Source organism: Sciurus carolinensis, unplaced genomic scaffold, assembly GCF_902686445.1.
Source record: "Sciurus carolinensis unplaced genomic scaffold, mSciCar1.2, whole genome shotgun sequence".
Classification (NCBI taxonomy): Eukaryota; Metazoa; Chordata; class Mammalia; order Rodentia; family Sciuridae; genus Sciurus; species Sciurus carolinensis.
In genome coordinates this window covers 296876-368964 of record NW_025920150.1, presented here as the reverse complement: position 1 = coordinate 368964, position 72089 = coordinate 296876, and the positions used below count along the sequence as shown (strand labels likewise).

Sequence of the window (72089 nt, the reverse complement as noted above, 5' to 3'; positions counted from 1 at the left end):
GGAATGAACAGGCACTTCACAGAAGTAGAATTATGAATAGTCAGCAAATATATGAACAGTGTTCGACATCTCTAGGAATTAGAAATGAATATTAAAACTACGCCAAGATTTTGTCTCACTTCAGGCAGAATGGCAATTATCAAGAATACAAGTAACTATAAATATTGACAAGGATGTGGAGAAAATGGTACACTCGTACATTGCTGGCGGGACAGCAAATTTGTGCAACTACTATGGAAAACAGTGTGTAGATTACTCAAAAAATTTGGAATGTAAATACTCTGTGAACCTGTTATCCCACTTCTTGGTGTATTTCCACAGGACTTAAAGTCAGCATACTATATGATGGGCCACATCAATGTTTATATTAGCTCAAATAACAATAGCTAAATTATGGAACCAAAATAGATATCCTTCAAGAGATGAATGCATAAAGAAAATGTGGCATGTATACACAATGGAGTCTTGCTCAGCCATAAAGAAGAATAATTTTATGGTGTTTACCAGTAAATGGTTAGATCTGGACCATCATTCTAAGGCAAGTAAGCCAGTCCCCAAAATCCAAAGATAGAATATTTTCTCTGATAGTAAGAAGCTAACCCACAATAAGGAAGGGTGAGGAGTGGAATGAGGGGAAGAATAGAAGCGTAGTAGAATAGAAAATGGGGAATGGAGGGAAGAGAGGGGGAATAAACAAAGGAAAGACAGTGGAATGAATCTTAAATAGTTTTCCCAAGTACACATATGAAAACAACACAGGGAATTCCACCAGTATGTACATCCATAGGAATGGGACTCTAACTAGAATAAGATATATTCTGTGCTTTTACAAGTATAACAAAATGGATTCTGCCTCCACAAAAAACCAAAAGTAACCAATAAAAAATTGAATTTTTGACTCTAACAAGATAATATTCTCAGTTTCTATTTTGCCAGTCATTGAAGTAGAAACAGTATAGTTTTGAATACTTGCACACATAATGTATAGATGTTAAGATGAGAGAAAAGTATAATAATGCTTATTATTTTTCTCAAATATGACAGTTTACAGACAAAAATGTACAATAATGTTGAAATAAAAGGGAATACAGAAAAATTTGACAGAAATTTTGCAATGCACTTAAATTCAAAATAAAAAAATATGCATACTTACATAAGAGCCAGTTAAATGATATATTTAACAAAATACTGTTCATAATATTATCAAATATACCAATTATTCAAGATGAGTCACCACTCTAAACATAATTTTCAAAAATATTTTAAGAGGATTTAATGTAAACCATACAAACTTATACTATATTCATAGATTAGAAGAAATAACCATTGAAATCATATTTATTCCTACAAAATAAATCATATTCTGTTCAATTCCAACAAATTATGAACATCTCACCAACATTATTATTGTCTTTATCTTCAGCATGATTACCATTTTCATTTCTTTTGTACTGTATGATAATAGTTCATTTATTTTTATTCTATTCCTGATTTTGTTAAAGTTTTTTTTTTTATTTTGTTCTCCCATTAATAGGTGAAGGTTAATTTTGCTTATCAATTGATGAGGCCATGGGTTGCCCACATATGGGTTAAACATTATTATATCTGATTTCTGTGAAGATATTTTTAAATGGGATTAACACTTAAATCAGCAACCTGAATAAAGTAGATTTTTAAATAACTTAATTACCAAAATATAAAGCAAACAAACAACAACAAAAAAAAACCTACTGTTTCTTCAAGTAATCAGATCTCCTCTGACTTATTGCCTTAGAACAAGGACACTAGAATTTTCTGCTTCACAGATTCAAACGTAGACATTGACTTCTCTAGGTGTTGGATCTTCACATTTGCCTTGGATCCATACCCATGGCTCTGCTGGTCTCAGACCTTCCAATAAAGACTGGAGCTTCAGCATCAGCCCTCATGACTTCCTGCTGCTGCAGATCTCGGGACTTGTCAAATTTAATGATGACATGAATGTATATTTTAAATTTAATTCCTCATATAGACAGAATCTGATAGAAGAGATTATGTAGGTATACATGTATACATTATCTGTTCTGTTTACCTGTACAAATTGATGAAATATATTTACTGTGTATAAATATATTTACTGTGAAATATATTTACTGTGATTTCCCCTTATTATGTCAATGTAATAGATCATCAATAATTTTAAATGATATACCAACTAACATTCCTCGAATAAACATGTTTTCTTTTATATATTATTGAAATTTATTTGTGCACTCTATTATTAGTGTTTCTACAAATATATTTATGAGTTATTGGCTATAAAACCAAATGTTACCTCAAAATCAACCCTCAGTTTTCTTTCTCTTAAATCACTTTTGAAATCTTAATTTATTACCCTTATAATTTTTTTCTGGTGTTTCAAATGCATGATTTCAAGATTAATGGAAACTGCAAGATAAACTTAATATTGCATATTCTATATGCTTAGGGTGCAGAGATGAGGATACACAGACTCTTAACTCAGATGATGCTTAATTCATTTCCTAGACAACTGTGCACTATCCATTTACTTTTTTTAGTGACTTTCATCACATGATTTTTGGAAGAAGAGGGAACACATGTAGTAGTGACTCCTTTGTTTAAGTAACAGAGTGGGTATGCATGGCAATTTGCTGATGAAACTTCCATAAGACATGAGTTTATAGTGAGAATGCATGATCAAAGGGACAATTTCATAACTATGGTGTCATGTCCAACAAAAGAGGATCCAGTTACTGATATAAATAAATACAAATTTTTGTTCCTATCAGCATTATCTCAGTGCATTTCATTGAACTCTAAATATGTTGCATTGATACTGAGAAAAAGTGTGATGCATATAAATAGTAGCTTATATTTACCTAATTGCTAGGGTCAATCAATAGTTCTCATAATATCACCAAAGGCTCTCATTGTGCTTAAACTATTAAGGAGAAACAAACAAAAAATTATGCTTTACAGAACTTTCTGAGTCAACACAGTGAGTTCTGAAGACTTGAGTATGAATCTGGTGCAGGCAGCTTTCATTTGTGTTTTCAGAACTTAAATATTAAGGACAAGCTAAATTTGGTTTGTAACACAAGGAATGATTCTAAACGTGGAATTCTAGCTCCTCATTCTGACATCAGTAGTGTTTGTTGGGGAAGATTAGAAGGTTATTACCTTCTGAAAATCTTCAGAAGAAATATACAAAAGCAGCATAATTGCAATGAAACAAATTCAGAAAGTACTCTATATATTTAAGAACATTTCATATTCAATAATGAATTGATGTAAACATAATCAAATATTGAGGTGAAATACATACCGTCAAGAATATTTTTTAAATTGTGCATGATTAAGACATACAAAAACATTTATACAGATTTTATGTGGAGGGAATGCAGTTTGGCGTGGATTAGCCTCCTGACTGTCTGAGTGCACCTTCCACTTTCATCAGGAGTCAGGAGCTTTTTTAATGGGGCACACAGTAGAGAAGCAGGATAATCCCATGGAAGATGCTGATGGCAGTCAGGTGAGAGGTACAGGTGGAGAAAGCTTTGCAGAGACCATCCTTGGAAGGCATCCTGATGACAATGACAACAATGAAGACATAGGAGGCAAGGGTGATCAGGAGGCTACGTGCCTCACTAAATATAGAAATGACTAAACACACCATCTGGCTGAAGGAAGGGTCAGAGGATGAGACAGAGAGGATGGCAGAGTACTCACAGAAAAAATGATTTATGATGTTAGATCCACAATAGGACAGTCCTACCAGAGAATAGGTGAGTGTCATGGAGCAGAAACCACCCCATATGTAAGTTCCAGCCACCAGTAAGACACAGAACTTGTGAGACATAGCAACTGTGTAGAGCAGGGGTTACACATGGCCACAAACCAGTCATCATTGGTCATCACTGCCAACATGAACATTTCTGTAATCACACATGCACAGCCGAAGAAAAACAGTGTCATGCATCCACTGAAGGAGATAGTTCTGTCTTCCACAACCAAGATCTCTAACAGCTTGGGTGTAAATATGCTGGAGTAGCAAATGTCCAGAAATGAGAGGTGGCTGAGGAAAAAGTACATGGTTCTTTGCAGCTTGGAATTGTGCCTTCTCACTAGGATTATGCCCAAGTTCCCCACCAGAGTGGCTGTGTAGATGGTGAGTAACAGCAGGAAGAGAGGTGCCTGGAGGTGTGGGAATTCTGAGAATCACACCAGGATGAATGTGGACACGGAGCTCTGGTTTCTGACTTCGTGTACCATTATTCTTTTTTAAAGAAAAAATATCAGAAAATGAAATGGAGCATCAGGACATGACATGGTGGAGTGGCAGAGAATTAGGTGACATTCAGTGTGGTCCAGTGATGGTGAGGGAGTCACTTTGCAATTGTCAGTCTTTGCTTCCCTTTGAACTCAGACTTGACCACTTACTGACTATTGATTCAGAGCAAGTAGCTGCATTCTTCAGGACTGTACTTTTCTTATCTGGAATAAAAAAAGGGGCAGTGATCAGCATTGTTTTATGTTTTCTACTGGTCACACATATTGGTGAAAATGTCTTATTTTTATATTCAGAAACTTAGATTGCTTTTATTAAGCAAAACTACACTGGTCAAAAATTTTGTAGTTTCATCTCCTGCTCAAAAAAGGAAGTCTAGTGAAACCATAATCTCAATGAAGATTCTCAAAGTTGACTTGGATAGAGAATTCCTGCATGCATAGTGCATACTAAATGCCCATCCTGAGTGTCCATACACCAAGACCTGAGCTTGATGGAGCACCATTTAAAAACTGAGAATTCTGTTTCTACAAACTCAATTCGAGCTCCAAAACTGACATTCCTCCACCCTCTTTAACAATAAAGCCATTAAAGTCACATTTAAAAGACTGTTCTTCAAAATTGTCTTGAAGAGAAAGTGAAGCACTAGTCATCATTCTCAATTCTACATTTTAACATGTATCTTATCATGTCCTTTATTAGTACTGACTTTTATAATTTTTTATTTAATAACATATAGATTTCTCATTTAGGGGATCAAAATAAATAAGGTAGATTCTTTTATAAGTTCTTTCAAATATTTCAAAATACTTTATGAAATCTTATTTTGCCTGGATAAACAACTTTATTTGATATCCATTCAATATTTACTTTCTCATAGTGTTAGAACATATCTCAGAGTGTCTGATCAATATTTCTATAACATTAACATTCTTTATCCAACATTAAGTACAAACACTAGATTCACTATCCCCCAAAAATCTATCAAAGCCAAGAAGGAAGAAAGTGAGGAAACTATTATTTCCATATCTGTAAAAAGACATACTTCATATTTAGGTATTTGAAGTGAGTTAGGTTAATTTCTTGCCAATGCAAATTTTGTCAATGGGTTACTGGTAAAACACAGATCCCATGTTAATACCCTTAGATCTTGAAATACTAGCCCTAGGCATTTATATTCTGACTCCCTTTGGTTTTCAAATTCACATTCCTTTTTGAAATCCAGTGCCTGTGGTCTCTTCCCCCAGTGCTTAGATAATTCTTCACATTGCTCCCACAAGGCTGCCTGGTGCTTTTTACTTATGCTGATTCTTTCAGAAGCTCAGTTTTAGGCTCTTGTAAAATCAGACCGGTTAATGAAAAATGAGGAAATATCAAGCTGTCCCTCATTCTTCATTCTTACTGTTGCCAGAAGGCATTTCAATAGAAAATTTGTTGCTATCTAATAAAAACTATCATCCAACTAACCTTGAGTGAAATCATTGAAGTTTTAGAATCCACTCTCTTTCAAAGTGCATGAATAGAAGCCTATGGATTTTCACACAATTTTCTTCATACATCAAAAACCAATTATGTCAATTCATATGAGGTGCTTAAACTTGTATTCTATGAAAATATTTATTTCTTCTAATCTCCCAAATTGATTTCATTTCTCCACTTATGATTTAAACTGTATCTTGTTTAGTGACATGTTCCCTACACAGCTCTTCCAAAAACACTTCTCTAGTTATCCAAATATTACTTTTTCCATGCTAGTGTTTGCAAATATATTAGCAGAACATTCATGAGACCATAAAAGATTTGCTATTTCAAATTTGAAGTCATGTGTGTTCTCTATTTTACTAATTTCACAAATTGTAATTAAAAAAACCTTACCTGTAACACTTCACTGAAATTCAGTAGTATGACCTAGCAATTGAGAATAAAGTTTCAAACTCAGTGAAATTATTCTAGTTATACTGCCATTTATCAGTGATGAGTTCTGCTTCCTCAGATGTTGAAGCATAACATCTGAGAAGCAAGCCAAGGCAAGCATATTTTAAGCAGATTGTATTTAAAAGTAGTAATACAGACTTCTCCCAGGGGGGAGAAGGGGGTCATGGCTGATGTTCTAGAATCCCAAGAAGTGAGTGCACCCTACATCTTTCATACATTAGGGTATCTTTTTTTCTACCCCCCCTTATCTATCCTTCCTGCCTACATGATTAGGCCCAGCAGATGCCAGTGACATAGCAAAAAGGTGAGAATCAGGGAGAAGGACCAAATGGAGATGCAGGTGGGGACCCAGGGACATTAATTAGCAATTCCCTGTCTGCAACATTTTGGGAGGAGTAGTTAGGCAGGGAAACTTGGTGATAAAAAGTGCTCTGGAGACACTGACATTCCAATCTCCCAGGGACTGTCTTGAACTTCCCAGACTCTCATGGCCTCTATTCCTCCTTTTGTCCTGATTCTCTATTCTACAGTATCTGCCTGTCCTCAATTCTGGCTTCATTCTCTCCTCTAGTTTTAGGAACTCCTTACTGGTGTAAGGAAGTGGGAGATGACTGCCCTGGCTGCTTCAAGCTGGAAGTGGGCAGCGTAGGGCAAGTAGTTTGGAGTTCCCTTTTAGAAACTGGGTCAATCAAGGGTTCCATGGTAGAAGTCTGGTTGGGGAAAAACCAAGTTGTAAAGTCATCTGGGGTGGGTGCTTCTATGAGAGAGAAACAAAAAGACATGAGTACTGAATTGAGATTAATACAGATTAATGTTGCAGCATCTGGAACATGTCAATGAACATCATGAAGATGACAGGAGTCAATAATCTCTCAGCAAGAGCCAGAAGAACTGGGAAGTTTTTCCTATAACAAGACCTAACAAAGCAGGAGAGGACAAGGTCTTTATTTTGGAACATTAATATTGTCAGAGTTATCAGGAATGTAAATAAAACATTTAATTTTTAATGCCATTGATGTCCCCAGAAAATATAGTTAAGCTAGTTAATGACATCTTATTTTTGTAAAATAACCTTTTATTGGTATAACCTTTGTTTAGCAGAGATCTCTGTATTTCTGTTAGGGCTAGATAATTATACCAAGAAACATTGATTAAGCCTGCTTGTGTAGGAGGTTAGGAAGGTCTGTAGGCCTTAAACTTACCAAAAATTTCTGACTCTGGTGGTTTCCCTTGATAGTTATCAGGCACACCTGCCTAAGAATCACTCTTTTATAGCTTCCAGTCTTTAGTTATTCTAGGGTCAAACACAAGTGTACATCTTAAGTTACATTTAACTATTGTTTCATTTTTTAAAATGTGCAAGAAAGGCTATGTTTTGGTTTTAACTGTTTTGCTAGGTGTAGAAGATCAAGCTGGTCAAATTAATCTGTTTGTGTTGATTGTTAAGAGTCAGCTGAGTTCCCACAGGAGTCACTTGTGGAGAACTTGAAAGCAGATTTTTAACTCCTTTAGTGCCATTTGCTAGGTAAAATCTCCTTGATGAGGTGGGTTCCCTTGGAAGCATCAGTGATGTCTTCCTTTTCCAATGACCCTCCTGTGCAGCATGTGCAGTGATTGGCTAGTGGTCTCATCAATCTCCCTGATTGGGAGATCGTGTGGCCTAGAGTTGCAGGGCTCTTTAGAGAAATTCTCTTGTTCCCTGGATTCAGGCTGACTTTGAGGGGAAGAGCCAAATACTGGTTTTCTTGGCCCCTGTATTTTAATCTCAATCTCTTAAGTTTGGTCTTAAACATTCAGCAAGTCAATCTCACCAGTCATAAAGTAATAGTACTCATCTTTAACTTCAATATTTATGACTTTATAGTCACTTACCCCCTTTTATTTAATTGGTGTCTATATTATCTTATCTGTCCTATAGGTGACAGCTTATTATCTCAAATTAATTTAGGTTGTTTGTTTTTGAAGCAGTACTTTTGCAAAACATTAATCAGACAGCAGAGTTTAGAATGAAAGTACAAAATGGAAGTAACAACAGTAAAAACATTTTAGTATGTGTAATAGCTATATTGAAGTTTGGCTGAGTTATACATTACACCCCCTGTTTGATATCACAGTCATTATACAACAAAAACCAATCTTTTGAATAACCTTAAATGAGTTGAAATCTGACTTATTTTGGAGTCATTCTAGCATGAAGAAATGTGGGAAGCAGAGCCTTATCTCAGGTAAGGGGCTCTTCACAAATCTTAGGTAAAGTGTTCTAGTTCTGAAGCTGACCTTTTCCTCCTCTTTAAACATCATTGTACAAAGTTCACATATATTGTAGTCTCAGTCTATATGAATGCTTGTTAACATAAGATGACATTACATCCAAGACTGAGAGAGCTTTTAACTTTCCTTTTGTGTGACAAAGAGGAAAAATGCTTTCATGTTTCACAATATTAAACTTTAAACAAATCAGGCTCTCACTAACTTTTAGAAATACCTTTCCATTTAAATTTTTTATCTCAGTGTAAAAGGTAACAAATTTTATATATACCCTATTGATAACAGGTCCTGTTATTGAACATTAAATGATATAAATAAGTGCCCAATAAAATTTATTATTCTTATAAGTTTAAAATTACCAATAAAGACAAGTTTATTTTGGAGAATAGGAACTTGATAAATTTTCTGCTTTAACGGCTTGTTTACCTGGAAAATATGAACACAATTAAAATACAAAAAAAGTAATAGCACAATTATCTTGATGTTTTTATATTAACCAAATTTAGCTTTTAAAGAAAAATTTAGACTTTGCAACATAGTATAAAACTCTAAAAGTTGTTTAACTGTAATTGTATAAATCCCAATTTCTTTAAGACCAATTGTTTTGAAGAATAAAACTTAACAGACACAGTGATAAGAGTTAATTTGTGTTTTGAAGAAATCCTTGTCAGTTTAACATATGAAATAAACTTTGGTTTATATCAGAACATTAGTATTTGACCTTAGGAAAAATCTTAATAGCTTTTACTCATTGTCTCACATACATATAACCAACTTAGTTGCACACAAACTTGTTGAAATTTGCACTTTATTTACAGAGACTTTCTTAACACTGACTTAGACCCTCATGTATTTCATCCTGCCAGAACTTTCTTAACCAGAAATATTTTCTTCTCCCTTCTACTTTTATTTTTGTCTTTCCTGTTGAGCCTTTTTTGTTCACATTCTGAAACAACTCTTATGAAATTTTTGAATTTAGGTAAATTACTCCATTTTAATCAGATGAAATACCTTATGTTATTTATAGTACTCTACTTGAAAAACAGTTGAAAATTTGGATCCCTTTGCATATAGAATTGTACCAGTTATGACTTAACTCTTAGGAACCTTGTTTATAGTGATGAACACAAAGCAATTTTAAACCCTTTTTATTTACCAATAACATTTAAGTATGTTATCCCATGTAATTTAAGGAGTTAATAGTACTTAATGTTTTACTTAACAGTTAGCATTTTAACTTTATAAATTAATCAGATGTCTCTAACAAACACATTTGAATAATTTAATTTACTTAATTTATGGTAAAAACCAAGATATCAGACAAGTGTATAAACAGTATCTGCTGTCTCTTTCTTGTTGAAGAAAAGCCCTGGAAACAACGGATTAGACATTTTACAGAGAGCAACATTTCATTAGTTTAACAACCTAGAGAGATTTGTGCATTAAGTAATTTTAAAGATATTTTACCTTTATTTATTTACACAACTTAAATTGAACCTTTGAAAATCACATGAACTAAAGTATCTGGATCCATTTTTTAATTTCAGTTTATAAGTGCTCATTATATATCAATTTTGATATCATGTACATGATATTTGGACACACATACATACACAACATGCTATGAAACAACATGATATACATGTAATATAGAAGCAAAGGCCTTGTAGTTGTTGTAGGTGAATCTCCATTGCAATATAACAGATATTCAAAAACTCTTTTGAATAAAAAATAGAACCAATCAAAAATTGTCAGGAGCTCAAAAAAATATAGAATTTAAGGGGAAAAAAAAACAAGAGTTCTAGAAAAATGACAGGACCATTAATTATTTTAGTAAAGCACCATACAAGTTACTTTTGTTGGAGTTCAGGTAAAAGACTCTTTTTCTTTCTTCCCCCCCCCCCTTGGGTTTGAGATTGGTCTCCTTGACTGAGATCTGGAATGAACTGAGATTACTTGTTCTAGCAGAAACTTGATGCCTAGCGTACTTTAACCAATTCTATCAGGACAGATTTGGTTGTCAAAGAAAATTATGAGACTTTATTTTCCATTACTTTAAAGAATGAAGTTACTTTCCTCTCAGTAACAAATAGGTCAAATCTTGCTCTGTAGGTAAGCTGAGGACAGGAGCTTGAACAAATGTCCCTTTTTAATATTTTAAAAACCTTTGGTATGTTTTGGTTCTCACATTAGGGCAGTTGTTCCTTGGTGTAGTGATTTTTAAGGAGACTGTAAAGAGGTTTGATTTTCCATATCCAGGAATTCAAAATCTGCAATATCCAGTTATCCCTAGGAAGCCTCTGAGTTGCCTTATGTCCTGGAGCATAGGATATTGTCCTATGGTGGTTATTTTTTGTGTCCTATCTTGTGAATTCCTTGAGAGAGTTGCAATCCTAAGTATTGAACCTGTTAATGGCATAATTCAGCTTTCTGCATTGAGATCTTATAATCCATATCAACTAAGAAGTTTAGTATCTCTGTAATGCCTTGATATTTCTCCTGTGTGGTGGCACATAAAGAATGTCATTTACATTTTGGAGAATGATTACAGATGTTTTATCTCTGAATTTTGCTAAGTCCTTAGCTAGGCTTTGTCTGAACAGGGGAGGACATTTCTAAACCCCTGAGGCAACAGTGTCTGGGTAGTTGAAATACACTATCTTGTTCCTTAAAGGTAAACATATATTGTGACTGAGAGACTAGAGTATACAGGAAAAGCCATCTTTTAAATCTAATACAGTCAACCTAGCAGCAACTGAAATTCAAGATAACAGAGTGTATGGATTAAGAATTACAAGGTAGAGGGAAATGACTGCTTCATTGATTTTTCTAAGGTTTTGGATGAAGTAGTTTCCTTTTGAACTCCTAAAATGGGTGAATTGCATGGGTTTTGAGAGACATTAAAAGTTTCTCTTCAGGTTTTGAATGCTCTTTATTAATTGCTTTTTCTCATCTTTATGCTCCCTTCTTTTTCTTTACTTCTTGATCTCTATTATAAAAAAAAAATGGAAGATGCAAGCTGAAGAAGACCATCTGAGGATTGATGAGGATTATATACCAATTTTTGTAATTTTCTCTAACTGTTTGGGGCAGACTGAATGATAAATTTATCCTTTAAAATAGGTGGCTCTCTATGGATTCAGGATTCATGGTAGTGTGTTTTCTTATTACCTTCCTGAGTCTCTCCATGAAAATTGTAGGACTTTCCTGAAGGCCTTACATAATAGTTTTCCAGGCATACTACTCATTGTTTGAATGAAAATTTATTTGAATTCTCAAAATATTTATTTGGATTCTCCAAAATCCCACCTAAATTTATTTCTATCTGTCTTAAGTTGGGGGTCCCCTTGATTTTTCTTCCTTAGTAGGTGATTCCTCAAGGACTTCTCCTCTCATGGTAGAGATTATTGTGGCCAAGCCTGTTAATATATGAAAGGCACTTTTCTTGATCATTTGTAGTTTTGCAGTATACAGACTAGTAGTGAACCTGTCAATACTGTTGAGAGAGAAGCTCCCATCTGAGTTAGAAGTGTTAGGGACATATCCCTAAATTTGAGCTTCCTTATGGTCCAGAAAACCCATCTCTCACCACCTGGCTTTGTCAAAGTTATTTCTGGCCATCTTTGGCAAAGTGCTAGGATCCCAGTTTGCCCTGTGCTAGAGACCCTTGGAGGATTTAGACTTCAGGGCATTACTGCTTTCCTCCCTGCTGCTATAAACTCCTAATTATGAAAAAAAAAATGACAAAAGTAAAAGTTGTGCATTTTTTGCCTATTTTTTGCTCTGTAGACTAAAAGAATCTCCGGAGGGTGAGGGGACATCTATTGGTTGTTGGGTATATAAATCCCTTTTCTTGGAAGGTCTCATGGAAGAGGTTGATTTTAAATGCCTCCCTCTTGCAACTTAAAGAGAACACAGTGAGCACATTTAAGCACAGGAACAGTATTGGGGAGATTGTAGATAGAGTAGTGAAGACTAACTATGCAAACAAAGGGAACCTGAGCATTTCTTACTAATCATTCCAGGTCTTTTATTTATTGAACAGTTTGAATTTCTAAGGTCTGACAGGCAAGGTAAGAGTAGCACCCAGGAGGGAGTGAATGGGGGGGAGTCTTGTGTGGCCCATACAGAGGCAAAGGTCATTGGCACTTTCCCTCAGTGCCATTCATCAACCAATCATCCTAGATACCTGTTAGGGCAGTCAGGAGTGGAGTTCAGAAAAGGAATATTTGGATTCTGCCCTATAGTATCCAGAGGTCACAGACACCCTGCAGTTGTTCCAACCCTTCATCTGTCTTCATGCATCCAAGGTAGATTCAGGACTAGGGACACTGTGTACTGACAACAATTCTCTCCAGGCCTGGACAAAAAAGTAGGAAGCAGCTTTGGCAGAGTCCAACATGCCTGCTCTGCATAGAGTAGGTGAATGGGAACTGCCTGGGCTGGGAAACCTCTCACCTGTGTCTTGAAGGAAGGTGGCTGCACTAACTGCATTTAAGTAGTCGAGGGATGCCTTTTTTGCCCTCCAGAAATAGAGACAGAGAGATGCACCTCAAACAGATGGAGGAGCATGGAGAGAAGTTCACCTTATTGTAGATCTTGGTGGGACCTCCAAATCTAATAACGCCAGTTACCAGTGATGAGTTCTGCTTCCTGAAATGTTGAATTTTGAATATTAGAGAAGCAAGCCAAGGCAAGCAAATTAAGCAGGCTTTATTTAAAAGTAGTAATACAGACTTCTCCCGGGAAGGAGAGGGGGGCCATGGCTGATGTTCTAGAAGCCTAAGAAGTGAGTGCACCCTACATCTTTTATAGATTAGGGTCTCTTTTGTTCTTTCCCCTTATCTCCTTCCTGCCTACATGAATAGGCCCAGCAGATGCCAGTGACATAGCAAAAAAGGTGAAAAGTAGATGGCAGGGGGAAGGGCCAAATGGAGATTCAGGTGGGGACCCAGGGACATTAATCAGCAATTCCCTGCCTGCAGCATTTTGGGAGGAGCAGTTAGGCAGGTAACCTTGGTGATCAAAAGTGCTCTGGAGACACTGACATTCCAATCTCCCTGGGGCGGTCTCCGACTTCCCAGACTTTCATGGACTCAGTTCCTCCACTTTACCAGGTTTCCTACACTTACTGCATGTCCTCAATTCTGGCTTCACTAGGAATCATAAAAATAGAGATTTGCACCTTAAATATATACCATTCACTGACCTAAGTGGCCATTACTCTCCCTCACTCCCCATAGATTTTCGTTGTTTTTTCTCTCAAAGCAGTCTCAGGATTTTAACGCACCTCATAGAAGAAGGAAAAGATGCCCAACTTTAAAGTAACTACCAAAAGATAGATTCTCCTGATACACGTTTTTAGTTGTGACCTTCCTTGCCATGATAAATGAGCTGCATGCACCTTTTCCCACACGAATAAAATGCTCTTATACATTTTCACATAATTTTAAAGCCAGTGACTCTTCCAGAGTAAAATTTAATAATGGAGGTAATTAACAACATTTTTCTAACTGTTACAAGTTTTTGTTGGGAGCACAGTGATGCCCCAAAGAAGTGACAGATCTTCAACATACTTCCATGTTCTTTGTTCACATCTAGCTGCTCAACTCAGGGGACACAGACCCTGGAGAATCCTGACTGTTGGGAAGAACCTACAACACAATTAGAAAACATTTCTCTTCTGTTACTTGGAATATAATTTCTTCTAAATCAGTACTATGTGGACTGGTGTGTCTTAAAAGGACATGACTTCTATATGGAGGTTATGCTCTGAAAAAAATCACAAAAGCATCAATGTCAGAACAGGACCTTATTTACTGCAATAATCCAGATACAATTATATGCTATAAGCATTTTTAGTCTTCTCTGATTTGCTTGCATGTGTGTACATGTTTTTAAGCAGACTCTCCATTGTACTTTATGTTCTTTTATATTGAACCACATTATGGACTTAGTATTGTATACTAAATATGCCTTCAGCTAGGGGCTTCAGAGAATTGACATATGTTAAATTTCAGGGCGTTCACTGTAGACCTAGCTGTATTCTCCAGAACAGCCTTATAGATTATAGCACTGCTATTTTTAATCTGTTTATTATAAACACTGCATTTATTTCTATAGGGTGTATCTAAGGGTAAAAAAAGATAGTTATGTCAAAAACTTACCAACTCAAAAAACAACTCCAGAAAGCTTCTAGATCCCATAAATGAATGAGCAAATACCAAGACATAAAATTAACACCCATAAATCCATTGTGTTTCTATACTCCAATGACAAATCAACTGACAAGAAATGAAAAAAACCAAACCACTTATAATAGCCTCAAAATACAAAACCTGGCAATCAATTTATTAGAAAAGGCAAAAGTCCTCTACAATGAACATCACAGAGCACAAAATAAAAAAATTGAGGAAGACTTTAAAGATGGGAATACCTCCCATGTTCTTGGATAGGCAGAACTAATATTGTCAAAATAGCCATACTACCAAAGCACTTTACATATTCAATGCAATTTTCATAAAAATTCAATGATGTTCTTTATGAAAGTGGAAAAAGCACTCATGAGGTTCATCTGGAAAAACAAGAAACCCAGAATAGCCAAAGCAATCCTTAGCAAAAATAAATAAATAAAACAAAGCAGGAGGCATCGCAATACAAGACTTTATACTATTGAGCCATACTAATAAAAACAGCAGCACTGTATTGGCACCAAAACAGGGAAGAAGACCAAGGAAATAGGAGAGAAGACACACAGACAAAAACACAAAAATACAGCTAACTCACACAAGACAAACGAGCCAATAAAATACTTTGGAGAAAAGATAGCCTTTCAACAAGTGGTGTGAGGAAACCTGAAATTCCATGTGTAGTAAAATGAAATTTTACCACTATCCCTCACCTTGCACAAAACTCAACTCAGAGTTGATAAAGAATCTAGGTATTCTTACACAATTGGAAGTAACTAGTAGGCCCAATACTTCAACATAGCAGAACGGGAACGGACTTCCTTAATAAGACCCCCCAAAGTTCAAAAAGTAAAATTGGTAATCAATAAATGGAATGGCATCAAACTAAAATGCTTCTTTGCACCAAGAGAAACACTCAAGAATGTGAACAGAGAACCTACAGAATGGGAGAAAATCTTTGTCACCTGCACCTCACATAGAGCATTAATTTCCAGGATAGATAAAGCACTGCAAAAACAACACCAAATGAAATGCAGATATTCAAAAGAATGGGCAAAGGAATGAACAGGCACTTCACAGAAGAAGAAATATGAATAGTGAGCAAATATATGAATAGAGTTCAACACCTCTAGTAATTAAGAAATGAACATTAAGACTACACTTAGATTTTATCTCACTTCAGGCAAAAGGGCAATTATCAAGAATACAGGTAACTATAAATGTTAACAAGGATGTGGGGAAAATGGTACTCTCATACATTGCTGGTTGGACAGCAAATTGGTGCAACCGCTATGGAAAACAATATAAAAAACAAGATTCCTCAAAATCTTGTAATGGAATCAATCATTGAACCTGTTTTCCCACTCCTTGTGTATGTCCACAGGAGTTAAAATCAGCATACTATATGATGGGCCACATCAATGTTTACATCAGCTCAATTCACAATAGCTAAATTATGTAACCAAAATAGATATCCTTCAAGAGATGAATGCAAAAAAGAAAATGTGGCATATATACACAATGGAGTTTTACTCAGCCATAAAGAAGAAGGACTTTATGACATTTGCCAGTAAATGGATGTATCTGGAGACTATCATGTTAAGGGAAGTAAGCTAGTTCCAAAAAACCAAAGGTTAAGTGTTTTCTCTGGTAGTAGGAAGCTAACCCACAATAAGGAAGGGTGAGGAGTTGAATGAGGGGAAGAATAGAAGTGTAGTAGAACAGACAATGGGGAATGGAGGGAAGGGAGAGGGAGTAAACAAAGGAAAGACAATGGAATGAATCTGAAATAGTTTTCCCAAGTACACAAATGAAAACAACACAGGGAATTCCACCAATATGTTCATCCACAGGAAAGGGACTCTAACTAGAATGAGACACATTCCGTGCTTCTACAATCATAATAAAATGGCACTTATGAATAAAGAAAATAATGGTCCATTGCCAACAACAACAACAAAAAAATTTAAAAATGGACTGGGTATACAGCTCAGTTGGTAGAGTGCTTGTGTGGCACACATAAAGCCCTGGGTTCAGTCCCCAGTACCACCCCCCCCCAAAAAAAAAAAAAAAAAAAAAAAGAATCCTGCTGCCATATGTAACCAAAAGTAACCAGTAAAAACATGTATTTTAAATTTTAGCAAGATAGTATTCTTAGTTTTTATATTGTCAGTAATTTAATTAGATACAGTATGGTTGCACACATACATGTATACATGTTAAGATGAGAGAAAAGTAAATAATACCTGTTATTTTTCTCAAGGTATGATATTTTACAGATAAAAATACACAATAATGTTGAAATAAACTGGAGTATGGAAAAATATGTAAAATTTCTGCAATGCTCTTAAATTCAAAATAGCTGCATGTTTAAATAATAGCAAGTTAAATGATATGTTTAAGAAACTACTGTTTATAATAGTATCAAATACACCACATATCCAAGAAAAGCCAAGTTCCTCTAAACATAATTTTCTAAAATGTTTTAAGAGGATTTAATGTAGACCATACAAACTCATACTATATTCATAGATTATAAAAATAACTATTATAATCATGTTTATTCCTACAAAATGAATCATATTCTGTTCAATTCCAACAAAGCATGAACATCTCACAATCATTATTATTGTCTTTATCCTCATCATGATTACCATTTTCATTTCTTTTGTACTGTGCTGTAATAGTTCATTCATTTTTATTCTATTCCTGATTTTGTTGAAGTGTGTTTTATTTTGTTCTCCCATTAATAAGTGAAGGTTAATTTTGCATATCAATTGACTAGGACATGGGTTGCCCACAAATGGGTTAAACATGATTCTGTCTGATTTTTGTGAAGATATTTCCAAATGGGATTAACACTTAAAGCAGCAACCTGAATAAAGTGGATTCTTAATTAAATGCCTGGGTTTTACAAAAATGAACAACAAAAAATACTCCTGCTTCTTTGAGAAATCAGTTCTCTGACTTACTGCCTTAGAACAAGGACACCAGATTTTTCTGTTTTAGAAATTCAAATGTAGACAATGGCTTCTCTCAGTGTTGGATCTTCACATTTGCCTTGGATCCACACCCCATGGCTCTGCTAGTCTCTGACCTTCGAATAAAGACTAATGACTTCCTGCTGCTGCAGATCTTGGGACTTGTCAAATTTAATGATGACATGAACTGATCTTTTAAATTTAATTCCTCATATAGACAGAATCTGATAGTAGAGATTATGTAGGTATACATGTACACATTATCTCTTCTGTTTACCTGTACAAATTGATGAAATATATTCACTGTGTATATTGAAATAAATCTGTGATTTCCCCTTGTTATGTTACTATAATAGATCACCAATAATTTTAAATGATATGCCAACCTAAGATTCCTTGAAAAAATGTTTTTTTATATATTGTTGAAATTTATTTGAGCACTCTATTATTAGTATTTCTATAAAAATATTTATGACTTATTGGTTATAAAACCAAATGTTACCTCAAAAATCAAACCTCAGTTTTGCTCCTCTTAAATCACAGGTGAAGCCTTCTTTATGTATTGCCCTTATAATTTTTTCTGGTGTTCCAACTGGGTGATTTCAAGATTAATGAAAACTTCAAGATATGCTTACAATTCCATATTCTATATACTTAGGGTATAGAGACAAGGAAACACTGACTCTTGACTCAGATGTTACTTAAAACATTTCCTAGCCATCTGTACACTATCTATTTTTATTTTTAGTGACTTTCATCCTATAACTTTTGGAAGAAGAGGGAACATATGTAATAGTGACTCTTGTTTAAGCAACTGAGTGGGTATATATGACAATTTACTGAAAAAACTGGCATCAGATGAATTTATAGTGAGAATGCATGATCAAAGGGACAATTTCATAACTATGGTGTCATGTCCCACAAAACAGGATACAAGTACTGTTAGAGGTAAATATAAATTTTGGTTGTTCTCAGCATTATCTCAATACATTTCATTAAACTGTAATATGTTACATTGATACTCAGAAAAAATGTGATGCATATAAATAGTAGGTTATATTTTCAATACCTACTTGCTAAAGTCAGTCAGTATTTTTCATAGGTAAACAAAGGTTCTCATGGTACTTACTCTATTAAGCTGAAAAAAAAAGTTATGCTTAAAGAATTTTATGAGTCAACACATTGAGTTCTGAAGACTTGAGTATGAATGAGTATGAATCTGGTGCAGGAAGGTTTCATTTGTGTTTTCAGCACTTAGATATTAAGGACAAGGTAAATTTGGGTTATAATACAAGGAATGCATTCTTCATATGGACTTCTAGTTCCTCATTCTGACTTTCATAATGTTCAGTGGGGAAATTTGAAATTCTGAAATTCTTCAGAAGAAATATATAAAAGCAGCATATTTTCAACAAAACAGAAAATTAGGAAGTGCTCTGAACGTTTAAGAGCATTTCATATCCAATAATGGATGGATATAAGCATAATCAAATATTCAGCTGATATAAGTCTAATAAAAACATTTTTGTATAGTAGATGGTTAAGATAAATCAGAACATAAATTTATCTGAATTTTATGTGGAGGGAATGCACTTTGGAATGAATTTGCTTCCTGACTGTCTCTTTCACATCTTTGTTCCTGAGGCTATAGATCAGGGGATTCAGCATGGGGATCATGACAGTGAAAAGGACAGTTTCCACTTTAACCAGGAGCCAGGAGCTTTTTGGAGTGAGGCATGCAGTAGAGAAGGAGGATGATCCCACGGAAGATGCTGATGGCAGTCAGGTGAGAGGTACAGGTGGAGTAGGCGTTGTGGAGGCCACCCTTGGAAGGCATCCTGATGACAGTGGCAACAATGAAGACATAGGAGGCCATGATGATCAGGAGCCTACATGCTTCATTGAATGTAGAAATGATGAAACACGCCATTTGGCTGAAGGAGGGGTCAGAGGAGGAGACAGAGTGGATGGCAGAGTACTCACAGCCAAAGTGATTTATGATGTTAGATCCACAATAGGACAGTCCTACCAGAGACTAGGTGAGTGTCATGGAGAAGAGACCACCCCACATGTAAGTTCCAGCCCCCAGGAAGGCACAGAACTTGTGAGACATAGCAACCGTATAGAGCAGGGGGTTACACACACCCACAAACTGGTCATAGGCCATCACTGCCAACATGAACATTTCTGTAATCACACATGCACAGCCAAAGAAAAACTGTCATGCATACATTGAAGGAGATAGTTCTTCCTTCCACAACCGAGATCTCTAATAGCTTGGGCATAAATACGCTGGAGTAGCAAATGTCCAGAAATGAAAGGTGGCTGAAGAAAAAGTACATGGATGTTTGCAGCTTGGGATTGAGTCTTCTCACTAGGATTATGCCCACGTTCCCCAACAGAGTGACTGTGTAGATGATGAGGAACAGCTTAGAGGGGTGCCTGGAGGTGTGGGAATTCTGAGAACACTGATAGGATGAATGTGGACATGGAGCTCTGGTTTCTGACATCATGTACCATGATTATTCTTTAAATTAAAAATATGAGGAAAGAAAATAAAATAGAACAGCAGAACTTGACATTTTGTCAGAGACGTCGGCGATGTTCTGTGTGATCCATGAGGTGAGAGCAGGCAGTTCACAGTTGAGTCTTCACTTCCGTTTGCATTTCTACGTGGGCAGTTACTGAATGTTGACTCAGAGCATGTAGCTGTGTTCTTTATGACTGCAGTTTTTTTTTTAATCTGGAATGAAAATCAGTAGTGAGCAACATTATTATTTTTATGCAACTTGTCTATAAATGCATCTGATGCATGGAAGGCTTCACGTTGAAGTATTTATGACAACCACAGAGACAAGAAGAAATATCAGACCATCATTCAGATGATCATATCATTCATATGATCATGTCATGAGAGTTCTTGCGAATAGTAAATACTTCTAATACACAAAAAGAATAGAATTAAAATTTGGGGGACAGAATGTATCTTGTCAATCATTCACATTTTTTTTAATCAGCATAATGAATTAGTACATATCCTAGCCATATCCTATTTTTCTTTTCTTTTCTTTCTTTCTTTCCTTCTTTTATTTTATTTTTTATTTTGTCCTTGGGAATAAATCCATGCATGCTTTACAACTAAACTCCATCTCCAGTTGTTTTATTGGGGGGACAGGGTCTCACTAAGTTGCCGAGGGCCTAATCTGCCTGCCCTCATGAGGCTAGCCTAGAGCTTGCAATTATCCTTCCTCAGCCACTCAAGCAGCTGGGATTAGAGATGTGCCCCACTCTCCCTATTTTCAAATAATCATGAAACATCTACTGGAGAGGACTTTCAGTCTCATCAACACTTCCACTGATAAGTAATGGGTTGCTGTTATATACCAGCATATAGTCATTTATAAGGTTCACAATGTTGAATAATGAAACTGATTTCTGTGTAGGTATTTGGAAAACTTCTGAAAGGTTTCACAAAGATTGTTTTCTTCATTTATGTTTTTTCTAGTGCATATTATATTAAGCACAAAGAAATAGACCATCATCAGCAGTTAAATAGAGGATGAAAAATGTAATTTTTCATTACAAATATCTAAATCTCTTTGGTCATGGGTCATTTTGGAGTGCTGACCAAGCAGGACTGAAAGGATATATCAGAATGAATAATTAAAAAGGTCCTACATTTGGACTCCACAAGGAGTCAAAGTATTCAAAATTTCTCAGAACAATACCTGAGGAATTGATTTTGACTCTGAAATTCAACAACTGTGATGTGGCATCTTAACAAATGAGAACTGGCAGAACTTTTGTGCTGATGTGTTCCTAGTGACAGACTCCCATGAAACCTACCACTGTTAGTCCCTGCACAGAGCGCCAGCTGTACCATTGCACTCTCCTTTGCACAGGAGAGCCAGTGACCTTTGTGAACTGCATTCAGTTGGTCAGACATGTTTGAGAAAATGTCTTGTTTTTATATTTAGGAACTTAGCTTTTGTATTTAGCTAACAGCACATTAGTCAAAAAATTTGCATTATCATCTCCTGCTCATAAAGGGAAGCCCGATGAAAACTTCATCCCAGTAAATGTTAACGAGATGGCTTACTTTAATAATTCCTTGGTGGTGGGTGGAGATTTTGCTCAGTGGCTAGTGCATACCAAGTGCCCATTCTAGGAGTCTCTAAAGGAAGATCTGAAAAAGCTGATAATTCTGTTTTTACAAGCTCTGTTCGGTCTCCATTAACAAAGTTCCTACCACCCATTTTGATAATAGAAATCCTGAGCTCACATTTAAAATGCTACTCTTCAAACCCTGTTATGAAATTATCTTTGTAACACTACTCATCATAATCAATTCTTTATTTAATCATGTGCCTTCTCATGTTCTTTATTAGTATTGACTTTATAATTTTTGGTTATCGTTACGTAAATCTCTCATTCTGGGGATCAAGGAAAAATAAGCTAATTCTCACAATATAGACTTCCAAATATTTCAAGACACTTAATGCAGTCTTCTTCCTTTGCCTGCATGAACAACTTTATATTTATTTAATATTTCTTTACTTTCTTATACAGGTTAGAATATATCTGAGTATCTAATCAATATTCTTATAACATTAACCTTCCTTATCCAACATCAAGTACTAACAATAGACTCACTATTCCATGAAAGTCTTATCAAGGCCAAGAAGGAAAAAACTCAGGAAACTATTATATCCATACCTGTAAAAAGGCACACTTTGTAGTTATTTGAACTGAGTCAGGTTAGTTCACTACCATGTCAAATTTTGTCCATGGTTTACTGGTAAGCCACAAGCCCTATTTTTATACACTTAGACTCTTAAAAACCTAGCCCTAGGCTTTTATATTCTGACTCCTTTTGGTTTTCAAATTCACATTCCCTATTAAATTCCAGTGCCCATGGCCTCTTCCCCCAGTGCTTAGATAATCCTCACTTTTGCTCCCTCACCACTGCCTGGTGCTTTTGGCTTTTGCTTATCCTTTCAGAAGCTCAGGTTGGGTCTCTTGTAAAATCAGGTAGAGTTAAAGAAAAATAAGGAAATACCAAGTTGGCCCTTGTTCTTCATTCCTACTGTTGCCAGCAGGCATTTCAACAGAACATACTTTGCTATGTAATAAAAACTATCAACTAACATTTGAATACCATCATTGACATTTGGGTCCACTCTCTTTCAAAAGGCTTAAGTAGAAACTTTTGTATATGAACTTTGACACTATGTCCTTAATGTACAAACAAGCAATTCTGCTAATTCACAGATATCTTAAAATTTTATTCTATGAAAATGTTTATATCTTCTAATTCACCAAATTGACTCCATTTCTCCACTTGTGTTTTAATCTATACCTTGCTTTATCACAATTTCCTTACATAGCTCTTCCAAGAAAACTTTTATAGTTATCCAAATATTATTTTCCCATGCTATAGTTTCCTTGCACCCATAATTCACATTTATAAAAAAAGCATAGATTTTTTTAAAAAAATTTACATATATATGCATGCATGTGCTGTACATTAGTATCCTGAGTTCATTAAATTGCCTGAGAAAAATTTAACTTTAACTCCTAGTGTATGAGACATAGCAAATAAGGACAAAATTTTGTGTTCAGCAAAATGATCCAGGAACAATGAAAATAGAGTTTAGCACCTTGAATATGTACCATTAGCTGAACTAAGTAGATGTTACTCTCTCTCACTCAGCCCCCATGGGTGTAAACAATTTCTGGATTTCAACACACCTCATAGATAAATGAAAATATGCCAACATTGAAGCAAGTCACCAAAAGAGATTCTACTGAAAAACATTTTTTTAATTGCTGGCTTTCTTGCCATGAAGAACAAACTGCATGCACATTCTCCCTCACAACTGAAATGTTCTTATACATTTTCACATCTCTTTAAGGCAGTGACTCTTGCAGAATGGAATCAAAGGAAGGAAATAAGAGCACTTTTCCAACTGTCAAAAGCTTTTGGTGGAAGCATAGCAATGCCCGAAGACAGATCTTCAACCTATATTCCATGAACATGATGTTTATTTATATCTATCTGCTTACCTCTGGGAACACAGACCCTAGAGAATCCTGACTATTGTGAAAAACTAAAACTAAAAACAGAAAAAATAGAGAAAATTCCTCTTCTGTTAGGTAGAGTACATTTTTTTCTAAATAGGTAATGTGTTGATTAATATGCCTTGAAAACACCTGACTTATATATGGAGGTTAAAACTGTGACAATCATGAAAACATCAGTGTAAAAACAGGATCAAAATTATTGAAATAACCACAATATCATTACATGCCATAAGCATTTTTAGACTTATTTGGTTTGTTTGCATATGTGTACAAGTATTTAGACAGAACTCTATTTAGTATTATACTTCTTTTTATATGCAACCACAGTGTGGGGTTAATATTGTATTCTGAATATGCCTTCAGCTAGGGGGTTCACAGAATTGGCATATGTTAACTATTAGATCTTTCACTATAGACCTAGTTATGTTCTTCAGAACAGCCCTATAGATCATAGCACTGGTATTTAATCCATCAATTATAATTGCTACATTTACTCTTATAGGGTGCATGACAGGGTAAAAAAAAATAGTGGTATCAAAGACTTACCCATAGACATACCATCCACACTAATGACTAACTAAAAAATCTTGAGAAATGCACATCTGCATTGGCATTTGAAAAAAGTCTTTCAATTTCCTTTTCTATTTTACATCTCAGTATGACATATACAGCAAAACTAAAAGAATAAAGATACCTGAAGCTATATGTGCACCGTAGCAATGTACAATTAATCAGTTCTAACTTTTAAAAACTATTAATTCTCTATACTCTTAAGTTGACAGAAAGTGCATATACTTTCCAAAACAGCATGCAGATTTTGGTTAGGAATCTTGTATCTGATACTAACCATTTTATCATCTCATATGTAGTCTCCTTAGGCTTTTAAGGCATTATTTCCTGAGCTGTGAACATGATGTTTGATCCATAAAGTAAACTATGGTTGTATCAACCTAGAAGTGATATTTGCAATATATAAACAGATAAGAAGTGTACACCTTAATTGTGGTGATGTGTATCTTTGAGTTAAAACATAGATGTATCTCAATAAGAGTGTGCATAATCAAAGATAAAACTTATTCAAAAGAAAGATGTCAAATATTCTCAGTCATGTAAACAATAAAAAGATGGATATGGTTTCTTAGCTTTTTTTTTTTTCATTTTTACCACCACAGCAAATATAGTGGCATTCAAGAGAAATAAAATACCTGAGTGACTAGTTAAGATATCAGAACATATTTTTAAAGAAAGTATGCTGTGATCCAAATTGGGAAAGTTTAATATTTGTTTGGGACATGAGAGTTGACTGTATTTGAAAGGACTCAGAGAGGATGAAAGAAGGAATTATCAAGGCAGACTGGAATGGAAGAGCTAAAGGATGCAGTCTTAGGAAAGATTTAAGCAATGTAAACTTTAGGAAAACTGTTCCATGATAGCAATAGTTAGTAACAGACTAGTGGTAGTTTAAACACTTCCAAACCCCAGTTGATTTCAAGAGTAACTCACATAATGATGTAAACATTTTTCAAGAACTATTTATTTTAAATTTTAATATCAACTCATGTACATATTCTTTATCCAAGGGAATGAAAAGTGATTAACCTGATAATGAAGATTCACATAAAAACTACAGAAGGAGATGCATAATGTTTAAAAAAATAAAACACATATTTCTTACTGTAACAATATAGTTTTCCCAGATTTTATGAGCTTAATATCTCACTATTACAGAAAAACTCACTAGATTACCAAATTTAAAGATAAAAACATCAAAATAAATATGTAAATATAACATATTCCATCTTATAACCTTATATTCCTCTTCTGTTAGGTAGAGTACATCTTCCAACTTATATGGAATAACATATTCCAACTTAAAACTTTATTGAATATACAAGTGTTCCATGGTGCATGCTCAAACTTCTTAAATCTTATTTATAAGTAACATTATTCAACTGCAAACATACTTTTGCACACACATTCATACATAGAAATTGGAATGGAGCATTTTATGGTTGCCCCTCCCTTATTAATCAACAACTAAAATTAATGTAGCATATTAAAATCATTATTTAGCATGCTTCAGTAGAATTCAACCCAGGGATGCAAGAATAGCAAGAAGAATAAGCATGACACACCTTATCAACATAATACAGGACAAAAAACATATGGTCATCTCAATAAATGCAGAAAGGGCATTCAATAAGATTCAACATTCATTCATGATAAATAGTGCTGAACTAATTGGTGTGGAAGGAACACACAATTACATAATAAAAGTCATGAGTAATAAACCCACAGCTGACATGATTCATAATAGGGAACGCTGAAAGCCTTCTCTCTCAGATCTGGAAGAAGCAGGTAATAATCTCACCCTTGAATTTTGGTATTAGCTATGTTATTTACTCTGAGTCAGAGATGTCAACAACATGATAACCAGGCAAGCTTCACGAATGTTTTATAGATAGTAAATTCAGTCATGACTCAAGAAGTCCAGGGAAGATGACAGACATGTAGGCTTTGGGGCTGAAGATTAATTAGTCAAATTAATTCACTCTTTCAGCCCAAAGACCTCAGCTGATAGCAGCAGAGATATTTAAGTCATTCACACAGCTACTTACTGTATATGACTGCAGTTTATGATTGCTTCTATATCATCAGAAAATAACTGATGCCTAAATAGCATCTGTTTGTTACATCAATATCAGTATATTACTTTGCATTTTCATGGGGAAAAATAATGAGATTTCTCTATGTTGTTTTTTTAACAAACAAAACAAATTTAAAATTACCTCAAATATTTAACAAAAAGTAATTGAAGAAACACATGAACATGAAGTGACAGACTAAAAATGATGACCGTATATTTGCAAAATATATCATTTTCTTTTGCAGATACATAATAAAATATATTTAAATTAGCAAATAAAACTTACTCTATATTCTAGCCTTCAGAAAATTTTGTATAATTTATTTTTAAAAATTTTTGTTGTCTACAAATTTTGCAGTACCAAAACAACTCATTTTTTATATGCAGTGTTTTATTTTGAATAACTGTCCATATACAAATTTTGAATGATGACATAAACTTCCTCATTGTAAAGTAAAATTCTTCAAATCATCTTAAAAATATCACATGTGATTAGACATAAATTGAACTGAAAGATTTCCTGAACAATCACATGGAAGAATATGTTAACACAGTAACATTTTTATTTAATTATAATAATATTGTAGTGTGTTGAGAGCAGTGAGAGAGGCTGGGAGAGCAGTTACTGAGATCAGGGGTCTCTGATGGCCTCATGACTGTGGCATGCCGGGTTCCTGAGACCATTTCTGTGCAAGGGAACAGGATGCCTAGCTACTATAGCAATGCCCTGCACCAGGAGGTTCTGTGCAAGAGCCCTATCATTTCTAACCTTGATCTTAGGCACACAGCTCCTGGGAAGGAAGGAATTCTTATGCAAGACAACTACAATCTTTCACCAGCTCTGCTTCTCCAGTTCCTGCCTGCCTTACAGTAACTTTAAACAATGGACTTTCTTGAGAGCTACACAAAGCTCCTAACATTGCACTTTGCTGCTGTGGATTGCAACTGTGAAAAACCTCATAGATTGTCCTAATTTCTTTAACTTTCCTGAATACAAAGAATAATTGTTGCATAGTTTTTAATCTGATAATGTGCGGGGGCGTCTGGAATTCCATCCAGTGCTTGACAAAGATCCTCTGGAGGATGATTGCAAAGGCTCATCCTAAAGGGAATTGCCGGATGTTTTGCTCTGGAGCATGGTGTTTTTTCTGCTCTGTTTTCCTGATAATATATTACTCATTTCAGTCTGAATGGATTGCTTAAAGGGATGAGGGGAATACAACAAAAATTCCAGAAAATATTACCTACAATCTGAAAAACAGTGGGTCTTTACCACTAACAAAATTAAAAATAATTTTGCAACCATGCAATGAGTCCCTGAAAGCCTCTGGAGAAAATAGTTATAGATCTGCCTTTGTCTCCAACAGGCTGGTTAAAAATTCTAATGATGGTGGTGGGGTAAAAGAATAAGGTTTCACAACATTCCTTCCTTTCTACAAAGAATAGGTCACCCCTATAATAAACGTTGGTGCACAATGCCCTGTTCTGGAAAAGAAAGAGCTACATAAGACAAGGTAATCTATTCAGTAAAAAAAAAAAAAAAAAAACTTGGCCATGAGAACCACTGCGACCGCTGCCCTCCTGTAGCCCTTAACTCAGCAATTTAGATATTAACCAGATGGACCTAGTACAGATGGTCACATGAGATTACTTGTCTATCACTTTAACTGTGAGAATAATAAGAATAGTCTTAGGTCACATAGAGTTTAGATATTAAGGAAATAAACATTGTATTAGCTCATCGACGTAGTTAGATATTCTTAAAATAATTGTGATTAGGTAAGGTTAATCTGTAAGGTTACTGTTTTCTCATAATCTTTCTGTTCCTTGTTAAAAACAATTTCTGTCTATGCTTTGGAAACTTCTTTAATATTAACCACAAGACTGCCATTATAGCCTGAAGAAAAATGTATATAAACCCAGCCTTCCCCAGAATAAAGTGGGATTGATTGCACCAGAACTAGAGTCTGTGTCTTTCATTCTTCATCCATCACCAACGCTGTCTCCCTGCACCCTGTTTACTTGTGTGGAACCCATGGACTCCTGCTAGGGCTGGACCCCAGCAATAATAAGACATATAAAATAAATATTGCTGGTGTAACTTTTTTATATCTGCATCTCCATCAGAGAGCAGGCTCCACCTGAACCCAGTCTCATCTTTAAGATCTGTGTCTGTGAATCTTTATTTTCCAATCCCCCTTTGATCCTTGCCAGACCCGAGAGTTTGGACGTGCAGGTTGTAACAGTAATGGTATGAATTTTCATTTCTAATAAGATTCCAAATTTAAAATTTACTTCTATTTTTATTTTTTTATTTGTTGTAATTAGTTATACATGACAGCAGAATGCATTTTGACACATTGTACATAAAAGGAGCACAACTTCTTCTTCTGAATGAATATGGTGCAGAGTCACATTGATAGTGTAATCCTGCATGTATATAGGGTAATAATGTCCATCTCGTTCCACTGTCCTTCCCATCCCCACACTCCCTTTCCTCCCCTCACTCCCCTCTGCACAATCCAAAGTTCCTTCATTCTTCCCTACCCACCCCCCATTTTGGATTCCATCTACTTATCAGAGAAAACATTCAGCCTTTGGGGTTTTGGGTTTGGCTTATTTCAATTAGCATGATGTTCTTCAGGTCCATCTATTTACCTGCAGATGCCATAATTTCATTTAAAGTCTACTTTATTACAGTAAACAGATGCTGAAATGTTAGGTGAAGGAAGCTTAAAGATACATGTACTGATTTATTAGTAAAAAGGAAACCAGTATGCTGAAGAAAAAAAAAGGTTTCTGAAATCATATTTTATGACAAAATAATTGGGTATTGATTAACTTCCTAACTGCTTCCTTCACATCTTTGTTCCTGAGACTGTAGATCAGGGGGTTAAGCATAGCGATGAACACTGTGTAAAAGACAGAGGCAACCTTGATCATGAGCCATGAATTCTTGGTGGTGGGGACACAGTAGAGAAAAAGGATGGTTCCATGGAAGCTAGTAATGGTGGTCAGATGGGAGGCACACGTGGAGAAGGCTTTGTAGTGCCCCCCAGTTGAAGGCATTTTCATGACAGTGATGAAAATGAAAACATAGGAAGCAAGAATGATCATCAGGCTGCTTATTTCATTGAATGTGGCAATGATGAAAACGATCTTCTGGCTAACAGAGGGGTCAGAGCAGGACACAGCAATGATGGCAGCATGTTCACAGACAAAATTATTTATAAACTTAGTCCCACAAAAAGACAAGGTCAACAAAATGTATGTGAATGTTAAAGAACAATCTGTACACCAAGAGTATGATGTGGCCACCAACAAAGAACATAGTTTCTGGGACATTGCAACTGTGTAGAGGAGAGGATGGCACACAGCCACAAATTGGTCATAGGCCATCACTGCCAACATGAACATCTCTGACACCACAAATATGCATGCAAAGAAGAACTGCAGGATGCAGCCTGGGAAGGAGATGGTTCTGTCTTCCACCACCAAGTTTTCTAAGAGTTTGGGAGTCTCCACAGTAGAGTAGCAGAAATCAATGAAGGACAAGTGACTGAGGAAAAAGTACATGGGTGTGTGGAGTTTGGGGTTGACCCTGATGACCAGGATCATGCCTGTGTTGCCCAGCACAGTGACTGTGTAGATGGTCAGGAAGAGCAGGAACAGGGGCACCTGGAGCTCTGGGTACTGTGAGAAGTCCAGGAGGATGAATGTCACTCCAGAAGTCTGATTTTCTTGGGTTCTGAGGATACAATGGGAAAGTTGATCTAAAGAAGTGAGACTCAATAATTACAGTAGGAAAGGTTAGGAAGAAACTTGGGAAGTGTAATTAGTCTCATTAAAAGTGTTGCTGAAAACATTGGGTTAATGCTGCTACAACATTTTAAAAATTAGTGTTTACTTATGTCTTAACAGCAAATAATTTTGAAATTTAAATGGTTGAAAAAAAAGACAGGAAGAACAAAAATAGAATATATTCAAAAAATAAGAATCACTTTTATAATAGACAGAAGGCTTCCTGAGAAGAGCTTCTAAATTTTTGCTTGAATCTGTGGTTAGTAAACATAATTCCGCAGGAAGAACACATGTAACAGGTTTCTATAGCTTCCTCACTGCCTTAGCTCTTAAGATCTGATGGAATTAGCTTAGAACTGTCCAAAAAATTATAAAGTGTTAACCTCCTTGTAACATAATGAATTTAAAATTTTATTAGTCCTTTTGTTTTCCTCTTCACTGTCTTGTAACTCCAAGTCACTCCACTTTTTAACACATTCTGGAGTTGTGCTGTGGTAATATACTAAACATTTCCATTCATGTTGAATTAGTTTTGAAAACTTCAAAAACATCTTTTTCACAGAATTTTATATTACTCAGTAAAATGTGATTACAGCATAATAAAATTTGTGCAGTTATAAAATAGTGAAAGTTATAATGAATCAAAATCTATTTGTTTTCCAATATGGTAAATTTCAGAAGATGGGTAAGCGAGAAACAATAGAAACTGTGAAAATGCCAGAAATTCATATGTATTTTAAGTCATGGAAAAATACATTCTATTTTGACTCAAGCTTAACGCCTTGTCAAAAGTAAGTATCAGAATACAGATTCATTACCAACAGGACACCATAATTATTCCTCAATGCTACAGTCATTTCAACAACACTCAAATGAGGAAATTAAAACTGTAAAGTTTGAATCACTAGGGATGAAAGTAGAAACTTGTGTAATGAATTTAAAGCATATACATCATGGTGCGATGTATAGCAGATGGGCAACACTATATTCATTACAACATGAGCAGGTAGTGTGGTTTAAAAACTGTATAGAGTTGTGAAAATCAGACCCAAGGAGTGACCACTGTCCACAGGTGGGCACATTTGGAAATGTAATGTAGAATAATTTTTTATCCCTGAACCCACACAATAGAAGCACTGCAGGATTTTACTTGGGAACTTAATGTAAGTACACAGTTGTCTTCCTGTCATCCTAGGTAGGTAGTGGCCCATCACACTCTCTTCACTTGCACAGGCTCCTTCCTGTAGAAAAGATGTTTCACACAAAGTCTGAATGCTCACCAAACCTTTGCAATGAAGATATCACATCTTTGCAACAAATGCTGGTCTTATGGCTATACATCCCTGCTACAGTCCTATCAATCTAAATATTTTATGGAGCATGGTGAGAATAATTTTCCCCAATGATTTTAACCTCATGGTAGTGACTTAAAGAATTCAAATATGTTTATCAATGAAAGCATAGAATTTTAAGTGTTCTGTCTTAACTAAAGTGGCCCAGATCTAGATAGCCAATCTAAGAACCACTAGCTTAACACATTCTTCTCTAATGCTATACTTATCAACCTGTCAAATAGCATGCATTTGTTTGCACAAAGTATATTTTCGAATCCTGTTCTCACTTTTATAATGCATTATTGTTCCACTTTCATTGTAAACTACACTCACTTTTTCTTCTCTCCTGGGTACAGATAAACACTAAAGTTTTTAATTGACAGTTATCAATGACTGAAACCTATCATTTATATAGGTGTTACTCTTACCTCCTCAGAGATTGTGGGTATTGTAAAGGTGATTTTTTATTACTTCCTATTTACCAAAATACTGATTTCATTCATGTACAAATTCATGAGAAAACTAGATGAATTCAGGTTATTCAGCCATGGGGTTTGTCTTAGTAAAATGAATTGGATCTGGGGGCCCTGGGACTGATAAATCACTTTGTCTCCTATGAATACTACTATAACTCAACATTTTCCCACTAAAGGGAAATAAAAGAACTGATTGAACTCACCTATATATAGAAGCTCCTGAGTGGTGCATTTACTGAAGAATCTTTTGCTAAGACCAATAAAATTCAAAAATCCTCCATATTTAATTGATAGAACAGACCTAAACAGTAGAGTCCAAAGTGTATTTCATTAAATGTTTAAAATGTTGCTTTATGTCCCAACCTTTGAAGGAAACTGAGAGATAGAAGATAAATTGTTACACCAAATACTTTATCCTAGTACCAAAAGTGTCACAAATATTTATCATAAACCTTGGGGATCTGGAACTAGAGAATATCACTGAAGTATTGCCAAGGAGGTTCCAATTTGAGCAATTAACTATAACAATCACTGTTCCCTGTGAGATTTTGATTGTATATATTTTAAACCCCTGGGGTATTAGTGATATCAACCTTACTCATTAAAAACAATAATGACTAGACCTTGACTTTATGTGGATATAAAACACAGACATGTACAAGGGGAAATAGCTATAAAAATAATCCAGAGTTTGCTATTAGTAATTTATTTTGAATTTATTCTCTGTCTTTTATCACAAAGTTTTACTTATGTAGCTCTGTGCCTGCATGTAGAATTCCCTACATAATAATTTTATTGCTAATGTTTCATTTGTTAATTAACAATTCATTTATATTTTTATCCACATCATTTATTTTCTTAATAGAAAATAATTTTTGGCCAAAGATGCTTATATATACTATTTTGTCTGAAATAATTGATTTTTGTATTTCTAGAGCAGGGAAATCTGTTTATGTAAAGGATAATACACTCACTAATAGATTTTAAATATACTGAATTTTATTGCCATTTCACAAGAGTTATTGAACAAGTTTTCAGTTTTACCACATATAAGATCATATTATTTCTCTACATTTTGAATGCATGTTATTTTTTTCTTTTCTCTAATTTCTTTGGAGAGGACTTCCAGGACTATTTTGAACAAGAGTGTTGCAAGTGATCATCCTTCTTTTTTTCCATCTTAGGTAAAATGTTTTTAACTTTTCCCTATTCAGTAATATGTGGTTCTGTTATACCTATAGACTGTGTCAAGGTATGTTCCATTTATACATAATCTCTTAAGAATTTTAATAATGAAGGGATGTTGAATTTCACTGAATGCTTCTTATACACCTATTAAGTTATTATGGATTGTTTTCCTCATTTTGTTGAGGTTATTTGTTGTAAATATTAACTTGCATATGTTGAACCATCCTCAATTCCCTGGGGTAATTCCCACTTGATCAAGATAAATGATTATAGTTTGCCATTGGATTCAGTTAGCAATTTTTTTGGAGAAATTTTGCCTCTCTATTTAGCAGGAACATCTGTTTATTTTTGTGATTGTTGTTATACCCTGTACTGATTTTGATATCAGTATAATAATGTTTCATATAATTAGTTTAAAAGAATAACTTTCCATTCAATTTATTATAATTATTACAGAAAAATTAATGTTACTTCTTTATAGCTTTGATAAATTAAGCAGTAAAGTGACCCAGTATTGGGGTTTTTTATGGGGTAATTTGGACTACTGACTCAATTTTGTTAATCATTGTTGGTTTCATTAGTTTTTATATCTCTTCAAAGTTCAGTGATAATAGGTTGTAAGTGCCATGAAATTATCAATTTCTTATAGGTTTTCCAATTTTTTGGCATAAAGTTGTTCATAAGAGTTCCTAATGACCCTTTGTAATTCTATGGTATCAGTTATGTCTCTGTCTTTCTTTTTGTTAATGCCAACTTTTTTTAGGTCTTCTCTAGTTTTTTTCTTGAACTAACTCTACACTTCAATTACAATAATCTGCATAACTTTGTTACTCTTTATATGTACCCTCAGAAAATGTTCTGCCACACATCTTCAAAGGAAAAAAAAAAACTCTCACATTTATCCATCCTATATCCTAAAGTTTTATAGAAGAATATCAAATGTTCATTTGTAATAAAAATAGCCTATAGCCACCACTTAATCCAATGTTAATGATGTAAATTGCTACTTTAAATGAATTGAACTTTACAGTTAAAATTTCTACTCTTACATTAAAAGTAAAATTTGAGAATTTTTTGGAAAAAAATGTGTTTCATTTCTGTAAATAAGTTGCCCATTCCCAAGTATTTACCAAAATGAAAGTGCATCCCGCTTTAAAGGAGTTTTAATGTGTCATTTGCAGTTTTATGTTTTTTTCTCACTTGCTTTTCTTTCCCACTAAAAGACAGAAGATTAATTGGATGGCCAAATCACAAAGTATATAAGATTAACTTCAATATATAAAAATTATGCATTCCAGGTTTCACCCTAGTGACCCTATTGAATGTACCAAATATTGTATGATGCATGCCCAAAATTTCTAAATAACTCTTTGTATTTACAAGCATCTTATTGAGATTTTCTGAGAAGATATCAGATCCATATGGCAGGGTAGGTCTCCCCAACCATCGCCCCTACTCAGAAACATTAATTTGAAAAAAGTATCCATGTAAAAAATACTTTAAATAAACTAAAATCCCAGAATCAGAGATCATGATATCTTCTTTTAGCAGAATAATAATAAAAAAAAATCATTGAAGAGATCTTGAAGTGCAGTCTCACCTTGCCTCCATTCTTCTCCCCCAGTCCCAGATACCATAGTATGGAGAAAGGTGCCATATGCTTTAGGGAAGAAAGGGGAGTGTGTGGGGTACTTTGTTTTATACCTCAGCACTAGGTCCAGAGTAAATCTTGGAACTTGTCAGAAGCTCATGATTTCTGATTCCAAGTTTCTCCCTCTGGAAAGAACCGTTGCACTAGTGACCAGTTAGAATCTGTCATCCCTATCTGGAATCCCAGAAAGTACAGCAAGGAGAGAAGCAGTGTCTGCTTGGGGGAAGGAGAGGGAAGTTGGGTGGAGGTCTTTGATTTGCAACCAAGTACTAGGGCCACAGTAGTAAAACTGACCATTGGAGAAAACCCCATGGTACTTCATCTTAGGCTGCAATCTATTGATGGAGCTCTTAGACCTGTCCCAGTATGAGAAGGACATCTGCCACTCTGTTGGGACGTATTTGTGTTCTGATGCATACAATTGCTGGGTAACTACAGAAGTCTTGGTCCCCAAATGGACCTTGGTGGCAAGCAGATTGTAATGACCTTGGGTCTACCCAATGGGTATAGGATGCTACTTAAGGGGTATAGCATTTCCCTTTGAGGTGACAAAAGTAGTTTGGAAAGAGGCAGTGGTATAAATTGCACAACACAATATATCAGAGAAACCAAATTTTTATATTAAAATAGTTTATTTTAGGCTAAAAGAACTTCACTTCAATAAAAAAGTAACCAGCTTTCAAAAGGTGATGATATTTGCTCCTGTTAAAGACTAAACCTGATTATGGAATTTTATATTTACTTGTGCTGTACATTCATCATAAGAGCATTCCTCCACCAAGGGACTGCTAATACTATGTGTTTGCCTTTCAGTCTGGTGAATATTTTCACCAACAGTCTTGTCATAGGCCCATAGAAAAAAAACCATAGAAACAAAACCAAAAAGGTTTTGAAAATTTGAGGAAACCACTGAGAATTTGAGGAAAGAATTATAGATAATTCATACTCAGAAACAAGCAACCCATCACCATTACAGTTTAGAATACACAAGGAATTCACATGCTTGAAAAAACCACACCTTTATCATTTATAATGTGCATATGCAGGTTCAAATCATAACTTTTAAATTATTAGAGAATTTCTGTATCACATTTGCATAATTAAATATCCATTCATTCATAGTATTTTCAAAATAAAACTGTCTACTCTAAAGGGGTTTATAAATATCCAGCTATTTTTCTTTTGAGTTTTATCTAGCATGACAGAAGTCTTATTACTCTTCCAAAATTATAATTTACCATATAACTATCACCTGTATTTTTAAAATATTAGGATTTTAAATATAAGAACTTGAATAATATGTCAAACATAGTTCATTTAGTATTGTGCTCATATTCCACAGATTTTTTTCTCTCTATTCAGAATGATTTTATTAATATTGTGCAATATCAGTTGGAACATTTAAAGAATTTTGTATGATACCAGATTGACAGATCTGTAAAAGTTGGATAAATTATATGATCCTACAGTTTGCTGAAATGCTGTAAATGTTGTTATGTATTGAAAATTGGATTAGTAGTTTAGGTTATGCAGTTTGCTATGAAAGCTTTATAGTTAAGGAAATTCTATTTTTCATTTGCAAATGAAAGGCTTGCAATTCAGGAGACACCAGGAAATGAGTTTAAAAGTTGTTCTTAGATTGGAATCATGTTATATTGAAATTTTTCCGAGACTTTGACTTTCCTATGGAAAATCAACCATGTGACTTAGACAATCATTTATTTTCACCAACTCAAGGGTTTATCAATTTATGGAAAACATTTACAGACCTAGGACAATTACATTTTTCTGGAACACAGAAGGATATTTTCACATTGAAAAGGTAGCAATAATGTATTAATATTGAAATATTGAGCACAATTCTTTTGTCTTCCTGTATGTGCACTATGCCACACCACTTTTCAGTTCCAGAATAGGCAGATACACTTGCTCCTGTTAATGATTCAACTATTCACTTTGGGTTCAACTGTGATTTCCATTGGTTAATAATGTGTCCACAAATGTGGCAGAGGGAGACTTGGCTAGCTTTTGTTTTAGTACCTATTTGTGATTTACACTGGAAGAAAATATTCTTACTACTCCAATGGTTCAAAGAGAATCAAAGACACTCAACAGAATTACCCAGTCACTGTGCACATCTGCAGGAGATATAAATTTTCCAGTCAGACCAGAATATATCAAGTTAATCAAGAGAAGTTCTGACTGATGTAGGCAGGACTACCTAATCAATCAATCAAAATTGTGTTATGTCACTGAAATTTTTATTTTTTATGCATAGTATATAACATATACACAAATAAATACTGGCATGAATGACAAATTCAGATTTAGAAATATCTATTTATGAAAGGTGTAGTTATTTTAATTTTTGATGTCTTATATACAATTACCAAGTAACATTTATGCTAACACACACCATACAACCTACAAAACAAAAATATGCACTTTTTGGGGAAGAGATATGCATTATGCTTTTATAATGTACCAATGTTCTGTATGTGAGATTGAATAAATATTCCTTTTAAATTTTGTGCCTGAGTGTTGAAGAACTCTTAGGTTACTATATTGCCCTTGATATTTCTCTATGGTAAGGTATAAAGTTGCAAAAACTCTAAGTTCACATCTCAAAAATAACTAAAAAGGAATAGAATATTTATTTCAGAAGCCAAATGGTAAAGTGCTAACTTAACATTCTTCCATGACAAACTAGATTAGAGATTTTAATTTCAATAGACTTGATTACTGTACTTTTTATTATTTTACAGTTTATTTTCCAAACTTCCATTTAAACAGACATTGAATTATCAATCAACTGGTGATTATATTAAACATGTACTGCTTGGTTTTTGAAAACTGAACTTTCAAATTGATAATGATTCCAAGATATCTTGTACCATTCTGCAAGATATTCTTAGACAGACATTACAATATGTGATGTAATTTGGTGTTGATTAATTTCCTGACTGTCTCCTTCATATCTTTGTTCCTGAGGCTATAGATCAGGGGGTTCAACATGGGGATGACCACTGTATAGAAGAGAGAGGCCACCTTAACCATGAGCCAGGAACTTTTGGTAACTGGAACACAGTAGAGAAAAAGGATGGTCCCATGGAAGATGGTAATTGTGGTCAGATGGGAGGCACATGTGGAGAAGGCTTTGTGATGACCCCCACCTGAAGATATCTTCATGATTGTGATAAAAATGAAAACATAGGAAGCACGAGTGATCACCAGGCTGCTTATTTCATTCAATGTAGCAGACACTAAAATGATCTTCTGGCTAATATAGGGATCTGAATGGGATACAACAACAATGGCAGCATGCTTACAAACAAAGTTATTTATGATATTATTTCCTTGGAATGATAATTTCAGTAAAAAGTAAGTAAGTGTCAAGGAACAGACTACCCCAAAGAGTATGATGTTCCAACTGACAAGTAACACAGCTTCTGGGACATTGCAACTGTATAGAGAAGAGGATTGCACACGGCCACAAATCGGTCATAGGCCATTACTGCCAACATGAATGTCTCTGTCACCACAAATATGCATGCAAAGAAGAACTGCAGGATGCAGCCTGGGAAGGAGATGGTTCTGTCTTCCACCACCAAGTTTTCTAAGAGTTTGGGAGTCTCCACTGTACAGTAGCAGAAGTCAATGAAGGACAAGTGACTGAGGAAAAAGTACATGGGTGTGTGGAGTTTGGTGTTGACCCTGATGACCAGGATCATGCCTATGTTGCCCAGCACAGTGACTGTGTAGATGGTCAGGAAGAGCAGGAATAGGGGCACCTGGAGTTCTGGGTATTCTGAGAAGCCCAGGAGGATGAATGTCACTCCAGCAGTCTGTTTTCTTGGGTTCTGGGGATACAATGGGGAAGTTGATTCAGAGAAGAAAGTAGAGAAGTTAGGGTAAGGCAGATTGAAATGAAGAAATACTCAGAGTCTTAGTGATTGCTCACAATGAGTGTCATGGAAAATATATCTGACAGTTACATTTATTCACAAGCAAGCCTTCATTAATGCCACAATTATAATGGAGTATGAAACTCATACAATGGAATAATAAGAAAACAAGTTGAGAGGGGAGAATAGAACTGCAGTTGGCCCTGACATATCTCCAACTCACAAACTCAGGATTGCAACAGAACATTGACCTGATGGGAAGAGCCAGGCAAGCTTTTTGCATGAAATGCAATTTAGTGAACTTACTTATTTCCAAGGAAATACTCATTATGAGTTTCATCAATTTCTTCTGTGCCTCACCTATTCATCACTGAGAATTTAAGCTCTAAAAAGAAAATTAATGACTCATCAAATTGACCAAGTTATTTTTTCCTGTTGTTTCATAGTTATTTTTGAACTTCTTTTCCCAGTGTCCTTCCCATGCTCAGACATCCCTTTTCTTCACCTTTTCTGTAAAATAATCATTAATAGTTATAGAAAAGTATAAATGCTCTTACCTCCTCTTGGTATAATCCATGTATATAGTGCAATTTCAAGGTGAAACAAACTTAAGTACAATAAGACCTGACCGATTTTTTTTATGTTGAAAACTTTTTCTTCTTTAGTGGGTAGAGAGACATCAGGAATTTAACTCAGGGGCATTCAACCACTGAGCCACATCCCCAGCCCTATTTTGTATTTTATTTAGAGATAGCATCTCACTGAGTTGCTTAGCTCCTCCCTTCTGCTGTGTCTTGCTTTGAACTTCAGATCCTCCTGCCTCAGTCTCCCGAGCCACTGGGCATGTTGAAATTCTCCTACCACATCATTCTTAGGGGGTCAGTTCAGTCTACCTCAAAACCTTCAAAGATGAGATGTTGCTTCCTGAGGAATTACAGTGGTTTTTTTTTTTTTTTGGTTCAGAAATTTTTTCTAGAATTCAATAGTTTTGGTAGCCACATAATCCTTTCAATATTCTATTCTACTGGCTGCCTCTAGTTTATTCTCTTAATCTCTGAAGAAACAACACATTTTCTTCATTTGTATCATTTGCCATTGCCATGGTCACATCATTATCTGTCTTTATGAATAACTGCGAACCCTGAAAGTTCATGCAGTATCTAAAACATAGCATACTTCACTTACTTTCTTACCATGTACCTTTGTGTCATTGTATGTTCCATGATAAAATAAAAATCCACAATAGCAAGGATGGAACACTAGGACATAGCAGGTATTCCATAACATTTGTAGAATAAGTGGATGCATGGATGTGAAGTGAATCAATTCTGCACTCTAGGAACATACTATATGTGCATTTAGGTAAAATCTTACAACACTACGAAAGACTTTAAAATTGCCTATTGAATTATGACTGCACTGTAAACACTCAAGTCTCTAAGGCACATCTTAAGTCCTACAAAACAAGTAGTTACAGTGAAATCCCATGGGACCTAAGCAAGCTAATTTACTATAAACCAAAAACAGTTATGGAAAAAAGGTTATTGTATCATTTTAAATGTCCTGTGTTCCCTCAAATCACTTCAACTATGATTTTCTATAATTTAATACAAGTATTCTAATCCACATTATAACTACTTTTGGAAACCTAAAATAGAAGTAGGCACAAGGGAAAGATCATTCCACATAGAATAATTTGAGTTGCATGCTTTATTAGCTGAAATGAAATATTTTGTAGTTCTCTGATTTATTATTATCTTATTATCCAAGACAATACACACACACTTGTGTTTCCTGAATAACATCCCTGCAGATTTCCTTCTTCAACTGCTCCTTTAGATTTCCTTCAGTCCAATATTCATAATTTGTCTTCCTACTACATTGATTTTTGTCCTGAATCTATTTTAATATAATACAAAGCTCATTGAGTCAAAATTCCATAACTCTGCATGCTTTTTCAAATGGTTCACAATATCTATTCTTTCTTTCAATCTGTTTTTACATATTCTGAGCAGCCCAAGGCCGAAAGCAAAATCATTGCCATCAAAGACAAATATATGCTGATATTTATATATTTGGCTAACTCCTACCCTCACATCTTTTTCACCCTTCTAGATTTTTATTCACCAATACTTATGAACTTGAGGCTTCAGGTTGAGGTTCACAGCCTCCCATTCAGTCTCAGAAAGTTTCACAATATTCAACAAACTGAAGACTCAAGGTGCAGATTGCAAATTCTTTCCTTCCTTTCTAGTGACATGCACTCCTGATTATTCTTTATTTATTTGCCATGTATCCATTACTCTATTAAGAATTTTAAACCATAGAATTTAAAAAAATTAAGTCTCATCCTCTGAGTCAACCGAAGAATAACATATGTAATTGCAAACGATTCAATGTACCACAGAATTCTTATCACTTCTTAGAAATATAGGTTTGAGCATTAAAGAAGTTGTTTGTGATAAAGAAAAACAAAATATTTCCTGGTAATGTAGGTCAGCCTTTTAGAGTGCATACAGTGAAAGAAAAGGAAACAAATATATCTAGCCAGCAGAACTGTATGGTTATTACGGCAGCTAGATTGTACCTGTGTTTGACCCCTTCAAGATTATAGGAACAAATTCTTTTCCTTCTAAAGTAAAATGAAGGAAGAATTTAGTCAACCCACCTAAATGCAGAAGAATTTGAATCATTTATTAAAATTTGTTTATAAAGTTTATTAGCCTTCTTAAGAAAAAAGCCTTTTTCTGCTCAATCTTTTCAAAATAAACTCAGCAATGACAGAATGAAAGAGAAGATGGAAATCTTATACCTAGCTTCAGTGTGCCACACATAAATTCCACCAAGACCTTGGGGATTTTGATCCAGGAGAATAAAACTGAAGTGCTGCCTCAGAAGCCATACATGGAGCAATTAGAGGAAACAAAGCCCCATGTGATATTTTGTTTGAATGTAATTTCTTCCAAAGAAGGAGGAATACTTTCATAATCAATTTAATTTCCATGATCTTATGAAAAATCTGGTTATTGGGCATAACACATTTTGATTTCTTTACCTATTGTGTTTTAAATTTGCAAAAGAAAAAATCACGTTAAACAACAATATAGCAATAACTATTCTGAATTTTTTTTTGGATTCCCATGTGGGTATGTATGTACCCCTGTATATCTGGACACAAAGCTTGTACACAAAGATGAATAGATAAAGAAATCATCATATATATAAACAATGGGATATTACTCAGCCATAAAGAAGAATAACTTTATGACATTCACTGGTAAATGGATGGATCTGGAGAAATAGGCCAATAGCAAAATAGGCCAATCTCAAATACTAAAGGTTGAATGTTTTCTCTGATATGTACCGAACAATCTCAAAAAAGAACAAATTTGAATTTCTAACGCTTTCTCATTTCAAACTTACTAAAAAGCTATAGTAATCTAAATGATGAGGTACTGGAATAAAAACAGATGCATAATCCATAGACTAATGGAATAGAATATAAATCTGAGATATAAACATATATATATATATATATATATAGTCAATATATATATCAGAAAATGGCCAAAGATCATTTAATGTTAACAAGATAATCTTTTAAATGAATGATATTTAGGAAGCCAGATATCTTTATGCAAATAAATTTGAGACTTGCATCATGTTAAAATAATACTTAAAATGTATCAAGGACTTAAAAAGACCTAAAATTGAAAATGTAGAAAAAATCTTAGAAGAAACATTTCATGACTTAGTATGTATTAAAGATTTCTTGGATATGACATCACAAGAATAGGAAAAAAAACCAGAAAAATGGAGAAAGGAAAGAAAAATGGAAAATAACAAATGTTGGGAAGTATGTGAAGAAATCAGTTCCTTGAATTATTCATGTGAATATAAAATATTGAAATCTCTATGGAAATATGTGTGATGGATCATCAAATAACTAAATATGGAAATACCATATGATGTAGTTATTCCACTTCCAATAAATGCCAAATTAATTTAAAGCTGATTCTCTTACAGATTTAGTAACTGATTTTCTTAGCAGCAATATTTGCAATAGCTAAAGGTGAAAAAAACCCAAATGTCCATCAACAGATGTCAATATAGATGAGCCATGAAAATATCAAGCTAACTTGAAATAAGACACAAAAGGTAAATATTGCATGAATCTACATATATGATACTTTTGAGTGAAATTCATATTGACAAAAATCAGAAAAAAGAAAGGGAGAAAATACAATATGGATAGAAGACATAAAATATAAAAATTGAAATTGAAGTAGACCTTAGAAGATGGAAAGACTGCCATGTTCTTGTATAGACATAACTAGTACTGTCAAAATAGTCATACTTTAAACCTAACTTTCCTTTTTTCATATTTGAATATACCACCAGTGTAACTTCACATCATGTTCAACCACAAGAATGGGATCCTAACTAGAATTAGCTGTAGTCCATGTATGTATGTCAAGATACACTCTCCTGTCATGTATATCTAAAAAAAAAAAACAAATAAAAGAGATAAAAAATGGTCATACTTCCAAAAGTAATACATAGATTCAATGCAATTCCCATCAAAATGCCAATGAAAGTCTCCAGAGAACTGAAAAAAAAAATCTAAAATTGATTTGGAAGAATAAGAGACTTAGAATAGTCAAAACAATCCCGATCAAGAAGAGTTATACTGAAAACATCACCACACTAGACCTCAAATTATTCTATAGAGATATAGTACATCATGGTATTGGCACCAAAGCAGACATGAAGACCCATGAAATCAAATAGAAGACACAGAGACAAGCCTGCTCATACACAGTCATCTCATAATTGACAAAATTGCCAGAAACATATGTTGGAGAAAAGAAAGATTTAATCAAATGATGGGGGAAACTATATACATATACATATACATATCTATATGTAGAAGAATGAAACTAGATTTCTATCTCTCGCCATGCACAAAAGTCAGCTCAAAGTGGATCAAAGACCAAGAAATTAGACCAGAAACTCTGCAACTGCTAGAAGAAAATTATGCTCAACACTCCAACATATTTTCATCAGCAGCAATTTCATTAATAAGACCCATTCAGTGTAAATAATAAAACCAAGAATCATTGATTGGGACAATATCAGATTAAAAGGTTCTGCACAGCAGAGGAAACAATGACATGCTCAAAGAGAGCTTACAGAATGGGAGGTCTGTGCTACCTATTTCTCAGAAATCCCGTTAATTTCCAGAATATATAAAAAATGTCAAAAAATTAACAACAACAAAAAAAAACCCAATTAATAAATGGGCCAAAGAATTAAACAGACATTTCTCAAAAGAAGAAATACAAATGACTAACAAGTATATGAAAAAAATGTTCAACATCTCTAGCAATTAGGGAAATGCAAATCAAAACAAGATATTAATTTAAAAACACTATAAAATAATAGAAGAAAGATAAATAGAGTATAGGAAAGAAAACAGGTGTAGAGAAAGAGGAGAGGAAAAGGAGAGGTCCTGGGGACTGTATTACAGCAAGTCATGTTCTATGTATGTGTAACATGTATGTGTAAGTAGCATCAAAATTAACCCTAATATAATGCATAAATAAAACAAACTAATAAAAATGCAAAAAAAGAAAAGTCAAAATGATATAGAGAAAAACTAGAATACTTTTACTGGTGAATGGTGGGAGGGAGGTGAAGATTTTTTAAATTTTTAAAAATTTGTTCTAATTTGTTGTACATGACAATAGAATGCATTTATACATTTTGATATATCATACATACATGGAGCATAACTCTGTTATTTTTAATGGGTAGAGATTCCCAGTTTTTGATGTTGAAAAAGTTCTAGAGAGGGTGGTTATGATTGTGCAGCAATATGAGTGCATTTATTGCTCCTGATTCATTCATTCAAAAGTGTTTAAAGTGGTCAATTTTTATTTCTGGGAATTTTAAAGAAAAACAAAAGTTAATACTGACAGTTTAATAATGTGATAAATACTTAAAATGGGAAATTTTTACAAAGCTAAGACTACATGAGTGGCCAGTGATGACTGAAAACATGCTCAGAATTATTGCTCATCATAGAAATACAAACTAAAATCCTAACAAGATATCGCTAATCAATTGGCAGGTTAGTAATGATATCCCATTAGGATTTTAAATTTCACAGTATATTTTAATTTCTGAGAAGGAAATGAAACAACTGCAGCTCAGATGTACCTGATATGAGGGTATAGCATATAAAACGTCCTATGAATATCACTACCAAAGGAAGTGAAGTCTTAAAATTCTGTACAATATGTGTGCACAAATTTTACTTCAATTTTAAAAATATGTAATGAGTGTAGTACTCCTGGATTTAATTGGGAAGTTTGTAGTGTCAATGTGTGAGTGGTCCAGTCATTAAAGGCTCCCTCTTACCCAATGTCATTAAAGAACTGAAATCTGTAATAGTGCAATACTGGTACCCAAGAGCAATTTTTAAGACAGTCCTCCGTTGCTCCACATTTGAAAGAAAAAGCTTAAAGAAAAGCAATAATTTAAATACAGATAGATAACTGATGGATGGATAGATAGGTAGATTATAGCTATAGATATACAGAAATAAAGAAAGCCAGAAACATATGGAGATTTATATACACTAAAACTACATATACATATTTACTAGATACAGAAATCATATACTGTTTGAATTTTATATTTCATATTTTGCAAATCTGCTGTTTACTTTTAGGCTATGTAATTAGATACAATGTTTGAACATAATAATTTTTTAAGTATTACAAATGAGAAAAACAAAATTTGAACATTTGAATAGTTTTTCAGGGAAGCATAACTAATTATATTAGAAATTAAGAAATCAAACTTAGATGTCCCAAGTTCCAGTTGCTGTTCTTTCTTGTTTCACGTGAAAAAAAAAAAAAAATAGGAACTTTTTTCTTTCAAGTTTATTTTAGTTTGACCTAATGAAAATCAAAAACTGGTTTTAATTTCCACAAGTACTATCAAGTTGACTCCTATTTGCTATCTAATACTCAGCAAAACACTATGGCAGTTGGTAAAATTTGTTTTCATATACTCCCAGTGCTAGTACAAAATACACCTATAAGAGTAGCTGAGGATTTTTTTTTTTTTAACTTTCAAGTGGTAAAAACAGAATATCCACTAGATGGCAGAGCCACACCATCATTTGAATAAAGAATCACCTTTTTTTTATTTCTTCCAAAGTACTAATTTGAAAAGTTTGAAATATTCAGCTGAAACATTATAACCCTATTCCAATATTTTAAGGACATAGGAAAGTTTAAAAACCGGGCAAAGCAAGGCCTGCTTTAGTAACAGAAACACGGACACTCTCAGAAAAAGTTGATTTTGTTGTTGTTATTCTTTTGTTTGGAAGATATTTTGTTTTGTTTTGTTGTTTTTGCCTTTATGTTCCTGGTCCACAAAAAGAAATCTGTTCCTTGAATTTCAGCATTTGTATATATACACTTATATATATAATTTTATCATTTTCAACACAGTAGTAAGTAGAAAAACAAACTGAACTTTAAATCGTACATGGACTTTGGCTTTAAAATTGAATATGAATAGGTGAAAAGAGTAACCAACATACATTTGTGGTAAGTTAAAGTTTGAATTTTGTACTGCTTTTACTTAAACTTTGAATGTGTAAAAAAAAAGCAGGTGAAACAGCTCCAGTGGTTGACTGGGACATTTGCTCCATCATTTGTACCATTTCTTTTCAGCTCCACATTCTTGTGGCTCTGGTGTTCACAAGACAGAAATTGGTGCACACTATGAATCAGGGCTTCCTCTGACCCTTAAAGCTGATGGTTAAACACCTGCCACCAACCCCTGAATGTACCTATTTAATTTTTCTTGTCAAAGTCAAATAATTGCTGTAAGAAAAATGCAGCTCAGTTTGGGCCCCAAGGCAGCTCAGAACCTTGAATCCAGGGGAGCAAGAACTCTGTGGTCACCCCTCTGAGTTGCAGGCCAATGATTGCACCCAGAAAACAACTGTGGACACAGGAACTCACACCAGAGATTTTATTTGGTCGATGACCACAGTGTCCACTCTCAGGGCTGGGGAGAGAGAGAGAGAGAGAGAGAGAGAGAGAGAGAGAGAGAGAAAGGGAGAGAGAGAGAGAGAGAGAGAGAGAGAGAGAGAGAGAGAGAGAGGAGCTTCTCTTAAGTTGTGGAATTTCCCTGGTTAAGGACAATCAGGCCAGTTGCTCACAAGGAAGTTCAGGGGCTGACAAGTGGGCCAATGATTGGCTAGGGTGTTTTCAGGCTGCTGATCTGGGTTGTAAGATGGGAGGAGGAGAAATGGCTGCAATGAAAGGGTGAGGGAGCAGTAAATGATTGCAGCTTTATAATTCCTTTAGACTTCAATGTGTTTAAATTGTAAACAGAAACAAATAGAAAACAACACCATTTGTCATTTGAAAATGGTTTGAAGGCTATTCATTCCATCCCCTTTTGGTTTACAGATAGGAGACCAAATGTCAAAAGATGGTAAAATAACATGATGACATTGAAAAATACTTATTCGTCAATTTTAATTTTTGATTTTTCACTACAAATTTTGACTAGATTCAGTTGTTGGCTCCTGGTCATTTACAGCATCACCAATTTAAAAAAAATTCAAAATTGCTTATGAAATAATAACTACAAATACCCCTGAAGAGTTCTTTTGAATTTATAATATTTCCATTTTATATATTTAGATATCTCCAAGGTTGACTGAAGGAATCAATTATACTCATTCAGTAAGTGCACTTTGCATAATTACAATGTGCTGCACATTGAAATTTTTGAGTGAAATAGTGAATTAAGCCTAATTTCTTCCCTTACAATCTCACCTGTTAATGATAAAGGAGTAATGGCATGCAGCAATTATAATGCTATGTAATGTGTTTAATGACAGTGGTATGTGAGCAGTTAGTGGAATCACTTGAGAAGAGTACCTCCTGGGGTAGAGAAACTAAAGTTCATTGACTGTATTTTAATTTATTTAACTGACAGTATGCAAATAAAAAGAGGATGAAAATATGCATAAATATCAGCATGAAGATAAAAAATTCTTATGCAAATACACATCTTCTAAAAGCAAGGAGCAAGCAAATACACATCTTCTAAAATCAAGGAGCAAGTGAACCAAACTAAATGTTGAGAAGCTAGGCACCTACTTACATGGCATATACATGAGTTATATATACATACACATGCATATGCTGTATAATATCATCTATATGAAAAATATTACAGAGGTGGAACACAATATGTGGATTATATTAATATATTGAACAGCAACGTTAAATCCAACAGGGTTTTATATATATGAAGAATTCAGGAGGATCCAAGATGGTGGACTAGAGGGTGACTGCATCTCCCATCACTCCAGAACTCAGGATTCAAGAAGGGGTGGTATTGAGAGACTCAAACCAACATAGAACTGTGGGGTGAGTCTCTCCCACCTGGTGAAGCTCAGCCCGGGTGGCAGACCCAGACAGGGGTAGCTTCTCGGAGCAGGGCAGGACAGCAAGAGTCATTCTCAAACATCCCTGCTCTCTCTGGCAGCAGGCTAAATCCACAGTCAGCTTCTAGGAGCAGGCCCACCCAGTGAGAGCTTTTCCACACAGAGTCAATTCCAAGCCCTGAACCCAGCAGCGGGTCCCGGCCCGCAGGCAGCTTCTTGAACCAGGGCAGGGCAGCAAGAGACTTCCCCAAGCAACCCTGCTCCCTACCATGGCAGGCCCAGTCCACAACCAGGTTTTCCGAGAAGGTCCACTCAGTGAGAACTTTTCTGCACAGAGCCAAAGCCAAGCCCTGGAACCAATGGTGGGCCCTGGCCCACAAGCTTTTGGGACCAGAACAGGGCAGTGAGAGACTTCCCCAAGCACCCCTGCTCCCTCTGGCTGCAGGCACAATCTACAGCCAGCTCATAGGAGCAGGCCCGCCCAGTGAGAGCTTTTCCACACAGAGCCAACCCCAAGCCCTGAACCCAGCAGTGGGCCCTGGCCTGCAGACGACCTCTGGGACCAAGGCAGGACAGGTAGAGACTTTCCCCAAGCAGCCTGGATCCCTCGGGTGGGGGCAGGCCCTGTCTATAGCCAGCTTCTAGGAGTAGGACCACCCAGTGAGAGGATTTCTACACAGAACCAGACCCCAGCCCTGGACCCAGTATCTGGCAGGGGTAGCTTTCTTTGGAAGCACTGAAGACAAAATATTTAATCTTGAAAACAAAATTGACCAAACAGAGAAGATGGTAAAATATCATGAACAGAATCTACAAGAATTATGGGACGTCATGAAAAGGTCAAATTTAAGAATTACTGGGATTGAGGAAGGCTTAGAGATACAAACCAAAGGCATGAACAATCTATTCAATGAAATAATATCAGAAAATTTCCCAAATCTGAAGAATGAAATGGAAAACCAAGTACAAGAGGCCTACAGGACTCCAAATATACAAAATTACAACAGACACACACCAAGGCACATTATTATGAAAATACCTAACATACAAAATAAAGACAGAATATTAAAGGCCGCAAGAGAAAATAATCAAATTACATTCAGGGGGAAACCAATAAGAATATCAGCAGATTTTTCAATACAGAACCTGAAAGCTAGAAGGGCCTGGAACAACATTTACAAAGCCCTGAAAGAAAACGGATGCCAACCAAAAATCTTACACCCAGCAAAACTTACTTTCAGATTTGACGACAAAATAAGATCCTTCCATGATAAACAAAAGCTAAAGAAATTTACAAAAAGAAAGCAGGCATTACAGAACATTCTCAGCAAAATATTCCATGAGGAAGAGATGAAAAACAATGATGCAAATCAGCAACGGGAGGAACTAGCCTAAAGGAATAGCCAAAAAAAGGAGAAATCAAATCAGGTCAAAAAACAAAAATGAGTCAAATGACTGGGAATATAAATCATATCACAATAATGACCCTGAATGTTAATGGCCTGAACTCATCAATCAAAAGACATAGACTGGCAGATTGGATTAGAAAGAAAAATCCAACAATATGCTGCCTGCAAGACACTCATCTCATAGAAAGAGATACTCATAGCCTAAAGGTGAAAGGATGGGGAAAAACATACATTGCACAAGAACACAGCAAAAAAGCTAGAGTATCCATCCTCATTTCAGATAATGTGGACTTCAAGCCAAAACTAGTCAGAAGGGATAAAGAAGGACATTACATGCTGCTTAAGGGAAGCATAAATCAGCAAGACATAACAATCATAAATATCTATGGCCCAAACATTGGCTCATCCATGTACGTCAAACAAATCCTTAATTTCAGAAATCAAATGGACCACAACACAATAATACTAGGTGATTTTAACACACCTCTCTCACCACTGAATAGATCTTCCAAACAATAATTGAATAAAGAAACCATAGATCTCAGTAACAAAATCAACAATTTAGACTTAACCGACATATATAGAATATACCATCCAACAAAGAACGAATACACTTTCTTCTCAGCAGCACATGGATCCTTCTCTAAAATAGACCATATTTTATGCCACAAAGCTACTATTAGCAAATACAAGAAGATGCAGATACTACCTTGTACTCTATCAGATCAGAATGGATTGAAATTAGAAATAAATGACAGAATAAAAAAGAAACTTCTCCAATAACTGGTGATGAAATAATATTATATGATGAATGGATAAGAGAAGACATCAGGATGGAAATAAAAAAATTCTTAGAAGTAAACAAGAACAAAGACACATCATATCAAAATCTCTGTGACACTCTGAAAGCAGTACTTAGAGGAAGAATTATTTCATGGGGCGCATTCAACAAAAGAAGTAGAAATCAACAAATAAATGCCTTAACACTACAGCTCAAAGCCCTACAATAAGAAGAGCAGACCAACACCAAAAGTAGTAGAAGACAGGAAATAGTTAAAATCAGAGCCAAAATCAACAAAATAGAAACAAAAGAAACAATCAGAAAAAAATTAACAAAATAAATAGCTGGTTCTTTGATAAACCCTTAGCCACACTAACAAAAAGAAAGTGGGAGAAAACTCAAATTACTAAAATTCGGAATGAACAAGGAGATATCACAACAGACACGAGTGAAATACAAAACATAATTAGAAGCTATCTTGAAAATCAATATTCCAAAAAAACAGAAAACCTCGAAGACATCAACAAGTTTCTAGAGACATATGAATTACCTAAACTGAACAAGGAGGACATATACAACTTAAATAAATCAATTTCAAGCAAAGAAATAGAAGAGGTCATCAAAAGCCTACCAACAAAGAAAAGTCCAGGACCAGATGGGTTCTCAGCCGAGTTCTACAAAACCTTTAAAGAAGAGCTCATTCCAATACTCCTCAAAGTATTCCATGAAATAGAAGAGGAGGGAACCATCCCATTCTATGAAGCCAATATCACCCTGATACCTAAACCAGACAGAGAGACACATCGAGGAAAGAAAATTTCAGACCAATATACTTAATGAACATGGATGCAAAAATTCTAAATAAAATTTTAGTAAATCACATACAAAAATATATTAAAAAGATAGTGCACCACGATCAAGTGGGTTTTATCCCAAGGATGCAAGGTTGGTTCAACATCAGGAAATCAATCAATGTCATTCACTATATCAACAGATGTAAAGTTAAGAATCATATGATTATTTTGATAGATGCAGAAATAGCATTCGATAAAATACAGCGTACCTTCATGCTCAAAACACTAGAAAAAATTTGGATAGTGGGAATATTCCTTAACATTGTAAAGGCCATTTACATTAAGCCCATGGCCAATATCATTCTAAATGGTGAAAAACTGAAAGCATTCCCCCTAAAAACTGGAACAAGGCAGGGATGCCCTCTTTCACCACTTCTATTCAACATCATCCTTGAAACTCTAGTCAGAGCAATTAGACAAACCAAAGAAATTAAAGGGATACGAATTGGAAAAGAAGAACTCAAACTATCCCTGGTCGCTGATGACATGTTTATATATTTAGAGGAACCTGGAAATTCCACCAGAAAACTTTTAGAACTCATAAGTGAATTCAGTAAAGTAGTAGGTTACAAGATCAATGTTCATAAATCCAATGCATTTTTATGCATAAGTGATGAATCTTCAGAAAGAGTAGTTAGGAAAACTACCCCATTCACAATAGCATTGAAAAAAATAAAATACTTGGGAATCAATCTCACAAAAGAGGTGAAAGACCTCTACAATGAGAACTACAGAACACTAAAGAAAGAAATTAAAGAAAACCTTAGAAGATGGAAAGATCTCCCATGTTCTTGGATAGGCAGAATTAATATTGTCAAAATGGCCAAACTACCAAAAGTACTATACAGACTCAATGCAATTCCAATTAAAATCCCAATGATGTACCTTAGAGAAATAGAGCAAGCAATTATGAAATCCATCTGGAAGAATAAGAAACCCAGAATAGCAAAAGCAATCCTCAGTAGAAAGAGCGAAGCAGGTGGTATCGCAATACCAGATCTTCACCTATACTACAAAGCAATAGTAACAAATACGGCATGGTATTGGTACCAAAATAGACAGGTTGATCAATGGTACAGAATAGAGGACATGGACACAAACACAAATAAATACAATTTTCTCATACTAGACAAAGGGGCCAAAAATATACAATGGAGAAAAGATAGCCTCTTCAACAAATGGTTCTGGGAAAACTGGAAATCTATATGCAACAGAATGAAATTAAACCCCTATCTCTCACCCTACACAAAACTCAACTCAAAATTGAACAAGGATCTCAGAATCAGACCAGAGAACCTGCATCTTATAGAAGAAAAAGTAGGTTCAAATCTTCAACTTGTTGGCTTAGGATCAGACTTCCTTAACAGGACTCCAATAGCACAAAAATAAAAGCAAGAATCAACAATTGGGATAGATTCAAACTAAAAAGCTTTCTCTCAGCAAAGGAAACTATCAGAAATGTGAAGAGAGAGCCTACAGCGTTGGAGAATATCTTTGCCATTCATACATCAGATAGAGCACTAATTTTCAGAATATATAAAGAACTCAAAAAACTCTACACCAAGAATACAAATAACCAATCAACAAATGGTCTAAAGAATTGAACAGACACTTCACAGAAGATGTGCAAGCAATAAACAGATATATGAAAAAATGTTCAACATCTCTAGTAATAAGCGAAATGAAATGAAAACTACACTAAGATTCCATCTCATCCCAATTAGAATGGCATTTATCAAGAACACCAGCAACAATAGGTGTTGGAGAGGATGTGGGGAAAAGGTACCCTCATACATTGCTGGTGGGGTTGCAAATTAGTGCAGCCACTCTGGAAAGCAGCATTGAGATTCCTCAGAAAGCTTGGAATGGAACCACCATTTGACCCAGCTATCCCACTCCTTGGCCTATACCCAAAGGACTTAAAATCAGCATATTACAGTGATACAGCCACATCAATGTTCATAGCTGCTCAATTCGCCATAGCCAGATTGTGAAACCAACCTAGATGTCCTTCAATTGATGAATGGATAAAGAAACTGTGGTATATATATATATATATATATATATATATATATATATATACAATGGAATATTACTCTGCCATAAGGAATGATAAAATTATGGCATTTGCAGGCAAATGGATGAAATTGGAGAATATCATGCTAAGTGAGATAAGCCAATCTCAAAAAACTAAAGGATGAATGATCTCACTGATAAGTGGATTATGACATATAATGGGGGGAGGGAGGAGTTAGCATTAGGGTTAGGGTTAGGTTTAGGGTTGGGGTTAAGGAGAGTGGCAAGAATGGAGGAAGGAAGGACTGTATAGAGGGAATAGAGGGGTGGGAGGGGTGGGGGGAAGGGAAAAATAACAGAATGAATCAAACAACATTACCCTATGTAAATTTATGATTACACAAATGGCATGCCTTGACTCCATGTACACACAGAGAAACAACATGTATCCCATTTATTTACAATAAAAAAAAGAAAAAAATAATAAAAAGCATGCTTTAGGGGCTGGGGATATAACTCAGTTGGTAGAGTGCCTGCCTCACAAGCACAAGGCCCTGGGTTCAATCCCCAGCACTGCCCCCCCCCCAAAAAAAAGCATGCTTTAGCAGGGCATGGTGGTGCACACCTCTAATCCCAGTTTTTGGGAGACTGAGGCAGGGGGATCTCTAGTTCAAAGCAAGTCTCAGCAAAAGCAAGACCCTAAGCAACACAATGACATTTTGTGTCTAAATAAAATACAAAACAAGGCTGGGGATGTTTCTCAGTGGTCAAATGCCCCTGAGTTCAATCCTGTTACCCTCCTCCCAATAAAAAACATTCTTTAAAAAATGACTCCTAAAATGGCAACAAAATTGATCAATTCAGGTAATATTTCTGAAAAATATACAGCTAAATAATTCCAGAATCATAAGGATGCATGTATTGCTTATACTAGTAACCCCAAGCATATAAATTTATAAAAATGAAGAGATGGGGAATATTTACATTGAAAAATTATTTAATGTTAATATTGGCAATTGAGAAATATCTAACATATTCAGCAATTCAGATGTTGATATAAATATGACTTACATATTACATTCACATGATACAATTGTCATTCAGATGATATTATCAATACAAATTGTCATTACAAATTGTCATTCAGATGATATTATCAATAAAACATTAATAGCATGAGGACATAAAATAAGAAGCATTTTATAATATGTGAGAAATGCAGAAGAAAAATAAAACCACTGACCATCTATAATTATTTAAGTGTAATTTTATAAATTTGAAGGAAACATACAACAATGATAGACTTTTTAATTGAAATATGTGTTCTGTTACTGTTATAGGAATGTTTAGAATTAAACCTCAAGATTAAAACCTAAATATCAAATTTCCTTAAAGTTCAGAAATAGAATGTGAGGTTTATGTTTAATTTATTTGCAAAGGTGGAACTAACAAGCTAAAATAATCCAGCATCTTATATAAAATTTTAAACTATTGAAAACTTTCCATAAATGACCACACCATGGACCCAGCCCTCTCTAACCTCCATATAATCTTCAATATCAATTTTAGGTCTGTATTCTGATGTAGGTAGCAGGCTACACTGTCCATGTTTCTCCTAGAACACTCCTCATTCTCTTATTCCTTCGTAGTCTACTCTTGAATTGCTGGTCCTGTTCCTGAGATTGTTCAGGGGTCCCTCAAATCATGACTTGTGAGCACCAGGCCACCTCCTTGGACAGTGGCCTTGGGAGGTTGGCCTCTCTGTGCACCCAATATTCACATTTCTCACTCTACTCTTCCTAACAAAACTAATTCTTTAGAAACAAAACTATTTCTTGCATCAATTGCTCTGCAAATAATAGAATTTGTGTTTTAAATTTTCTTATTTATACATATATATGGATCTTTCAAAATTGTAAGATAGATCGCTAATAGGCACTGTTTTACTAACTGTACTTCAAGCAATAAATCTCAGATAATTTACATGAATGCATTTGTACATATTAGTAACATTTTCATACTTTTATTAAATAATTATTTTTACAAATTTAACAATAAATTCAAATTCTACTTGTAATTAAGTTTTCTGTAATTCTTTAAATTTGCCATATATTTGATCTAGGATTATTCTTTACCAGTTAAAGATTTATCTTGTCCTAATATTTATATTCTCTTTCCTGGCTATCTAAGATATTCATTCTTCTCAGATTGCCAGTCCTCTCCTCTCTCCTCACCGTAACTCTGCTGATTTTCCTAGATGTCTCAACATTTATACTTTTGATATTTCTTAAATGTGGGTGAAAAAATATCCTTTCTCTCTGCTGGTTTCCTTCTTAACAGATGCCTGAACTTCTCTTCTGTTGTCTTAGTGAGTTAGCTAATTGCAAGGATGAGACCAAGTTATAAAAACTAGACGTGAAGCAGTTCTGCACATCAGCCACTTGGATTTTCCTGAACAATTCTGCAGCAGGAACCCAATGCAATCTATGATATCAGGCACACTTAGTAAACTACACAGACAGTTAAATCAGAAGCTTCCCAGTGCCATTTGTTAGTCTGTGGTTTGGCAACAGTAAATTTTATATTCTCTATCGGTATCCATGATTGGCAGAGTAGTAATTGATTTTTGCCATGGTCTTACATTTGTAATTTGATACAGATTTATAATATTAAACTTTTAATCTAAAGCACAAGAATGGGAGTATGAATAGAGGATAAATGAGAATATATTTAGAAGAGGCAAATAAGATGTTATTCGAGAAACAGTAGAAAAATGTGCACTTGAATTCCTAAGTTGTTTAGTTTTTACACAAAGATAAAAAACTGAGTATGGATTTAATTTCAATAGACATGGAAGAATTGGAGTTCCAAAAACAAAGAAAGAACAGGAAGAAATAGGAGAAAGATCTGAATTCTGTGACAACTGCTTTCTCTTGGGTACCTTCAGCAGTCAAGTGCTGTCCTCTCAGCTCCACATGCATTGCTTCGTCCCCTGCTACATCCATTCATCTTGGTACAATCATCACTAAAGATGAGGAATCTGGGGGCCAGAAAGTTTATGCAGCTAATTCAAGTACACATGGTTATTAAGGAAAAGGACAGTGCACGACATTAGTCATGAGAACCTGACCACAGCACCTGCACTTTGAAGCATTACATCACCTTTGCAAATCCTTTCTAAAAATTCAGAAGTGTGAATTAGTTCCTTAACCATCAGTTCCTTAACCATTCTCCTAATGGCCCAAGCATGATGCTCTTTTTTCCAACTCTTCATTCTTTATCTAAGTGAGGGACAGCATCTCTGGCAGTAGAGAAGGAGAATGTTCCCATTGCTGCTCCAGTGCTACTTTTGACATAATCTTAGAAAAAAAAGAAAAATGAATTAAAAGTTTATTCCTTGACTTCTGACTGGAATTTTAAGAGATTTCCCTGAAAGGCCAAGTTTCTCTGTATTTCCAAGGCTTGGAATTTTTCTCTTAGCCTGAAAAATCAACACAATTTTGTGTGGCTTTTCAAGAATTTATAAAACATTTATGTTCTTAAATAATGAGGTTTTTTTCCTTTTTCTAAAAACTTCTCTTGCATTAATGAAAGATTTTTCATCTCCTATCTTATTCAGGAATAGAATACAGTGTATAAGAGGATGGAATATAGTATCTCTTTGCAGTATTCAGGTAAAGTACTCTTATATTACTAAGTATAAGAACTGAGTTCTATGATAAGTAATTCCTTCTTTGGTCCATGAAGAAAATGCATACTATTTGTTGGATTGAGGTAGCAAGAAGTATGTATGAGGAAAAAAAAAAACTTACATTAAAGCATATAAAAGATATACATTAATTGAACTTTTTTAAAAAAGCTGATCTGGAGAATCCATGACTTTAAAACTAAAACATGATTTCTGGGGATTAAAGGAATCTTTTCTGTTTTCATTTAAAAGTGAAAGGCAGATGTGTGTGATGTCAGGAAATACAGCATGGAGACTAACACTTGAGGGAAACTCAGAAGCAGCTCCTCAGGCTCCTCTAGGAGGACCCACAACAGACCATTTGCTACTTTATACAGTCTTCAATCATTGTGTCCTCTTTGTATTTCTGTTTATTCCCCAGAGGAAAAAAAAATGTAGAATCAAAGTGATTTATGAAAAGAAAGTTAAGGCTCAGAAACAACCTTGTCAATCATTCATACAATTAAGAAACAAGTGTTCTTCCTTTTAATTGAAATTCTACGTGCGAGTGCTGAAGAATTACCTGACGTGGATCACACTGCTGGTCAGGAGGAGATTCCAAAAATGCCAGTCAGTAACAACACGCTACCAACACATCTGTACTTCAAACTGCCCTGCAGCTCCCATTGTAGTCTTGGGCCTGCTTTGTTTAATGTTTTATTTGTTTCTGTTAGAAAAATAGAATTGGATAACATGGAAATGGGATCACAAATATAAAATGGTCTAGATGGTATAACATCAAAGTTTTATGCAGTTGTGAAAAAGAGCGTGATTTTTTTTTTTTAAGTTTGATTCAGAAAAGTAACAGAGACAGAGGGAGGCAGGGTCAGAGAAATGTGAATGAAAGGAGGTGTGGGATAGCATTTAGCCCTTCCAGGATTTAATCAATATTCCATTCTTTCCCACATGTTTTATGTTCATGGGCAGCAATATATTTTATTAGTTAGATAATTTTGGCATTTTTTTTCTTTTTAATGTTTTTGTTAGTACACTGTATTTAGATATAATAGTGGAGTTCTTTCTGACATAATCATAAATGCATATAATCTAGTTTGCTCATTTTTAATCCCCAGTACTGCCCCTTTCTCTCTCATGGTCCTTCCCCCTGATTCCCTTCCTTTATTCTACTGTTTTTATTTATTTATCAATTTTAAATTCCTTCTTCACCATTAAATTTAAAAATTAAGAAAGTATCCAGAGACAAATCATTTAGCTTTGGACAATTTCTTCTTTTATTAAGAATTCTTTGTGACTTTGTTTACAGTAAAATGTAAGCAATAACCTATGTTCTCAGACTGAGTAGACTCAATTCTCTATTTCTTCAAAAAATTTTTTTAAGTTACCAGGGTTGCTTTTCAAACCAAGCAAACATTCAAACATATTTTAGAATTGTCTAATAAATTATATGGGAAAAGATGTTTTGTTGTTATGAGGGGAATGTGTGGGTGGATATCAGTTCATTAGAAAATTATTGTTGGTCATATCAGGGCCTCTCCTGTGTTGTGCAGGGCCAGATAAAAGTTCTTACAGAAATACTCCTCATATAATCAGCAGGATGAAAAATAATAAACAATTTGACTAAAGAGTATATTTTTAAAACTCTAGAAAGTGTCAGATGTAGTGATTTGTGAAAGAATATTTAGTACAGTGAGCAAATAGGAAGTATGAATCAGAGCACATAAAGACTATTTCTACTGAGCCAGCATGTCTCCATCACATCCAGGAATCAACTCTCCTTTTCCTCTGCAAATCCTATTTATGTTGAAATAATGCCTCTGAAGTTCATTTACTACCATTCTTAAACCCCATTTTACATCACACTCAGACAGCCCATCATTTATTGGGCTGCCCAAGATTACTGTTCTCCAGGGACTCCTTATTTATACTTTCTCGATAATGATCACAGACACAATACAATGACCAGAGTATGCAAGAAAATGTGAATAATAACCCTTTCCTTGTTCATGTCAAATTGAACATTTACAATTTCTTAGCACAAGGATAGAACTACTCATTCTGACCATATTATTCCTAGAATTCCTTAGGTTTTAATGACTGCATGCCATAATGTGGTATTTGTTGAGTGTGTCCATAGCCCTACAATGACACACTGCAACCAACAGGAAGAGAGAGTGGTCAGATAATTTAAAATCTTGCAAACTTTCATTTAGATAATCTGGTTACCAACTAGATGCTCAGACATGCAAACAAAATCAGATTGAGAAGTGTGTTATCTCAATGATTGGCTTGTAGTCTGAAGTCACCCTGCCTCCTGTCAAACCACACTCCATTACCCACCAGGGATCTGTCATCCAAACACTCTCTTGATCTTCACCTGTAGAACATACATGGTTCTAAAAACCACCTTTAAGGGATGCTATATGTGCAAAGCATATAGAAGATGTAGCTGTGCACTGTGTTCTATTGGAACAATTACATCCATTATATTTATTAGAACTGGCATTCCTAAAGGTGATTTTTATTGTTTAAAAATGTTTATTTCAATTATTCACTTACCAATAATACAGCTACAAAAGTGTTTCAAGCCTGATGTCTCATGGCACATGCCTATAATCCCAGTGGCTCAAGTACCAAAAGCAGGGGGGGATCATTATGAATTTGCTTTGATGAGTGACATAAGGTTTTAGTGGTACCATAGATAATCTTAGTTTTTTTCACAGTGTTCAAAAGGTATGAATGACAGCTCCAAATATCTTTGGTAAATATTTAAAAAATGAATTAATAGAGCATGCCATCTAGAAGATTGGCATGAAAAGAAAGCAAAAATAAAAATGCTTTCTTGGACAGATAGATCAACATGAAAACTCCAGATAGATTCCAAGGTCACAGAAGGAAAAGTTGTAAATAACTTGTCCTCTTAGCTGTAATCTATGAAAGCAAAGATATGAAATTTTGATATATTTTCATTAAAATTTAGAGGAATAGAAACATGATAAAGGTTTGATTGAGTCATCTGAGAACAAAAATCAGTCTGATTTATTTAATTGAATTTTATCTTCCTTTCAAACTTAAATTACACACAATTGGACTTGGAGGTTATCCAAAACAAAGAGCCTACCCTCTTTCAGATGAAATGAACCTGCTGAAGACATTCATCTTTCTGTTTCCTGCATTTAGTAATTCAGCTCAAAATACAAGCAGACTCATGGTGGTCCCCATAAAATAAAGACTAGCATGCAGGGCATCTGAAACATGATTTCTCAATGTCAATTTGTTTCTTATCAAAGACTCAAAAGAGCTTACTCTCAATTATACTCCATGGGGTATATAAAAATGAAACATCTTCCCTCAACTGAGAAATTCACATGATTTTTTGTGAAAATTAATAGGTCACAAAAACCAAAATGTCATAAATTCCAATATTGTACTCACCAGTCCTAGAATGCTTTAAGTAGATCCTCACAGGTCTTTATCAAGATACTTACTTTATTTCTCTAAACAAGGAGAAAATTCAGGTATTATCTCCTCTTCTCACATTTTCCAATGTCTTCTAATTTTTCACTTCATTTCTATCATTTGGAAAAGAAAAGTAAGCTGGGTATCCTTGTGATGCCTGTAATCCCAAGGTTTTGGGAGGCTAAGGCAGTAGAATCACAAGTTCAAGGCCAGCCTCAACAATTTAGCTAGGCCCTAAGTAACTTAGCAAGAAACTGTCTCAAAATAAAAAAAAAAGAAAGAAAAGGACTGAAGATAGGGTTCAGTGGACAAGTACCCCTGTATTCAACCCCTGATTTAAAATATACGTGTGTGTGTGTGTGTGTGTGTGTGTGTGTGTGTGTGTGTGCATGCACACATGTGTGTATAGGTATTTAAAAATACAGTGATTCAGACCAGATGCCATGACCCATGCCTGTGATCCCAGGGGCTCCAGAGGTGAAGCAGGAGGATTGTGAGTTTAAAGTCAGCCAAAGAAATAGCAAAGCTCCAAGCAACATAGTGAGACCCTGTCTATAAATTAAATACAAAATAGAGCTGGGAATGTGGCTCAGTCATTGAGTGCCCCTGAATTCAATTTCTGATACCCCCCCAAAAAGTATGATGCTTGATAAACATAATGAAATAGTTGCTACAGTTCTCAGATGCAATGGTTGAAATGTTCTTAATAACTTTCAAAGCTCCTTGTGCCTCCATCTACCTTTCCATTTGTCCTCTTAGACTTGAGCCCATGCATGCTCCATGAGCTCTTGTCCCTACTGAATACATTCCCTGATCAATCCATGTTGCACACCGTAAACCCTTCCTTTGGTCTCATTTCCACTCTTCATTTCTACGTGGACACTGTACCAATTTAAATACTACCACCTCAGAAAAGTCTTCCCAGTTGCACCAGGAAATCACTTACTTCCTAAGTATTACTTTCACTATTTTTTTTACCACCCTGATGAATATTAGTGGAAGTTCCTGTATAGAACTACAGGTCCACAGTAAAATGTTGGGCATTAAAATAATATAAACATATTTGAATTCAAATGTATGATGGTGCAGATATGATGTGGTGTTGGGTCAGTGTAATCTGGTCAGAACAGTGTTTTACCTTATAGCTACATTTCAAGTCTTGGTTGCACAGGTACATAAAGCAATGGAGTCAACCTAGCAGATCCATATTTCTTGAGCTAGTTCTTAGGAATAAATGAATGAAAAAGGAGGACCTGGAAAGGCACAGGGCATGAAGAAGCTTCCCAGGCTTTGAGGACAGGAAGGTGTGAAGAAACGGAAAGGCAAAGGGGAAGCACACTCGCATGTCTGAACCTCATCACACTTGGTCTGCTATAGGGCACCCACACTGTCAAAGTGAGGTGTAGAATCAGAATTCAGTTTTTCATGAACTTTTTCAAGGGTGATCAATGAAATTACATTTATCATTTTCAGTATATTATGAGAAAGGTAACTAATATATACTCTTCTACTTTGGAGTGGCTGGTAAGATTAAAGAAAGGAAAAATGGATGATTTACATTGTTCACCCATAATACTCAACGGGCATGTCATTAGTGTTTTTGTTTGCTAGGGCAAAGGTTAAATATTTAATTCTCAACGAATTTATCACCTGTGACTCTTGACAACCAGAGACTAACAACTCATTAAAATACTTTTCAATGTATTCCATGAAATAGAAGAGGAGGGAACCCTCCCAAACTCATTCTATGAAGCCAATATTACCCTGATACTTAAACCAGACAGAGACACATCGAGGAAAGAAAATTTCAGACCAATATCCTTAATGAACATCGACGCAAAAATTCTCAACAAAATCTTAGCAAATCACATGCAAAAATATATTAAAAAGATAGTGCACCACGATCAAGTGGGTTTTATCCTAGGGATGCAAGGTTGGTTCAACATCAGGAAATCAATAAATGTCATTCACCATATCAACAGACTTAAACTTAAGAATCACATGATTATTTTGATAGATGCAGAAAAATCATTTAATAAAATACAGCATCCCTTCATGCTCAAAACACTAGAAAAAAATAGGGATAGTGGGAACATTCCTTAACATTGTAAAGGCCATCTACACTAAGCCCATGGCCAATATCATCCTAAATGGTGAAAAACTGAAAGCATTCCCCCTAAAAACTGGAACAAGACAGGGATGCCCTCTTTCACCACTTCTATTCAACATTGTCCCTGAAAGCTATTCAGAGCAATTAGACAAACCAAAGAAATAAAATGGATATGAATTGGAAAAGAAGAACTCAAACTATCTCAGTTCGCAGTGACATGATGATATATTTAGAAGAACCTGGAAATTCCACCAGAAAACTTTTAGAACTCATAAGTGAATTCAGTAAAGTAGCAGACTACAAGATCAATGCTCATAAATCCAATGCATTTTATACATAAGCGATGAGTCTTCAGAAAAAGTTAGGAAAACTACCCCAATCACAATAAGCTGAAAAAAAAATAAAATACTTGGGAATCAATCTCACAAAAGAGGTGAAAGACCTCTACAACTACAGAACTACAGAACACTAAAGAAAGAAATTAAAGAAAATCTTAGAAGATGGAAAGATCTCCCATGTTCTTGGATAGGCAGAATTAATATTGTCAAAATGACCATACTACCAAAAGTGCTGTAAAGATTCAATGCAATTCCAATTAAAATCCCAATGACGTACCTTACAGAAATAGAGCAAGCAATTATGATATTTATCTGGAAGAATAAAAAACCCAGAATAGCTAAAGCAATCCTTAGCAGAAAGAGCGAAGCAGGGGTTATCGCAATACCAGATCTTCAACTCTACTACAAAGCAATAGTAACAAATACGGCATGGAATTGGTACCAAAATAGACAGGTTGATCAATGGTACAGAATAGAGGACATGGACACAAACACAAATAAATACAATTTTCTCATACTAGAAAAAGGGGGCAAAAATAGGCAATGGAGAAAAGATAGCCTCTTCAACAAATGGTGCTGGGAAAACTGGAAATCCATATGCAACAAAATGAAATTTAACCCTATCTCTCACCCTGCACAAAACTCAACTCAAAATGGATCAAGGACCTCGGAATCAGACCAGAGACCCTGCATCTTATAGAAGAAAAAGTAGTACCAAATCTTCAACATGTTGGCTTAGGATCAGACTTCCTTAACAGAAATCCCATAGTACAAGAAATAAAAGCAAGAATCAACAACTGGGATAGATTCAAACTAAAAAGCTTTCTCTCAGCAAAGGAAACTATCAGTAATGTGAAGAGAGAACTTACAGAGTGGGAGAAAATCTTTGCCATTCATACTTCAGATGGAGCACTTATTTTCAGAATATATAAAGAACTCAAAAAACTCTACAGGAAGAATACAAATAATCCAATCAACAAATGGGCTAAGGAAATGAACAGACACTTCACAGAAGAAGATGTACAAGCAATCAACTGATATATGAAAAATGTTCAACATCTCTAGTAATAAGAGAAATGCAAATCAAAACTACCCTAAGATTTCATCTCACCCCAATTAGAATGGCGATTATCAAAAACACAAGCAACAACAGGTGTTGGTGAGGATGTGGGGAAAAAGGTACACTCATACATTGCTGGTGGGGTTGCAAATTAGTGCAGCCACTCTGGAAAGCAGTATGGAGATTCCTCAGAAAGCTTGGAATGGACTCATCATTTGACCCAGCTATCCCACTCCTTGGCCTATACCCAAAGACTTAAAATCAGCATACTACAGAGATACAGCCATGACAATGTTCATAGCTTCTCAATTCACAATAGCCAGATTGGGAAACCAATCTAGATGTCCTTCAATTGATGAATGGATAAAGAAACTGTGGTATATATATACAATGGAATATTACTCCTCCATAAAGAATGATAAAATTATGGCATTTGCAGGCAAATGGATGAAATTGGAGAATATCATGCTAAGTGAGATAAGCCAATCTCAAAAAACTAAAGGATGAATGATCTCACTGATAAGCGGATGATGACACATAATGGGGGGTGGGAGGGGCTAGTGTTAGGGTTAGGGTTAGGGTTAGAGTTAGGGTTAGCTAGGGTGGCAAGAATGGAGGATTGAAGGACTGTATAGAGGGAAAAGAGGGGTGGGAGGGTGGGGGAAGAGAAAAAATAACAGAATGAATCAAACAACATTACTCTATGTAAATTTATGATTACACAAATGGTATGCCTTTACTCCATGTGCAAACAAGGAAACAACATGTATCCCATTTGTTTACAATAAAAAAAGGAATTCATAAACAAAAGATTCAGTAAAGTTAAAGAATAAGTTAGTGACTTGTAAATTCAGTTCACTGCTAGCAGAGAATATTCTCAATTTTTTGAAGCCTCGAAATCTACTATGAGTTTACATATGATCAAGCAAATGATCAATGTTGCTAAACTTTTTATGGAAACTGCTAAATATGTATGCACTGCTTTTGTTGAGTACCACATTCTATATGTTAATTAGAATAAATATGTTAATAATATCATTTAAAACTTCTATAAAACTGAATTGTATTACTTGTTTTATCCGTCAATGGAAGAAATATACTAAAGTCTCATGTGGTGTCGCTGACCAGCAGGACACAAAGTGAAACACACACCATACTCTACTTGCTTGGATGGAAAGACTTTTATTATAGGAAGAACACTCACTTATATACAGTTAAAAAACCAATCAGAAACTTGTTGCCAAGGGGAAGTAAGTCTTGGAATATTACTATTGGTAGCTTAGGCATGGTCTGACAGGGATAGCCAGTGTGCTCATCTTCCTGTTTACAGGGAGAGACAAACTACACGCCCACTGGCGCTGTGCCAGCCGCCATCTTAACTTGATCTTAGCTTGGTCTTTGTGGAGTGACTCTGGGCATCGCCCGCCACTTCTCCCCCTTTCTGTTTATAAAAGAGACTGTGCCTGTCTTAGGTTGTCCAGGATGGAACCACATCCTGTCATCGCGTATTGAAGTCTAAATTGTTCAATCCCTGTCTTAGGTTGGTATGGGTTCCTCCTGAATCTTACCCATCATTGACTACTGGTCTAGCATAGCCAAACTTGGGGGGAGGTTCCCACATCAATAGCGACCAGAGTTTGGCAAATGATAGCTGTCTCTCTTTGTTGATGTCTATGTATCTTCCACAAGTACCAGATACACAGGATAGATATAACACAAAATAGACTACCAAGGGAAAAAAATCCAAACCAACTTTTTCCCCATTGGACAACAGACTGGAAAAAGGAAGCTAATTGGTGTACGGAGGTCACCTACACTCTGGTACTGTTAATAGCAAAAAATTGAGATCTTAGGGTAAATGTAAGGTTGTCAAACTTAGAGTTCCAGGTTCCATTAAGATACATGGATAGATTTTTGGATAGATTAGTGGCCAAACTTAAGTTGTGATATTCTACAGAAGTTATATACAAGGCAGATAAATAATGAACACATCCCACTGACATCAAATGAGTAATGTTGTCTAATTGTTTTGTATTAAGTCCACTCTCTGGTTGACCAACAGAAATCCAGCTCGCAGCTGTTGATTGATCTCTGATTGAACAGTCAAGGCAGAGGTGGTGTGTTCTGACAAGCTATCGACTGCTTCTGCCATAGGAATTATGGTGGCCAAGGCAGCAGCAGCTGTGGCAGCAGCAACAGCAGAGACAGCGATTGCAGTTACTATAGCAGCGGTGATGCCAAAGTCTCTCTTGGATCTGAGTAGAACAGACAGCTCATCCTCTTGGATTTGTACTGGCATAGGAAGGTAGGTAGGGATGCGCATCATGACAGGTATGGGGAAATCGGTTGCATTCCAACATTCTGTAAGAAAACAAGAGCTTTCTGGACAAGTAAGGTGGCTACCATTAGTAGTAGCATTGGATACAAGGAACTTGAAAGGAGGCCTGACACATACAGGTGTAGGAGGGAAGGCATTTTCCTTAGTACAATTTTGTACTTGGGCTGCAGATTCAAAGGTAGCAGACATATTTTGTATATACGTGCAATTCTTTAAAACTCCTCCTAGAATCATAGATAAGGCTGAAATATCTGCACACACACCAAATGAATTGCAGAGGAGCCAAACATCAAAAGGATCTGGAGTGATAAATTGTGTGGGGTTTTGTTTAGTAAAGTTATATCCCTGGAGAGTCTCATTTTTATAAGTAAGAAAATTAGGAGAAAAGGTGAAGGAATGTCCTTTATCAATAAACACAGGTGGGGTTCTTGGCTGACATCCAGCGGCCCTCAGAATCAAGATTTAAAAAAATTAAAATGAACAAGGCAAAAGATAATTTGTCTTTTGGGGATCTGTATGATGCCCCTATTCCCCCTTTTTGTTTATAAAGCATGTTTTTAAGTGTTAAATGGGCATGCTCAACAATGCTTTGTCCAGTAGGATTATAGGGAATTCCTGTGACATGTTGAATACCAAAGGTGGAACAAAATTGTTTAAAGGCCTGGGACGTATATCCAGGACCATTATCTGTTTTAATTTGTTTGGGGACCCCTAGGATGGAGGAAGAACATAAACAGTGTGTTATTACATCTTTGATTTTTTCTCCATAGTGAGCAGAGGCCATAATGAATCCTGAAATGGTATCTATAGACACATGGATGAATTGTAGTTTTCCAAATTCTGAATAATGAGTTACATCCATTTGTCAAATATAATTGGGCTGAAGCCCTTTTGGATTTACTCCTAACGTGGGGTTAGGAATAAGTGTGCATTTAGCACAAGACTTGACTATGTCCCGAGCTGTTGCCTTAGTAATTTTATAGCGTGTACTTAGAGTAGAAGCATTTACATGAAATTGGGAATGAAAATTTGTTGCATTTTCAAGCATATTAAAGATGTGTGGGTCTCTGGTGGCCGTGTCTGTTAAATCATTGTGTAAACTTAGAGGACCTGGAAGGCCAGTATGAGCCCGAACATGTCCAATATAAAAAGGATTTTTTTGGTCCCAAATAAGTTTTTGTAAAGATTGTAAATACTTAGTGATGGTGGAAATGAGGGAGAGCAGACCAGTTAATTCTAAATTTTGAATAGCATTAACAAGGTATTTGCTATCAGAGAATAGGTTAAAAGTCTCATGGTGGGTTTTGAATACTTCTATACCTACTAATAGTTCTGTTTGTTGTGCAGATAGAGTATTAAACAGCAATGTTTCTGTAACATTATTTATAGTAATAGCACTCATACCATTTTTTGATCCATCAGTAAATATAAGGGTAACTCCTATAATAGGTTCTTTTCAGGTGACTTTGGGGAAAATTATAGGATGTTGACTCCAAAATTGGAGTAGAGGATCAGATGGTAAATGATTGTCAAACACAGCAGAAGTACTAGTAAAGACTGTAGCCCATGAATTTGAATTATTAATAAGATATTGTATCTGATCAGTAGTATTAGGAGTAGTTATTGTCGAGGGATGTGACCCAAAGGTGGAAAGAGATACTTTTAATGCTCTAAGGATTAATTGTGCCACAGATTCAGTAAACAAGGATAAGACCTTGTTAGGGGCATAATTCATGTGAACCCATAGAATAGGACCTTTTGTCAAAACACTCCTGTGGGTAAGTTATTTGTGGCCAAGACAATGAATGATAAAGACTTAGCTAGGACAATATGATCAAGATGAACCTTTTCCTTAGCTGTTTCAACAAGCTTGAGAGCTGTTCGAGCCTTAGGGGTAAGCACCCGCTTAGAGAGGGAATCAGAATCACCTTTAAGAGTGTCAAACAGGGGGATCAAACTGGAGGTGGGTAAGTGAAGATAAGGTCTAATCCAGTTAATGTCACCTAACAGTTTTTGAAAATCATTTAAGGTCTTAAGTTGGTCTACTCAAATACTAATTTTTGTGGGTTTAACCATAGTTTCATTTATGATAGATCCCAGGAAGTTTTTGTTGTCTGTCATTTGTGTCTTATCAATGGCAATATGTAAGCCCCACCTTTTTAGTGACTTTATTAAGGAACTATAACAATTTTTCAAGACAGTTTTTTTTCTTTATGAGTTATGAGCCCGAACAAAATATAATGATAGATTAAAAGTTGAGGGTTAACAAAATATAATGATAGATTAAAAGTTGAGGGTTAACAAAATATAATGATAGATTAAAAGTTGAGGGTTCGCGAGGCGTATGGGTTCAATAGCCTTGTTTACATATATTTGACACATAGTGGGGTTATTGGCCATGCCTTATGGGAGAACTATCCATTCATATCTTTTATTAGGAGAACTGTTATTAAATGAGGGCACAGTAAATGCGAACCTTTTGGTATCTGAGGAATGTAAAGCTGGAGGGCGCAGCGTGGTAGGGGCTAAATGCCACTGAGAAAATTTCTTTTCTAGCTCCATCCCAGATAGTTCCTGTTCCTCAGAGTCACTTCCCTGTTCTGAGTCCGAACATCTACTTCCTTTTTCAGACGCTCAGGCTCAATCGTTCCTCTTTTACAGATTCTAGTATCTCTTCCCCTTCTCTTAGCTGTTTTTGAATTTTAGGTTTTTAAGATGTCAGACAGGAGGATCGTACTAATGCCCAAAGAGGCAAAGTCCCAAGAGGGAGAGGTGTTTTTTTGTTTTGTCTGCGTAAGTCCTCTCCTAAGTGTTCCCACTGGGGAACACTAAGGAGTCCCTCATCTAGGAACCAGGAACAGTGTTCTTCTATAGTTTTAAGGAATGCCCGTGCAGTTTTAGTCTTTAACGAAGTTCCATTTTCTTTTAATAATGCCCTAAGCGGACCCTCCATGTGGAGCCAAGAAATTTCCCATCCCATGATCAAAAATCTGAATAGCGTCTCTAACTGCTACTAAAATAACAAACAGTAACCAAGCAAATAAAAGCAATAGAAATATTAACACAACTAACACTTTAAACACATTCATTTACTATAGGACGTCCTTTTGCTGTCTCTTGGGACAGCCTTCTGTTAAGTTCCCTCACTAGGGGAGCCTTCCATTAAACCTTAAGGCCACTCTTTCCTCAAATAGGGAAACCTTCTAGTTAATTATGCTAGCAAAACTGTCTTTTACTTACCTTATCCTTGTGGTGCTGATAGCTATATAAAATGTTACAGGTCCCCATACGCAGAGTTCCCTGTACTTTCCCTTTCCTTTCCCCATACGTTCCCGTATGTTCCTTTTCCTCTCCCATAGGTTCCCCAGCCCCCTACGGGCCACCATTTGTCCCCGCCCACAGCAATAATCCTGCGGATATTTGTTACTGCCTGCAGCAACAATCTCGCGGGTCTCTTTCCCCATACATTCCCCATCCCCATACGGGCCACTAAATGTCGCCGACCAGCAGGACACAAAGTGAAACACGCACAACTCCCTTCTTGCTTGGATGGAAGACCTTTATTACAGGAAGAACACTCACTTATATACAGTTAACAAACCAATCAGAAACTATTGGTAGCTTAGGCATGGTCTGACAGGGATAGCCAGTGTGCTCATCTTCCTGTTTACAGTGAGAGACAAACTACACGCCCACTGGAGCTGTGCCAGCCACCATCTTAGCTTGGTCTTAGCTTGGTCTTTGACCCCAGGCGTCGCCCACCACAATGTGGCAGTAGAGAGCTTGTGTATTTCCTTTTAATATTCTGGTTGTTTTTCTTTATCTATTTGGAAGGTCTTTTAATAGGTACATGGAAGTTTGAGTTGAAGTCTCCTCCTTGCAGAGAGACTTCTTCCTAATTTTTAAATACTCATTTTTACCTTTAATACTTTCTTTCCTAGTTGTGCCATATGATTAGAGCTGAAGATATCTCCTTTAGTAGTTTTGTATATATTTTTTACCTTATCTCCAGTAGGTAAAAACATACATATCTTATGACTGAGAAAATTTGCTCAAGATTTTTACCCCACAGAAATATTTGTTTGTTCAACAAAATAGATGGTTCCAAATTTTTATAATGGCACCTAAAATCTAACTGAGCATGAGAATTATAAAATAAATAACACCTAAAATAACTATCAAAATCTTTATGCAAACAATATTGTTTATTTAGGCAGTGAATTCAAATCAGTAAAAATGAGTGAAAATTGCAGAAAACAGGTGAATAAAGGTCATACAAATAATACTGAACAAAAGAACCCAACTTCAAAAAAAAAAGTATTTTCTATTTCTCTATAATTACTTTTATGTGAAATTCAAAGCAGACAAATATAGTGGTGTTATAAGTTGAGATAGTAATTTTATTTCAATGAGGAAGGTTGGCAATGAATAGATCAAAAGCGTGTTTCTGCATTTTGATGTCCTGCCTCTTGACTTGTATGCTGGTTACACAGCTGTGCTCTAGTTGTGAAAACTCATGGAACTCTTTGTGCACATTTCAATAGGGATATTAATTTTTAATTATGTTAAAATTGGATAAAGATACTTGACGAAGGCATATACCAAGACATAAGATGATAAAATTGTGACCAGTGACAAAAGGAAAATGCTGACCATACAGATAGAAATGTATTAAAATCAACAAGTATTTTACATTAGGAAAGCTATGATTCATAATAAAGTTATGGCAGTTATCAATATTTATGCAGCCAAGGACATAGCAAGCAACAATTTCCATAAAGTAGAAAATGTGGGAGATAAAATGAGAAATAAGCATACACTCTTAATTCAAGACAAAAGAAAACAAGCATTTACTAACTAGGAATACAATCCTAATCAACACATAATGTGTTAACAGAACATAAGCTAGCAAGGAATACAGTTCTTTCAACTGCACATGAGCAGTCACAGAAATTGACTATACTTTAGCACATAAGTAGAAAATTTAAAAATTCAACAAAAATGACAGATATGTAAATACTCTTCCCTGAATGCATGCTATTCATTAAAACTATGAATTAATAAAGCATTCCATTTAAAAATGTAAAACAATGGGCTAGGGATATAGCTCAGTTGGTAGAGTGCACAAGGCCCTGGGTTCAATCCCCAGCACTGCAAAAAGGTAAAATATTTTCATTAAAAAACAATAAATAAATAATATAGTTTACAAATTCAAAATTAAAATTGGAGATAGGGTATGTATTAGAATACACGAAAAATGAAAAATAAATCTTCCACATAAAAATCCTAGAAAATGTTCTTAAATCATGATAGCTATTAAGATGTAATTTCTGTGTTACCTATCCTCCATAAAAACCATTCAAACAAATGAAAACAATAAATAAGTCCAGGCGTTTGCATCATGTGATACAGATAGAACTATGAAGTGAACTTGCCTATAGTTAAAGAAATATTTGTTAAAAGTGAAAAGAACTTAATCTCACATAGAATTACCATAACTTGAAGTGTAAAGTGTGGAGAAGTCTATAGAGATGGTTTAGGAAAAAAGGAAAGTGGAGAACCTTCTATGGTACTAAAAGATAAAATCAATAAGAAAGTTTTACTTACATAACAAAAAAATGGGAAATAACGTCAGAGTCTTTTGGAATACCACCTTGCATAGAACAAAAAAATGAGCAATTGCTGGGACAGCAGTGAAAACCCTGGGGAATGAAACCCACTTGATCTTGGTGCACTACCATTTTAATATGTTTTTGTATGCAATTTGTCGGAATTTTGTTAAGGATTTTTGCATTTATGTTCATCA

General features: G+C 35.2%; 1 protein-coding gene and 3 pseudogenes across 1 annotated transcript; all 4 read right to left on the bottom strand.

The window, feature by feature from the left end:
* Positions 1-3472: 3472 nt before the first annotated feature.
* LOC124974465 (olfactory receptor 5D13-like) lies at positions 3473-4272 on the bottom strand (annotated as a pseudogene).
* Positions 4273-19223: 14951 nt separating this feature from the next.
* On the bottom strand, positions 19224-20180 carry LOC124974472 (olfactory receptor 5D18-like; annotated as a pseudogene).
* A 9016-nt stretch (positions 20181-29196) lies between these two features.
* Positions 29197-32234, bottom strand: LOC124974494 (olfactory receptor 5D13-like). Its single transcript, XM_047537712.1, has 2 exons — positions 32206-32234; positions 29197-30139 (listed from the first exon to the last, which is right to left on the bottom strand). Exons 1-2 carry the CDS (start codon positions 32232-32234, stop codon positions 29197-29199), a joined length of 972 nt encoding a protein of 323 aa, XP_047393668.1.
* A 5231-nt stretch (positions 32235-37465) lies between these two features.
* LOC124974471 (olfactory receptor 5D13-like) lies at positions 37466-56522 on the bottom strand (annotated as a pseudogene).
* Positions 56523-72089: the final 15567 nt, after the last annotated feature.

Coding starts and splice junctions, on each gene's coding strand:
- LOC124974494 (XM_047537712.1), bottom strand. CDS start 32,234: ATGCACCACTCAGGAGCTTCTATATATAG. Junction 30,140..32,205: donor TCAGGAGCTTCTATATATAG/GTGAGTTCAATC, acceptor TTGTATCCTCAG/AACCCAAGAAAATCAGACTT.